At 44.5% G+C, this 58,890-nt stretch overlaps 2 protein-coding genes across 2 annotated transcripts; both read right to left on the bottom strand.

The window, feature by feature from the left end:
* Positions 1–605: 605 nt before the first annotated feature.
* On the bottom strand, positions 606–12,516 carry GTF2H2 (general transcription factor IIH subunit 2). Its single transcript, XM_069880253.1, has 15 exons — positions 12,336–12,516; positions 12,170–12,247; positions 10,858–10,894; positions 10,234–10,320; positions 9,350–9,400; positions 8,821–8,875; positions 7,990–8,095; positions 6,933–7,023; positions 6,683–6,770; positions 6,087–6,194; positions 4,792–4,855; positions 3,809–3,912; positions 1,721–1,823; positions 1,383–1,422; positions 606–969 (listed from the first exon to the last, which is right to left on the bottom strand). Exons 1-15 carry the CDS (start codon positions 12,389–12,391, stop codon positions 850–852), a joined length of 1,188 nt encoding a protein of 395 aa, XP_069736354.1. The 5' UTR covers positions 12,392–12,516; the 3' UTR covers positions 606–849.
* A 2,622-nt stretch (positions 12,517–15,138) lies between these two features.
* On the bottom strand, positions 15,139–28,288 carry MARVELD2 (MARVEL domain containing 2). Its single transcript, XM_069880239.1, has 7 exons — positions 28,113–28,288; positions 26,036–26,801; positions 24,794–24,826; positions 23,516–23,652; positions 22,432–22,603; positions 21,957–22,007; positions 15,139–18,817 (listed from the first exon to the last, which is right to left on the bottom strand). Exons 1-7 carry the CDS (start codon positions 28,268–28,270, stop codon positions 18,701–18,703), a joined length of 1,434 nt encoding a protein of 477 aa, XP_069736340.1. The 5' UTR covers positions 28,271–28,288; the 3' UTR covers positions 15,139–18,700.
* Positions 28,289–58,890: the final 30,602 nt, after the last annotated feature.

Raw genomic sequence — 58,890 nt, 5'->3', positions numbered from 1 at the left:
TGATGGAATATAATGGGAGATTGGCAAAGATTAAAAACACAATCAAGTGACTTGCAGCTGGGGTGAAGAAAAACGTATATCACACTAATTGTTGTTTAGTCATGTGTACTTGACACTTCTTGTTATCTAAATACAAGACTGCATTTAGATAACATAGGCCTGTGAAACTCAAGGCCATAAACCATTCTTGAGATTCCACCCTTGCTGTGAGAAAGACTCTGCTTTTCCCAGATAAATACAGCAAAGCAGCAGTTTAGACACACACACTAGTGAGCAAGGACTGAGCTTCGTGGTGCCTGTGCTCCTGCTTGCATTCCCTCTGCCCATGTGCTGTTTTCTGGCATTGCACCAGATAGTGAGGAAATGGAAATAATTTTTTTTTTCATTTTATCTGTGGCTTTGTGGTTGCTTCTGCACTTTGCCTGCATTCGGCTCACACATCCACTATCCAACCAAAACCAAAACCTCTACATATAAAATATATTTTCCTGTTTTTTTTTTATAACAAATAATAACACAAAGATGAATCACCACATTATTATACAAACCAATTTTATCACTTTCACATATACAAATGTACACATTACTCACAATAATGCTGAGAAAAAGCCAAAGCTTTTCAGAGGAGAACAAAGGAAATAAATCAGATACAGATAATAAAAGAATATATTAATTGTTATAAAACCATTAACACATTAGTTTAAGTTTGCTCCCAAACCAGTGTTCGTACTTCTGTAATCATCTAGGGGACCTTGTTCTGAGGCATCTCAGCAAAAGCTATGTCTGCATAAACAAAATAGATTTATGCAAGAATGACATAAATATGACTATTTCTAAAAAGACATGACATCATACAGATATGGGAGCAGGCTGCTCATGAATACAACCAGGACAGCAGTGCAGAGAATCATGAATAAACAAATCGCATTCCAAGCAAAATGTATTCTGACACACTTTACATATGTAAACCTGTGTGGGAAAGATAGAAAAATAAGTCAAATTAGAAAAAATCAGCACTCCAATAGGGAAACAGTTGCATCATCAAGACAGTGTAAATAGACTAAATATATTGCTCACATCACAGAAACCCAACTGAATTAAAGTTTGCTAACAGCAAGCCTTTCTAAGGTGCAGAGCTCAAGCCACTGTAGGTGCTTCCAAATGGTTAAGAGTGGAAGCTTACCTACGCAACTCCCTAGGAAATCCCTTCCTACACTTTCACAGATTTGCAGTCTAAAGGGAGTGACTCTATTAAAGAACTCTAGTTAACCACAAAATAAACTTCAACAAATATTTTCTGGTCTTCAGAAGACGATACTAAAAGATCATGCCTACCTCTGACACCCCTCAGTGCAAATCTCTTTGCAGCTCAATTTACTTACATTTTGATCTTTCACTTCTCCCTGGCAGCCTTGGCAATGCCTAAAAGCAAAATTGTGTATTTCAACTGAAAAGAAGTCAGGATTGTGTAAAAGGGTGTTTAAAAATATCTCATACATAGTAAAAATGTGTGGCAATTACTTCAGCTACTCAACTGAACATGTGGGGTAACTGTTAATGGGAACTACAAATACTTCTTACCGCCAGAGGTGCCCCAAACCACCCAAACATTTAACTGTCTCCAGCAGCAAAGAAGCTGCTGCCAGCTATTCTTACTTTCATGACAAAAAAATTACAAGGTCCACAAGTACACTCATTATCACAAATATGATTTGCATACCTTTCCCCCTGATACTCTTCCAGGGGAACTTCCTGAAAGGCATCCAAAGGAAACAAGTGATGATAAGACCGAGCCAGGTGAGGCGCAGACACTAATGTAAGACCTGCAAATATTGAGACATCAAAATTACTACAAGAGAGGATTTACTGAAAATATTTCCTGTATTAAACAAAGCAAAAAGAAAAAAGATATTTTTAATTACTTAGTAGTTCAAGAGCTTTTAAGAACTAAAAATCCATAAAATTATTTGTTCTTCACCTTCCATAATCCAAACCCACCAATCTTTCCAGAATTAAATCCAAATATAAATTTAAGTACAAGCAAATTGCCCACATTTCTGGCTAAAAAGCTTAACTATGTCTTTTGAAGTACATTTACAATGCACAGTTGTAAAGTTAGAAAGCTTTTCATCCTCACGCCATAAACAAAATGCAGCCATAGAAGACTCTTCTTATTGAATCTAAGTGCACAACTCCTCTTTGACAACAACAGTTCTGCTATTTCACATCACCAGTTAAAAAGGTGTCCAGCTACAAAGCTCTTTTGCACCCTCCTGTAAGACTGAATACATGCCACAGCCCTGTTTCAGCTGACGTAGGTCTGCTGGTTTTGGCTGTGATAGAGTAAATTTTCTTCATAGTACCTGGAATGGGGCTATGTTTTGTATTTGTGCTGGAAACAGCCTTGATAATGCAGGGATGTTTTAGTTACTGCTGAACAGTGCTTACAGAGTCAAGGCCTTTTCTGCTTCTCACACCACCCCATCAGTGAGTAGGCTGGGGGTGCACAAGAAGTAGAGAGGGAACACAGCCTAGATAGCTGATCTCAGCTGACTAGGGATATTTTGGTTGGACTCAATGATCCGGTGGGTCTCTTCCAACCTGGTTATTCTATGATTCTATGATTCCATACCATATGGCATCATGCTCAGCAATAAAAGCTGGGGGAAGAACATGGAAGGAGGAGGACATTTGGAGTTACAGCATCTGTCTTCTCAAGTAACCACTAGGCATAATGGAGCCTTGCTTCCCTGGAAATGGCTGCTCATGTGAAGTAGTGAATATGTTCGTTAATTTGCCTGGCTTGTTTTACCTATTAAACTGCTTTTATCTCAATACATAAGTTTTCTCACTTTTACCCTTCCAATTCCCTCCGTTATGCCCCTGGGAGGGAGGGAGGGAAGTAAGTGGCTGTTCGGGCTTAGTTGTCAGCAGGGGTTAAACCTGACAACAGGGTAATGTTGGGGAATTGGCTGGTGCAAACTTCATCACTTACTCTCATGCAATATAAACTTTCAAACTCTTGTTCTGCTGACAGCTGCAGCTGAGGAGAACCTGTTGCAGACACACAGGATTTCTCCAATTGCACTATCACCTTGCTGACATGAAATTCATGCTGACATGAAAACTTTGACATGAAATTACGACAAGGTGACACAAAACTTGATTTCACTGTCTTGGCAAATCCATGCATCTTGATAATAACTATCATGTTTTAGTCATATGCATGGAGATGCTAACAGGAGTGCAGCTGTCCCTCACAAACTATTAATACTATAAAAAATGCTAATCCTCCCTCTCGCTCTCATTAGGCAGGTGGAGGCATTTGGTTGCACAGTCCATTAACATCTGCAAGACCAAAAGGCTTCTCTTTACAATTTTACAGCCTTTTGTGCGTCACTATGCAGTGTGCCTTTGTGTTCAACTTTGAAAGCTTTCATCTATGTACTCCCAGATGTGAGGGGGTACTTCTGTCCTTTAACTCCAAAGCACTCTTGCACTGAGGAGTCTGAAGCACTGGTGTCCCTGTTATATCAGGATTATTGTTCATATACGAATTAAATTTCTTCCCTCTTTTGCTTTAGGGCTTTCAGTTCTTAACATTATACTGGGGAATACGATACAGCTTTATTGTTACAGGTATAATCCTGAAAAACCCTTGTATGATGCTGGCACCTCAGGACACAAGAATGCAGACTTCTTAAAGAAGAGCTGTCTCTTAATTCCTAATTATAGTTGAATTTTTCTACACTTTAACTCTTTTGCCACTAACACAAAATTCATCTGCTTGTCTTTTCTTGCTACTCACCACAGACTTTGCATTCCACAGGAAGCTCATAATATTTGGCTCTGCACTGGGGACAGAAATATCCACCTAGTGTAAGACCTGGCTCACTGTTGTTTTCCAATTGCCTAGATTAGAAATGGACAATTTATTATGTAGGAGATAAAATCGTAATACTGCATAACTACAAATACTACATAGTTCTCAAAAGAAATAGTTTAGAAAGTTTCAGTAGCTTCCATGCAATAGTTCCACGTGTATGAAAGTTTCAGAAAGCAATTGATAAGACAAAATATCACTAACAGTATTTCCCCACAGAAACAGAAAAAAGACCAAATTTTCCCACAAAAAGAAGCCAATATATCTTTAAAAAGTAAAGTTATGCAATACAACAGAAGTAGTATTTCAGCTGACACGCACAAATATTCTGTATTAAGATACACATCAGTACTTATTCTTTCAAGTAGCAGACACTATTTCCTTCTGAAAATTCAGGCTCCCCTGCCATCCCTGAAAACTAGGATTCCCTTCACTGAGAAGAGGGCTGGTACACTAATCAAATGAGGCCTCTACTTTAAGCTTCCCTTTATAGTCACACTAGTAAATAGATTAAAAAAGCCCATTATCCCAGACAATATTCTTCATCCTCATATATTTTTATCACTATGAAAATAATTATGAATCAAGAAATACAAGTAAAATCAGCAGTAATTACTTGAATACCTTGTAGCACCTGTGTGTTCTAATCACTGCATTAACACATCCAAAAGCCATTTACTACCTTAAAAAAAAATTTAAATGTAAACTTAAAAATGCGTATTTAACAGAGGTAACTATGGCCACATACCAGATGTGCAAATGGAAATACAAGTTCTACTAAGAAGCCAGAAGACATTACTTTTTAACTGTTATTTTACATTATTTCTACTGAAAAGCAGATTTTCTAAGTATGAATAATTATCACTGAATTCTAATCAGCTCACTTAATGCCAATCAACTCTACTTACGCCATGCTAAAGGATGGCTTTGCATCTTGGTCAGACAGAGCAGCAATTGTATGCTGAGGAAAACCTGAAGAGAAAAACACCTAATATTACCAATTTTAAACATGAAAGTAATCTTTCAGTTTCTTACTTCAGTGAAGAAGTTCAAAGATTATTCTAAACATTGAGGGCTCTTTTTTTTTTTTTTGTTTGCTTGTTATTAGAGAAGTAACACTTTCTTACTAGGTATCAAATTCTTCCTTAGGGAAGAATTAACAAATCCCTCCTTGTGTTTCCTCTAACTGAAAAATACCTTTTCATAGACTTCCTACTAACCAAGACTTGCTGGAAGACTACTTTTGAAACAGCTAACAAGAAAATGATGTGCAATGTCAGGGAAGCAGAAAGAGCACTGTATGAATGCTCACTTGAACAATGGCTTCTAATTAGGTGGAAAATATTTTCACACACAGACACAAAGTGTATATTCACTTTCCAAATGCAGTGTATGACAGATGAGACTATAGCACTTTACAGAGGCTGTAACAAATGCCATTCTTTCTAGTATGTGTTTTTTAGGGCTCACGTGAAGTGGACAGTTAATTTTCCAAACTGCTGCTCAGGCTTTACCTAAAACAAGCAAATCTCTTTGTATTTAAATCCACACATAAAACCACTTATTTGTACATAAAAATTCTTATCCGTGAAAACAACTGGATGAAAGTGAAAAAATCAATGCTCTAACTCATGGCATTAGAGTTCATATTCTGTTTTAACTCCAGGTTTAAGTTTAATGAGAAATATGTCAGGAGAAGAAAAGGTACCGAATCCATTTGTTGAAACAGCGCCACAACAACGCTCCTAACAAACACGTGCTATATGACCAAACAGCTGGGTCTTAGATGGAATTATGCTAATAGTAGTTGCCCTCCATAGGGAACAAAAGAGAGGGAGAAATAAAACAGCTTTTCATCCTTCATTTCTAAGTATTACATTTACACTAATTACTGTACAAGCAATATCATTCTACTTTATTCTTTCCAACTGTAGTTGAATAATTTGCCTTATTTGTTTTAATTCTTAACTTTGTTTAAAAGCTGACTTCTTTGCAGGAACAACACCAAGAAAGCCAATAACTACTTAAAAAAAAAAAGTTAAAATAAGAAAAAATCACAATTGTGCAATCTCTTTATTATGTTTCTAACTGTTTGTATGGCTTTAATATAGAAGATGCAAAGAAAGAAAAGGACAACATTAAAGAAAGAAAAAGACAATATTCACACATCTTGTGCTAGGACTTTAACAAAACCACATCCTACCCATTCGAATAAGGGAGCACTCAGAATCTGAACTGGCAGGTGGAGGACTAACATGATGTGTCAGCAGTTCCTTATAATGACTTTCATCTAAAATAATGTGGTACGTTCCTGTCAAAAAGAAAGAAATGCCTTACTCTCAGATTATGAGAAAATAAGAAATATAAAACAAATTCTCCAAAGGACAGAAAATACCTTACATTTTAAAACAAATAGCACCAGAATATTTAATTAGATATGAAGACCCATGGATTTCTCTCCAACTTTACATTGTAGTAATGATATTGTAAAAGTTACCCCCATAGTAACAGAAAATAACATGCTGCATTAAGTTACACATCCTATAGCTTTGTATGTGGAAAACTAGGTTGTAAGGTACATACATTTCTCCTCGCTAGAGATGAAGCTACCAGCTGATAATAATTTCACTAAATACTTTGTATTTTGAATATTTGGGAAATCCTTATATTTTCTGCCAGTACAACAGAATATTCACCCTTAAATATCAAAGTGCATTAATGAATATATGAAAAATTAGTCACTTAACTTTGATTTTAAACATGTATTAGCAGTATAACTACTGAACTTCAGATACATACCACCAGTTTCTCGGGCAAGTACTGTACAAACTCGAACTTCAGCACTGAGGCCGATGACAGATACTCTGATCTTAACTGCTTTTAAGCACTTCAAATGGAAAAAGAAAACATATTCAAATTCACATGCAGAACAGAAAACAGTAAAAAGCTTCAAAGTTTAAAATGAAATTAACTGCTGATAACACTGCAACTCTGCTTCCAGTCTATTAGCTTGGATGTTCACTGTAGTAGTTAAACTTCACTTCTGTACCTTAATTAGATCATAGATGTTCGCTGGATCACATGTCGTCAGACTGCTGAAGACTACCAAAACCTCTCTGCTTGTATGTCCTGGCATGTGCCTAAAGAAAGTATACAGTTAATTTAGTTCTGTACACTAAGTTACTTGCATGCTAAAGTTTCCAGAGACTTTGACACACTAAAGTCAGAATGGTATGAAGTTCCCTACAAATTATAAAACTGTGGCAAGATCCTTCTCTGAGCACCAGAGTTTCACCTTCCAAAAGCCAAATCTTTCCAATATCTAAAACACATTATTTGATTGCATAGTTGTTATCTGTTTGTTTGATCTAGTGCTTGTTATCCCTATAATAATATCACAGGTAAAATTAACCCTCAAACTACCAACACTGCAGTAAGTCTTCTCGATTTCTTAAAATAAAAATGTCTAGTTTATAGGGGTAAACCCATTACTTTTACAAACTGCCTCTTGGTTCTTCATGTAAAACTCTTTTCCAACTAGTCATTCAAATTTTTATGACACTGACCACTAGTTTTATTCTGCCCATGCTTCCTTCTATAATTATTTGTTAAAAGTCTTCCACAAATGTTTATCCCATTTCAGTACCTCAAATCGCGAAACATTTTTAAAATCTATCCTACCCAAAACTTTACCTTTCTAAAGCATGCGAGAACTCCCACTAGATTAATGTGACTCAACAGTGCTTCTGTTCCTGTTCTCTTATTACCACTAACCCCTAATTCTGCCTTCTCTCATACCTTAGCCTTCTAGTGAAAAACAACTGCAGGGTCTCTCAACACTGTATTTATACACAAAATAACCTATTTTGTTTTAAAATATTGTTGCTTTTTATAAGCAGCACACTTGTAAACAGAAGCATCTTTGTTAGAAAATTTACTTCTGCACTACCAGCATATTTAACTCCTTAACAATTTATATTTTAAGAGGAGATAAAGCTGCCTTTCATAGACACAGGTCAGCATGATGCAAGATGCTACTTCACAATCAGTAGTATACTGATTACGGAAAATAAAAAACAGACACCCCCCGCCATGTATATACTAACTTTAAAGTCTGCATGGCCAAATTTAGGGAATTATATAGAGATGGCTCCCCAGTGCAGTTCATATCCACTGCTTTCTTCAGAGCAGTTATGTGCTTTCTTGAATTACCTGTAAGTGGAAAAAAAAAAGATTCACCTTAAATAACACATTAAAGCAAATGAAATATTTAAATTATATATTTAATGACGCGTATTCCTACAACAGTTCTCAAACTGTGACTAGTCATTCTATATTTTTCCTTGGAAACTGATCTCTCAATTAGAATGTAGAAAACAATAAACCAAAATCTTAATAGAAAGACATCTACTCCACAGGCACTCAATTATTATTCACCTTAAGAAGTCAAAAAACATAAATTCATCGTTGCATATCATTAGCGCTTAACACCAGTGTTAAGTATCTCACAAAGTGTTTCAGCAGAAACAGTTCAGTTTCCTGCATTATCCTCGAACTACCGTTCAAGGATCCTAACATTCATCCAGTTTGACAGATGAATAAAGAAAAAGTTTTCACCTCTGAAGCCACATGGCTTGCTAGCCAGGAACCAAAGAAACCTTGCTTCTTAACATCTGGCCAGACCTCACAGAACAGATTAGTCATAAAACATTAAATTAACAAAATATGTTTTTGTTGCAATCTGGACAAAACTTGATCACAAACGAGCATGCAATTTCAATCCCAGATCAAAACAGGTCAAAATAAAGACCCTAACTTCAGATAATTTGCAATAACTTCTCTTTTATATATAATATGTTGTGTTAACATTACTGCACTTTCAGCAGTGTCATCCAGTTAGGTCTCCAATTTTAAAAGAAAATATAATACCTCCCTACCTGAAAGCTCTGTCATTTTTTCAGCTCTTTTACTCTTGGTTAAAATTAAACCAATCTGGAGAAGCAAAAAAAGAAAAAGGCAAAAATCTTCTTACCAAGTTTAAAAATAAGTTGATTTACATTTTTGCTATACTTTACCTAATACTTCTCTATGGATCAGAATCACTTAAGTGTACAAATTTTCTTGAAAGTGTCACAACAGCAGCACAATACTATGCATTAATTAACATACATTTCTATATCTCCTGTACTTCTGCCACAAGGCACAAAACTAAATCTTCTACAATTCTAAATGCGTGAAAAAAAGAAACATAAGCAAGTCTTCTGTGTTAGATTTTATATTTGGGAAAAGGGGATTGATGGGTTCTTAGTTTCGTCGGTTAAGGCAGTAACAAGAATTCCCACAGGCTGATAACAAAGGAATGGAAAGGAACCCATCAACTGAAACCAGTTTACTATACAGTCTTACAACTAAAACTAACTTTTAAAATGGTTTCCATTCACTTGTTTCTTGCATGGTTATACATACCTGACTAATAGGATTTTGGTCAAAGTACTCTTCAACAAAATATTCCAATAACTACAAAGAAAAGTTAAAACTGTTAAAAAGTAAACACAAGTTTTATCCACTAAGTAGACGGTACTTGCAAAACATCCAGCGTAATAAATAAAAAAAAAAGTTGGCGGCAAAAAAGGAAGATGAGCTCTTCCCTTTCATTCTCCTTTCAGCCTAGCCCTTCCATTCTTCTCCTTCCCCTCGTGTTGCTACTGCAATGTAAATTTCAGAAACTAGCCATCTCTTGTTTTATTCACTTCACTTATTAAGTCTAAATTACTGTTGGTTCAAATGGAAATTTAAGATACACCAAAAAGCACTAATCTGTACAAAATCAAACACCAGCATTTCCCTGCTGAGAGTTATTAGAGAAGATCATACAGTACAGCTAAAGCCCTCCACAGTCTGAAGGAGCAATCCAATTCAACCACTGTCTAGCATCCATTCAAAACAGAATCCACCAAGACACAACTGTATGGGGAGAAAAAAATCTTTGATGTTTCATTAAACATGTTTGTTCTTCTTCCAGCCCTTATCAGGGGCAACACTTACCTTAATTTCCACACACTTTTCATAAAGTGTCTTTCCACAATATGCCCTTACAAAGCGTCTTTACTGTACAGAAGTACTCATGCAAGGTAAATTAATGTCACATAGATTCCACTATTCAAAAAAGAAGAAAATTACAGACTACCAACAGGCACAACAGGAAAAAAAAAACAGAGATGAGAGGAGAGATGAGGCTATGCACATTTTCTGGGCACAAGAGACTGACATCCTTTCAAATACAAAATGGAACTGGCTTACAGAGAAACTGTGGATTAATAACAGGAAACAAATTTTGAGTACACAAATACCTTCAAAGTGCAAGTAAGCCTGTTTGGTTTTAAATCTTGGTCCTCCATAGTTCTTGATCCATCAACAACCACATAAAGGTGACGCATCTGCATTACCACAGTAAATCATAATCACTCACAGAACAGATACTTATACAAACGATTCATTTTTTCATTTACCTAAAAAAGCAACTATTTTCTCTCTGTAACAGGGAAAACTCAGTATACTGTGTTATAAACAGGCCAAAACCCCACCTCTGAACACTCACACTCATCCTATGCTCTCCTTGAATAAATAACGTTAAAAAAAAAAAAAGTGTGGTGGACAGCGTCAGCATTGGTCTCAGGAACATTAAGTCAGCAAAAGCATCTTTTGGATGAGGCACACCATGGAATTACAGACGTCCTGGGCTGGGAGGGACCACAAGGATCACTGAGTCCGACTCCTGTCCCTGCATGGGACAACCCCAACATTCACACTGTGGGGCTGAGGGCATTGTCCAAATACTTGTTCAATACTGTCAGGCTTGGGGGCCATTGCTGGCTCAAGGGGTTCCGGCCTGTTCCAGTGCTCCACTATTCTGAATGACCCCTATTCAAGCAGTTTCACACCCAATACAGACAAGGATTAAGATGTTAACATACCATCCCAAGTCGAACTTGTCCATGGTGCTCACTGAGTCTAACAAAACACAAGAGAATTTAGGTAAGATGCAAACAATGACTGGCTCCTAAAACAAAAGCCCAGAAAAAAGCAATATGAGACTTCTGGCACATATGAAGCAACAACAAACCACACACACTTACTTCCACTGAAAAAAGAGAAAAGCAGCTCAATTACAAACGATTTCATACCTTTCAGAAAACAAACAAAATAAAACTATTTCTTACTACCATGTTTAATGGAACATAATTTTTCTTTCCTCAAATCTGAACATTTTAACCTAATTTGCAATAAAACAAATTCAGATTTTATCTAGCAATTTTTCTTACAATTTGAAAAACTAATCTGGTGCCATGATTCCAAAACCCAGTTTGAAGCACATCTCTATATCAAAAAACATTGAACTACTTTCTCCAAGCACAGCAAATCATGATTACAGAGCTTTGTGCCTTGCTAGACCAGATCAAGATCTCGTCTCTTCATCTAGCAGATGCCTGGGGCATTTAGCATGTATATGCTCAGCCCTAAGATTAAAAATAGGAGAGAGTTTTACTACTGTTTTCTGGCACGATGGATAAATAACAGGCAGAAAGCCTGCATCTGGAGCTCTGAAAGGTCAGGACACAAACACAGACCCAGAAGGGAGCCAATAGGCTCACACAACCTAGGGGACTCTGTATCAGAATGATGTGGACCCCACCAATGCCCAAAATTGTTATCATCAAGCTCAGGGTGAGACACAATCATAATATCACAGAATACTTTGGGTTGGAAGGGACTGTAAAGCCCATCCAGTTCCAACCCCCCTGCCACACCTCCCACTAGGTCAGGCTGCCCAAGGCCCCATCCAACCTGGCCCTGAACACCTCCAGGGATCAGGCAGACACAGCTTCCCTGGGCAACCTCTTCCAGGGCCTCACCGCTCTCATAGTGAAGAAATTCTTCCTAATGTCTAGTCAAAATCTAACCCCCTTCAGTTTATACCCATTGTCCCACACCCTATCGCTACAAGCCTTTGTGAACAGTCCCTCCCTACCTTTCCTCTGGCCCCTCCAGGTACTAGAAGGTTGCTATAAGTTCTCCTTGGAGCCTTCTCTTCTCCAGGCTGAACCCCCCCCAAATCTTTCAGCCTGTCCTCATATGAGAGGTGCTCTAGTCCTCGGATCATCTTTGTAGCGCTCCTCTGGACCCATTCCAACAGCCCCATATCGTCTTTGTGTTGATGATTCCAGAACTGGACACGATACTCCAGACAAGCTCTCACAAGGAAGCGACAGAAGAAGCAAAAAATACCTTTTCCTCTTTGCCTTGAAGAGAATGTCCTCGATGGTCGCTTTCAGCGATCCGGATTCATCTTCTTTAAGAATTTCCCTAGGCAAAACAGAGGGCTGTTGAGTAAGAGGGAGCTTTTCCTCGCCTGTCACCAGCGGGACAGCGAGGAGGGAAGGGGGACGCTCACCAGGTTCTCTCGTAGCCTCCCTCCCAGCGCTTGGTGCGGTCGGGTTCCTCATCCATCGCCGCTCCCGGCTGAAGGGAGGCCGCAGCGCGGGTCAGGGGGCTGCGAGGAGTGGAGGCAGCGTGGGGCGAGAGGGAGGGAGGAGGAGAGGCCGCCACCAGGCCGCGCCGAGCCCAGCCGAGCCGGAAACGCGAGCGCACGCCCGACCCCACGCTTCGCGATCGACTTCCGGCTGCCGCCCGCGCCGGGCCGGAAACGCTATGCTCATCCTCCCCCACCCCGCCCGGTGCGCCGCGATCGTGTACCGGCTGGAGCCCGCGCCGCGCAGCGGCCGTTCCGGGGCTTGGGGGGGAGGAGGGCCGTGACCGCGATCCCCGCAGCTGCACGATACCGAAAATGACGGCAGATAAACTTTGTAAGGCTCGTTTTGGAGCTTTAGAAACCAAGCACTCTTTATCAGGGCTGGGCAACACGAGGCAGCGGTCTCTATCGATCCTGTGTAGTGAGACAAGAGCTGCAGACAGGGTGTATTTTCCACTTGCACGCAGATGTACACATTTCCCCAGCAATGTTATGCACGTTCTGTTCCTTTCCAAGCACCGATTTCAGTGTCATTAGGAGCTTCCCATCAGTGAGCTCTCTGGCTGATTTGGAGCTGGCTGCAGCTCTGCCTGCCCTCGCCTCTGAGACGGGCAAAGGCTGCGCACGGAGGCGGTTCCAGCAGACACACCTGCTCAGCACAGACCGCACCGAGCACAGATTTCTGAAGCCGTTTCAGGAACTCACAGAAGAATCCAGAAGCTCAGAAAAAGACCATTATTTACACAGACTTTAGCAATTAAGTTTAATCATAAAACCACAGAATGACCGGAGTTGGAAGGCACCCACAAGGGTCATTGAGCCCAACTCCTATCCCTGCATAGGAGAGCCTTGATATTACTTTCTAATGCCAAAAAAGGTTAAGTGTTACTTGCCCAAAATATATAAGGGACAGGAATGGTAATAATCTAGGATTTAAGGTGTAATTACACTCATCAGGTATTTAATGAAAAATAGCTGCCTATTATCTCAGTAGCAAAAGCATGCCTGTAACTCTATCCTGAATATGGAACTTGGCATTTGCTCACTGCTGTCAAGTTTGAGGTGTATTTTCTATGATTTTAATGTGCTTACAGAAGGAAACCAAGTAGTGGAGTGTCATGCTTTTGCAAATGCACAGAATAGAATGATAGAATCATATAATGGATTGGGTTGGAAGGGACCTTAAAGATCATCCAGTTCCAACCTCCCTACCTTGGACAGGGACACTTTCCACCAGACCAGGCTGCCCAGGGCCCCATCTAGCCTGACCCTGAACACCTCTAGGGATGGGGCAGCCACAGCTTCCCTGGGCAACCTGTGCCAGTGCCTCACCACCCTCATTGTGAAGAAATTCCTCCATATGTCTAGCCTAAATATGCCCCTCTCCAGTTGACACCCATTGCCCCTAGTCCTGTCACTACAAGCCTTTGTGAACAGTCCCTCCCCAGCTTTCTTGTAGCCCCTTCAAGTACAAGAAGGTCGCTATAAGGTCTCCTTGGAGCCTTTCTTCTCTAGGCTGAACAACCCTGACTCTTTCAGCCTGTCCTCATATGGAAGGTGCTCCAGACCCCTGATCATCTTTGTGGCCTCCTCAGGACCCATTCCAACAGTTCCATGTTCTTCTTATGTTGGGGATTTCAGAACTGGACACAATACTCCAGATGAGGCCTCACAAGAACGGAGTAGAAAGGTAGAATCACCTCCCTTAACCTGCTAGCCTGGTTTCTTCTGATGCAGCCCAGGATACAGTTGGCCTTCTGGGCTGTGAGCACACATTGCTGGCTCATGTTGAGCTTCTCATTCCCAAGTTCTTCCCCGCAGGGCTGCTCTCAATCACATCATTCACATCATCCCCCACCCATGACACTCCACTTGGAGTACTGTTCCCAGTTCTGGAATCCCCACGGAAATTGTTGATGCCCCCTCCCTGAAGTGTTCAAGGCCAGGTTGGATGGTGCCTTGGGCAGCCTGGTTTAGTGGGAAGTGTCCCTGTCCAAGGCAGGGGGGCTGGGACTAGATGATCTTTAAGGTCCTTTCCAACCCAATCCATTCTATGATTCTAAAGTAATTCTGACTAGCACTGATCTATCTCATGTCACCAAGAGTTTACATTTCATAAGCACCACAGCAAGGATTACCTCAATAAAGCTAGAGATGATGTCAGCCAATTTCTTTGCAGAGCAATCATAACTTTACCAGATATGGTGGAAGTGTGCCAAGACTGGGTTTGACGTCTTGAATTAGAGGAAAGCTGCCGTGCATCCGTTTCTAAGGAGTGTCAGTCTGCATCCAAGTAAGACAATAAACGAGGAAGAAAACATTTAAACAGTAGTAGCATTTCCTTAAATAGGAGTGGGGAAAAACTTTCAGCTTCCGTAGCCTGTAGCCTATTCCATTTATCAGGAACAATTTAGAGAAACAGAGGAGAAATTAGTTAGCTTTCAGTTAAACCATACCTGAGAAAAATCCAAGATATTTTGCGGGAAAGTAATGAAAACCCCCAAAGATGGAAAAAGGGCAATTCTTTTGTTTAAGAAGTCAAGATTTGCTTCTATGAACTGAAATAAATTTGTAGGTTGATCTACATGCCATCCTTTCTTAAGAAGGAAAAATTCCAATTTATAAAATGTTGAGATGGAAAATCGGCTGCAGCCTGACAATTTCAATAGAACAGAGAAATGAGACTTCTTTCAAAAGAGGGATATTTTTTATTGTTAAGGCCAAGAATTTCAATGCTGGACAGAAATGTAGGCTATACAATGATTTTTTTTATTACGATTGTCTAAAGGCTTCAAATCCACCACCACATTAATTTTGAGAATAAACAAAATATTGGATAGCTTCTACAATTTCAAGTCAATGTTTTTTCATTGCCATAAGTATTTTTAGTTGATACATTGCCATGAAAGCTAGTCCACCCTACTATGTGATACACGCTTTTGCTTATATCTCTTAGGCACTGCTTTATATGCCCTGCAAAAACGTACAGATTAGTAGAGTATGCAGATGATGTCAATTATCTTGAACCAGGAATTACAGCTGTTTATTAAGACAAAAAAAGCACACCCTTTTATTGATGTCTTTAAGTTCACTTGGAAAACTGTAATATTCCTGGAAAATACAAGCCTCTTTGACTTTTCCCTTTGTAGATCTGTGCAGCCAGGTGAGCGGTTTTTAAGAGGAAGACTGAAGAATAGAAGTTCTTGTTGTATTCACACAGTGTCAAAAGAGAAGCTGTAAGTGAAAGAGGATGCTGTACGCCTGCTGATATATGGGCAACATTACTTGGTGAGATTCAGGTAAATATTAACTACCTTCTTTCTGGAAAAAACTCAGTCACATGAGTAAGACCACACAGCAGACTGTTTACATGTACATGTCACAATGTAGATTAAGATCATTGTCTGATGACTTTAGTTTTATCTGCAGTATACCCTCTATTCTTTAAGGATACCATGAGACCATTTTCATTCTGATTGTAACTAACTCTCAGCTTCCTCCTAATTTTTGTCTTGCATTTGGCTGCCTTCAGCTCCCAGCCATTAATTCTTATTTAATTAATCTGAAATTCTCTGAGAGATAAAAATGTGTCTTAAACTACTACTTGTTGGCATGTTCAGAGCATTGCTGACAAGACCCTTTTCAGTCCTCCATTGACAGCGTAGAGCAAAGTGAGCTCACCAGCTGTATGTGCCAGAAATGCCTACTTAGCAGTGTTGGGGGTCTGCAACAGATCCAGCACTGAGGAAGGAATTCACCATTAATGGTCACAAATGGCCCTGCGTTGTGAAGCTAAATGCTGTCTCCTGGGGCTCTGTGCTCAGCATACCCCACTGACATGCACTGCACTAATCCTATTTGAATCCCAGAAGGCTGGCAGAAGGGAGGATCCCTACGCATCTTCTTTCCCCAGCTTTCGGATAACCCATTCAGCCACACCTTGCTGGGGAATGTGGGGTGATCCACACAGAGCTGTCTCTATTTGGTTCATTTCCTCATTCCAGCCACAGGTAGGGTGTCCCCTTTCCCCAGCCCATTTGTTGGAAACTTTGCAGGAAAGGAGAAGCACGATGTTTCTGCAGAGGCTATGCAGGCACTATCTGAGTGGCCAGGAGCTAGCTTTTCAGAGACTGGAACTCGACTCACTATCAAAAGAAGCCTGGAGCTGGGTCTCTGTGCCCTTTTGGAGGAAGACCTAACTAAGGGTGCAGACTTCTGAATCTTCCAAAGAAAGAAATGGTCTGCTTCTTTTTAGCACTTTATAAACATCAGTTGATCCTTAAACTTAGATCAATCTTTTTCACCTGGTACTGATGCAATGCTCAGAACTCTCACTGATAAAAAATGAGAAACCTGGGTGTACAGCGAGGTCATTTATATTGCAGGTATTTAGGAAAGGACCCCTGTTACACAGACAAGTTTAACAAGTACACAGCACAATACTTATAAAATGCTTGGCCTAGCTCCTTTATAAGGGAGAGCAATGTCCTCTTGTCTGAAAAGGACAGAAACCTGACCCAGAGAGAGGAATCTGAAAAGAGAGCGAGAACAAGGGATAGCACTGACTGCCACCTGATTTTAGACTGATGAAAACATTGAGATACTTTCCAGGCAGATGAAGCTGAAGGCTTAAAAATGAAGAGGTGCCAAGTCTGAAAGTTCTCTCAGTGTTCCAATGGTGTCTTGCATAATTAACTTCATCCACTAAGACTCTTGGAATTACGTGACTGATAAAATTGGAATGTTCACTTTATAAATATGTATGTGGGTTTTTGAGCCATCAGGACTGCACAATAAAGTGCACGATAAAGGCTCAAAACTCAGAAGGAATATAAGTGCCAGAGCGAGGTATATTAATGGATTTCCAGTACTGATGAACAGATGTTGTACTACCATCACTATTCTAAACTGGAAACATATTTCCTGATATCTTGCCTTTAAATTAAGGCAAAAGTTCAAAACTTTCTCTTAAAGAAAAAAATGACTGCTAATAGAAATTTGAAATAATCTTAACCAGAGCACCTTTTCCTAACAAAATGCCCTGTAAGCATTAGAATAACAGAGTTACGCTGGTGCTATTTTTTTTTTCAAATTAAAATATATTTCAGTACAGACAAATTGCAGTTGTAGAAAACTGTACAAAGAAACTATCAATGCTTCTAAAAATTCTAGTAAGTTATAAAAATAAACAAAGATATGAGAAAGGATACAAAGAGAAAATATACTAGCTTATGAAAAAATCTGCATATACAAACCTATCCCCAAGATAAAGTATAAAAATGTATATTGAACTCACGCAGATATGCTCTGGAAAGCATGTCCACTAAAACATTTAACCTAACCTTATAAAAAAGTACTAATCACTTATACTCTCAATGAGAATTAATTTTACTGTACTTTCTGAATTCCAAGTTCACAAGCAGCTGCTGCCTAGACAAAAAGTCCTGTTACTTGCTGATGAATTGTTTTGCCTTAAAACCCATGGATTCCTACTAAGATGACCCAGAAAAGGTATGCAGAGTGTACTGGCCTGTGGCAACGCTAAACGAACACTAACACGAGCCTCATCCTGTACCGCTGTTCTTTTAAGGGCATAAATAAATCTGTGGCATTACCTCTGAAGAGGGGAATAGAAAAAAAAACAAAATCAAACAACAAAACTCCAGCACAACCCAACCCCTAACCACCCCCTACTTGGGTTGCTTAAACAGAAACTCATTTTGCATCTCTTATTGGCTGAAACTCCAGATAATGTCTGAAATACAGCACAGCATTTTGAAATACAACTTGAAACCACTTATTAATTTAATTTTCAACTTGCCAAAATTATTCAGTATGATAGAGAGCTTCACTAAACCCCAGCCAGAAAGAACAGCTCAATTCTTTCTTTTATCATTAAGAGACCACTTATAAGTAACATCTGAAATTGTTAGTGGCATTTCTGTGCAAAATTTTGCCACGGTATTAAGAACTGCCTTCTCTACTGGGCCTTGCAAGTTTGTAAATACAGTATTTTCAAATAAAGTGTTCATATTTAAGAGGCCAAGCTGCATATTGTCTAATAAAAGCAGAATATTAGCACAAGTTTTCTAAACTAATCTGAGAACGTCCTTACATTGTTTTAAAATTGGATCTGCAGACAAAATCTACCAGTAATCTACAACATCTAAGTGACAAAGTGATTAAGCAATCCCCATAGATGTGTTGTTCTGAGTGTAAATAAATAGTTCAAAATATGCATATCAATTTAAAAAATAGAAAGTAGTATCCACAAAGTAAAGGCACAGCTAAGTTTCTACATTCCAATTCATAACTTTATCATAGTCCTGAATTCGTTGTTTTATGTGAGAAAGTTTATTCTTTAGGTATTCACAACGCTCCTTTTTCTCCAGAAATGCAGGATCCTGCCAAAAATCCGAAAAGTATTTACGTTAGTATATCACATTTTCAGACTTCTGCAAGAATGGTCTATTATCGATTATGTTCTTCATTACAGCAGTATAAAAATATATCCAAAATCACACTTTTATACCCCGGGCACATTTTCTTATTTCCTGCTTCCACTTCTTTCATGGAAGGCTGGAAAAAGAGGTTCTGCTTTTATAAGCTGTAGTTACCTAGTAAACAGAGATTGGAAATCTGCCAATATAAATGACATCCTACTACATAGTTTAAGATTTTATAGTGTGTTGTGGTATGTCTAAGAAATCTCTGTCGACAAAAAAGCAATGAAGTTTTACTAACATGGACACAAAATCTGAATTGCATGGAAATAATCTTATTTGTAATGTTTTACATTTTTAATGGAACACAGGTACATATTTACTGCCCACATTTAAAAACAACAAAGTGAAGCCCTTGGATTATGGACCTCGTGGAACTTCTAAGTTCCGTGTTGCAAAGAGAATAGAAAAATTCTTTTCAAGGGTAAACCTATGTTTTCTGTTGCTAACTTATCTGTGGGATGTGTCAGTCTGTGACTAGAAGTGAACTGGATCCCCCAAAATAACCAGTCTTCCAAATGCAGAATGCTAAAAGATGACACATACTCTCTGAAGATGAAAATGCTTAGCTTTTGGGTTCTTTCTTTCCCCCACATTTGGCTACTGGAATTATTCTTCTTAAACCACGTTGTTGGCATGAATGGAATATATTGTGTCCTAACTTTGTCAAAGTTTTAAAAGACAAAAAATACAAAGTCCTATAGTAGCTACAGACACCTTGAGCTAGTGAATTGTACCTGGTGTCAGACACATTGGCTCTGTACACTCTCTTTGCTATTCATGCTATTCATGACATGAGATGATAGGGTTTTCTGTTTTAGGTGAAGTGAAGAGGGTGGTTAGCAGGACAGTAGCATTAAATTTCCAGAGGACAGACTTTGAACTCTTCAGAAGGCTGGTTGGCGAAGTCTCATGGGAGACAGTACTCAAGGGCAAGGGAGCCCATGAGGGCTGGGAGCTCTTCAAAAAGGAAATCCTAGCAGCTCAGGAGAAAGCCATCCCCATGTTCCAGAAAAAAAGCCGGCAGGGGAGAAAGCCAGCTTGGTTGAACAGAGAGATCTTGAGTGATATCAAGAAGAGAAATGTTTATGGGCTCTGGAAGAGGAGACAGGCCTCTTTGGTGGACTACAGGAGGGAAGTGAGATTGTGTAGAGAAAAAATCAGAAGGGCTAAGGCTCAGCTAGAAATCAGATTGGCAAAGTCTGTGAAAGATAACAAAAAATCCTTCTATGAATATATAGATAATAAAAGGAGGACTAGGGAGACCATACAGTCTCTATTGGACACAGAAGGAACAACAGTGACAGGGGATGAGGCAAAGGCTGAGGTACTTAATGCCTTCTTTGCCTCAGTCTTTAATTGTAAAGAAAGTTGTTCCCTCTGTGTACAAACCCAGGAGCTAGAGGAGCAAAATGAGGCTCCCATGATTCAAGAGGAGGTGATCAGAGCCTTGCTAGCCCGACTAGACACCCACAAGTCTATGGGGCCGGACGGGATTCACCCTAGGGTACTGAAGGAGCTGGCGGATGTGCTGGCCAAACCCCTTTCCATCATCTTCCAACAGTCCTGGAAGACTGGGAAGTCCCACTGGACTGGAGGCTGGCTGATGTTGTGCCCATCTACAAGACGGTTCGCAGGGAGGACCCAGGAAACTACAGGCCTGTCAGTCTGACCTCAGTGCCAGGGAAAGTCATGGAGCAGGTGATCTTGAGTGCTATCATGAAGCACATGCAAGAGAACCGGGTGATCAGGCCCAGTCAACATGGGTTCACAAAAGGCAGGTCTTGCCAAACTAACCTGATCACCTTCTATGACAAAGTGACTTGGCTGCTGGATGAGGGAAAGGCTGTGGATGTGGTCTTCCTGGACTTCAGTAAAGCCTTTGACACAGTTTCTCACAGCATTCTGCTTCGGAAACTGTCAGCCTCTGGCCTGGACAGGCGCACACTCTCCTGGGTGGAAAACTGGTTGGATGGCCGGGCCCAGAGAGTGGTGGGAAATGGTGTGAAATCCAGCTGGAGGCCAGTGACAAGTGGGGTTCCCCAGGGCTCAGTGCTGGGTCCAGGCCTGTTCAATGTCTTCATCAATGACCTGGATGAAGGCATCGAGTGCACCCTTAGCAAGTTTGCGGACGACACTAAGCTGGGTGGAAGTGTTGGTCTGCTGGAGGGTAGGGAGGCTCTGCAAAGGGATCTGAACAGGCTGGAGTGCTGGGCTAAGACCAACGGGATGAGGTTTAACGAGGCCAAATGCTGGGTCCTGCACTTGGGGCACAACAACCCTATGCAGTGTTACAGACTAGGAGAAGTCTGTCTAGAAGGCTGCCTGGAGGAGAGGGACCTGGGCGTGTTGGTTGACAGCTGACTGAACATGATCCAGCAGTGTGCCCAGGTGGCCAAGAAGGCCAATGGCATCTTGGCTTGTATCAGAAACGGCGTGACCAGCAGGTCCAGGGAGGTTATTCTCCCTCTGTACTCAGCACTGGTGAGACCGCTCCTCGAATCCTGTGTTCAGTTCTGGGCCCCTCACCACAAGAAGGATGTTGAGGCTCTGGAGCGAGTCCAGAGAAGAGGAACAAAGCTGGTGAAGGGGCTGGAGAACAAGTCTTACGAGGAGCGGCTGAGAGAGCTGGGGTTGTTTAGCCTGGAGAAGAGGAGGCTGAGGGGAGATCTCATTGCTCTCTACAACTACCTGAAAGGAGGTTGTAGGGAGGAGGGTGCTGGCCTCTTCTCCCAAGTGACAGGGGACAGGACAAGAGGGAATGGCCTCAAGCTCCACCAGGGGAGGTTTAGGCTGGACATTAGGAAAAAATTTTTCACGGAAAGGGTCTTTGCGCACTGGAACAGGCTGCCCAGGGAGGTGGTTGATTCACCTTCCCTGGAGGTGTTTAAGGCACGGGTGGACGAGGTGCTAAGGTGCATGGTTTAGTGTTTGATAGGAATGGTTGGACGTGATGATCCGGTAGGTCTCTTCCAACCTGGTTATTCTATGATTCTATGATTCATTAGATTCACTACCAATATAGGCTGAAGACACTCACATTTTTCTTCTTCTGGTATTCTTGCAGAACTTTTGATATCCTTTCCTGTTCCTAAGGAGAGAGATAACACATATTTGAACACTTTTGAGTGTGCTCTATATCTTCATGTAAATTCTACAATATACTCATCAGAAGTAAAACTCTCATTTGATCAATCTGCTCTACATTTAACATTTTAGTTTTAAGTCTTGTAGTTGAGAAACAGCCGAAGTACATTAACTGTTAACTCACTCAAACTTGAAGCTACTAGCATGAAAAAAAATCCCAACCAAGCTATCAGAAAAAACATGTATATAACTTAATTACAACTTGGTATTTTTGACTGATGATCAAACAAGAAATAATATATTTGGGGAAACTTTCTCTCCTGTGGAGTTACCACCAGTGTTACAAGTCATTGTGCCCTGGCTAAAGACAGCCAGAAAATGCCTAATACCACACCTGCTTTCCACGGGCCCATCTCACAGGTACTTACGTATATGCTTTCAGGGTGGTGAGGAAGCTGCCTCATCAATGCATCCAGCTCATCAAACTTTTTCAATACAGCATTAACTTCCACAGACAGTTCTTTATACTCAGCAAACTGATCATTGAATACTGCTTTGTACCGGTCTCGCATTTCATTTGTTTGAATGGCTGGGTATTTCCTTAAACAAAAAGTTCAAGGACTAATTTTAGAGACAGGACTTCAACAAACACATGGATCCTTCACTTGGATAGTCTATTTCTGTATTGTTTGTTAATCTCATTGTTTATCATTATTTATTATTGCTCATTAATCTCACATGCTGAAATTTACATGTCTGTAAAGCATTGAAGTCACAGAACAACAGAAGAGTTGAGGTGGTTGAGGTTAGAAGGGACCTCCAGAGGTCATCTGGTCCAACCTCCGCTGCTTAAGCAGGGCCACATAGTGCTGGTTGCCCAGGACTGTGTCCAGATGGCTTTTGAATACCTCAAAGAACTGAGATTCCATAATCTCTCTGGGCAGCCTGTGGTAACCTGCATGGTGAATAAGATTTTCCTAGTATTCAAATGGAACCTCCTGTGTTTCAGTTTGTGCCCTAGTGTAGGGCAGATAGTTTAGAAATTAATTTATAGTCTCATACTTCACCATGGAAAGGTTTGCCCTTTAGAAAGGGACCATGTTATAGATTTAGCACTTAGAAAGTACAAGAGCAGTCAAACTCCAGGGACTAAGAAGACAAGTAATTTCCCAGATATTTTATTATTTTCTAAATTGTCTGTGTATTAGCCTTCTTTCCTTCGGCACAGCGTTACAATCTACCTGCTAGATTGAAACATTCTTTTTTAATATTTGAGGTTTGAGTGTTGTATTCTTTTTTTTAATTTAAGATTCTTTACTTACGTTACTGGTTCTATGACATTGATTCCAGCCCCCATTCCGCCTATTTTTAACCTTAGCATAATAAAGAATTATGAGTTTCTATAGCACATGCATGGCAGAGAAACCGTGAGTGTATATATGAGAAATGTTGAGTGAAGAACATCACTAAAGTATTCCCATCAAGTTTGTTCATCAAAGTAAATTCACTTACGCTAAGTAGTCTGGCATCACTATGGGTTTAGGAATGTGGCCTGCAGGTATATGGCCATTACGTAGTTCCGGTTTTCTTTCCAATGATTTAAGCTGCCTGTAAGTGACCTCTTCTCTTGGTCTGTCATCACTTTCATACTGTTTTAAAAGGAAAAAAAGTAATTCTTAATGAAGTCGACTTTTCTTCAAACACAATACACACAAACCACAGAACGCTCATTTGAGGACAGAGATGCAAGTATTGAGCGGCAGCAGAAGCAAATCACAGATATTTCTTAAAACCCTTATTGTAATTAGAAAATTAGTAAAGTGTTACAGGAAAGTTCCTCATACAGTACCCATCTTAGGTTTGTCCTAACAGCAGTACCAGTGAGAGATAAGCACTTTACTGGGGCTTCGAAAGATTTGTCTTGCATTTCTTTTAAAAAATAATTAAAGGAAGTTTCCTTGGATAGCCATCTAATTTGTGAGTGAACAGGAATCACTCATTCCTCTGGAGTTCCCTTTTCCCCTTGTTTCCTACTGCAAGATTTACCCCTTGATCCAGAAATAAAAGCACGTGGAGCCTTGTTGGAACACAAAAAGAGATCCTGATCCAGTACTGAAGCAACACAAAAAATAGTGGTAGAAAATTCACAGTATCTAGCAGGAAACATTTCAGACTGAAATAAATGCACCGTAAATTCTCTCTGGAATCACCAAAACCTGCTGTTAAGACCTTACACTGCAAAGATTGTGTATGCAATCACATCTTTGTGCAGAAGAAGCACTACAGTTGCTGATACTTCAGAAACGGCAAGGAGGTTTTTGGTGCAGTCTGTGAGACAGGAACAAACTCACCTGACATAGCACCTACTGCTGGCTTTCTTCCAAATTAAGCAGACAACCAGGAAAAGGAGAGCTGCTAAACCTACCAAGCATCAGATGACCTGTTATTACAGCCATGCCTGCCAAACTCTGAGATAAATGCTACAGAATTTGTCATTTCATGAAAGAGGGTGAGAACACACACACGGAGGTAGTCACTAGATTTGCTGTTTACAGTAAAATTTATTAGCCTAAAATAGCAGTAAAATTAGCCTAATTAACAGTATCTTCTTCACAAGTTTCTTCTGAATCTTCTAGGTAGGAGAATTACATTAAAGAATTAGACCTAGTCTCTTTCAAGCCAAACAAATAAATAAATAAACAGATACATAAGTCGGTCAAAACAGTCACAAGGAAAAGAACAACCGTTTGGAAATACCAGTATGTGGAAAAATAAATCCCTACTTCCTACCTTCTTTTCTGGAAGAGAGGACTGCGTTTTCACCTATCAAAAAATGGAAAGAAGTTTAAGTTTCATTTTAAGCAAAAATAATATGCAAAAGCAGAGACTCTAAACCAAACTTTTTCAAAATCATGCTGCACAGAGAATTGTACTTATATTTAAGTATGAAGAAATTGAGTATAAGGAATATTTTCAGATCAATTGATCTAAAGACTGTTAAGAACAGCAGAACAACAATGACCACCTGAAACCCAGAACAGGATCTCCCAGGGCACAGCTGTAAGGAACGCCTTGCACAAAATACTCCATCCACTACCTAGTCTCCTTTGTTATTCCACATTCCAGCCCCTACTAACTGACACACTGTAGCTTGAATAATTGCCTAGAAAACAAAACAGGAAAATCCCCTTTTAAGCTTGCTCTCTCCTACTGAAATCACCTAAGCAGTGACTTCTCCTTTATTTAGGCATATATAGGCTTCATATGCATTAATTTTTATGCTATAGGAAGTTTCATAATATTTTTAAAGGTTTTTTTTTTGTGGTGTTTTCACGTGAAAGAGGTTTTACACAGTAAATTCTCTAGTTGATAATGGTATGTCTCTTCTGCTAGAAAAAATCATTAACCAAGCGAGTATTTAATGCTGCTAAAAAGGGCAAGGTTAGCAGCAATGCAAAATACTGGACATGAAAAAGATGAAATTGATTCAAATCTTGCTAACTCTGTAATTACTATTATTTTCTGATATTTATCATAAGGAAAACTGAAAAGACACAAAGAAGGAGCCTAGAGTTTTGTTTGCAAAGTAAAAATAAGCGCTGCCATGTTCCTATGGTCATTCATACTAGCACTTAACATGCTGAAAGTACAGTCTCTAAATGAATGTTAGGTAGCTTTAAGCCTAACACTGCTGATCAAGTGCATTGCTCATTTCTTCCTTTGTTTGGAAAATACACACCAGGAAGCATCTCATCAGCTGATGCAGGAAGAGAGTTGAGTATTACAGAGCCAGCTCCTTACCAAAGTAAGTAAATAAATAGAAAACATCCAAGAATTTGGATCAGACATCTTGAAGAAAACCTTTCATTTGGTGATCTTAAATGTTAAAACTGATGAAAGCTCACCCTTGCGGGCTATGGACCAGCTGACGAAAGGACACCTGATATGACTCCAACTACAGCACAGACATATCTTACAACTGCTCTCCATCATGCCACAGCCAGCAGATACAGAATGAAACTCATGACTCACCTCCCGTTCCATCAGCTCCCTGTGCCTCCTAGCTCCTTCATGTCTCCATAACTTTAGAGAAACCACCGCACTAATCAGATAGACAACCACCGTGACAAACAAGAAAATGATTGCTGCCGTCTGACCTCCCTCGACACGGCAAAAAGACGCGTTTATTGGCGTCTTAAACAACTGGTAGTAGCAGAGCCCTCCGCGGTTGGTATCATTCACATACACGATGGCAGCAGACATGTACAGAAGGAACAAGGCCACATTAATTCCAAACTCGGTCAGTGGCCACCAGTTGGAATCGAGGAGGATAGTCCGGTAGTACATGGACATGCCCAGCACCAGCAGCACGATGGTGACGACCCACGCCATTCCCGCTGCCACCAGGACGAAGGGTGTCTTGGGTCCACTGTAGGAGTACCCTCCGTAGGCGCTGCCGGTGCCGTAGCCGTAGGGCTGTGTGTACCCAAACATGTTGTACCATTCATTGTCCTTGTGCACGTAGGCCGTGACGCAGGCAAAGACAGCAGCACCCAGCAGCAGCTCAGCTGCACAGAGCATCCTCAGCAGCCCGGCCCAAGACTTCATATAGCCGTAACGCTGCTGGCAGGCTTCCTCCTGTGTGCTGGGCAGCATCGCCTCTGCCTCAGGCTGCCAGATGCAGCTCCTGCCTGACCTTCCCGAGGGGTCCCTGCAGGAGCTGGGCACTGCTCGCGTCTGCAGCCGCAGCGTGGATGGGGAGGCAGGTGGGGAGCACTCAACCCCATCCGAGATGTACCTGCAACACAGAAAATGCCAACAAATAAACTCTCCAAGACTCATTTTGGAGTTTTAGAAAGCAAGCATCCTTTATCAGGGCTGGACAACATGAGGCAGTGATCTCCATCAATCCTGTGCAGCGAGACAAGAGCTGCAGAAAGAGTGTATTTTCCACTTACACGCAGATGTATAAATTTCCCCAGAAATCTTATGCACATTCTATCCCTTTCCAAGGACTGCTTTCAATGTCATTATGAGCATCACAACAGTCAAATCTCTTGCGGATTTGGAGCTGGCTGCAGCTCTGCCTGCCCTTGCCTTTGAGACGGGCAAAGGCTGCACACAGAAGTCGTTCCAGCAGACACACCTGCTCAGCACTGACTGCACTGAGCACCAGGCGGTATCGTCTCCAAGAGATGAACAGTGTCCCAAAAAACTGTCTGAAGGAAAACCTGACACCGGAGGGATGTTGTGTCTAACTTGCAAAAAAGCACAATTGTTTGGAGGATGCTAATGTCTACTTTAGCTTAAATAAAAAAGTATTCTACTTTTTGTAACAGTAACTGCTTGTTGTATCATAGAATCACAGAATGGTTTGGGTAGGAAGGGACCTTAAAGACCACCTAGTTGCAAGCCCCTGCCATGGGCAGGGACATCCCACCAGACCAGGCTGCCTGAGGTCCCATCCAACCCGCCCTTGAACGCCTCCAGGGATGGGGCAGCCACAGCTTCCCTGGGCAACCTGTGCCAGGGCCTCACCACCCTCATGGGGAAGAAATTCTTCCATATATCAAGCCTAAATCTGCCCCTCTCCAGTTTAAAGCCATCATCCCTTGTCCTATCACCACAAGACTTTATGAACAGTCCCTCCCCAGCTTTCTTGTAGTCCCTTTCAGGTACTGGAAGGTCGCTGTAAGGTCTCCTCAGAGCCTTCTCCAGGCTGAACCACCCCAACTCTCTCAGCCTGTCCTCGTACGGAAGGTGCCCCGGCCCTTGGATCATCCTCGTAGCCCTCCTCTGGACCCGTCCCAAGAGTTCCATATCCTTCTTATGCTGAGGATTCCAGAACTGGACACAGCACTCCAGACGAGGTCTCACAAGAGAGGAGCAGAGGGACAGAATCCCCTCCCTCGCCCTGCTGGACACGCTTCTCCTGGTGCAGCCCAGGGTACGGTCGGCCTGCGGGGCTGCGAGCGCACCGTGCCGCCCTCCCACCGCCCGACCCCGCGGGGCCGCCTCGGCGGGGCCGCTCCCGGCCCGGCAGCTCCGAGCCCCGCCGCCCCTCTCCGTCCGCCCGGCCCGGGCCCCGCCGGGCGCCCTCCCGCCTCACCTGATGTCGGAAGCCGCGCTGTCCCAGCCGGAGCCGCCGCGGCGCCTCCCCTGGAAGAAGTCCTTCCAGGAGTCCGGGATGAACCTGCGCACGGGTTTCATCTCGGGGCCGAGCGGGGGCCGCAGCGGCAGCGGCGGGGGGCTGCGGGGCTCCGACATGGCCGGGCGGGCCCGCTCTGCCCTTCGGCCGCTGCGCCGCGGCTTCCGGGCGGCGCGGGGCGCGGCTTCGCGCGGGGAGCGGCGGCCGCGGGCAGAGCCGGGGTCGCTGCGGATCTCGGCGGGGGGGGCGGGCGGCGGTACGGAGAGCGGCGGTGCGGGGGCTCCGCGCTCCCGGTCCCCGCGGCCGCTGGATCCCGGAGCGCTCGCGGCAGACGGAGCAGCTTCTCTAGCCTCGGTGGGCAAGGGGAGGGGAACGAGGGCTCCGCTGGACTGTCCGGCGGAATGGGTTTAAAAAAACGGGTTTTAGGAAAGGCCAAATGAGGGTGGAAAACAGGGCTGTAGTTAAAATGTTGCTGCTAGCATTGTAGTTCTAAGTACATTTGAAATGAAGATAAGTTTTAAGAGCCAAAATATAAAATAACGCTACCAGCGAGGGCGAATCTCACCTTACAGAGGTACACTAAAGAGATTTCTGCACGAAAAGATTCTTTTCCTTAATTTATTAATAAAGAAGTTGTTTCTAAAGAAACAGTGTTTTACCTTCCAAAATGTCTTTTCAGTGGTAGCTTCCCAACATCTTGGATAAAGGCCATCTGAACTAAGAAAAATAATCACCAGCAGCACTTTGGGTAGGTCACAATGTACATAGATTTAAGACACTAGGGGACAAATAATATGTTTATTAAGGTAGCCTTGTATATATTTGCAATATTTTGCATACCAAACCAGTTCATCTGTTTTTGAAGTTTCTATTACCGTGGCATGGTTATGTTTTACCTCCTCAGAAGGAGGCAGTAAATCCCTACTGTCCATCAACTGCGTATTTTTCAGGTAGAGTTATTATTATACAGCCTGCAAAATTAATTAATCCTGATGGTAAAGCGTTTTATTAGAAGTAATTAATATGGCATAGATGACCCAGCTGCCTGAACAGTGATTGTTGGATTACATACCATTCACATTAACCACCTGATACTGGATTGTTCACGTTACACAATCTGTTTCAAGTGCAGTGCAAACTTTGGTTTTGTTTACTTTATCTGGTAAAGGCTTTAAAAAGCTTTCTGAGTCTCTTGAGCATCTCTTTGAGTCTCTTGAGTCTCCGTAAAAGCATCAAGAAGCAATGATCTATTTAATATGTGTTTCCTGGAGTTTTTCACTAAGTCCCCTAGCGGCTTTTGAAAGAAACCTTAAGCCTTAGAAGAAGCTTTAAGCCTAGAGTAGTAATGACTTAATAGTAAGATCTGATAAATAATTAACAGATTGGAAACAGGGAAGGGGAGTATGAGTTAACTATTAACTCCTGCAATGGGGGAAAGTTGACAGTGCAGTCCTGCAGAGGTCAGAACTAGGACGTGGGCTATCAAGGACTTTCCTAAATGTAACCCTGTGAAAAGAGGAGCTGAAGAGTGAGATGAGCAACTTCGCTGATGATGCTAATTTGGACAGGCTACTAAGCAGCTGGGCTGTCAAAAGAACTGTGCTAGAACTTTATCAGACAGGGCAATAACATAATGAAATTCAACATACGCAGATACCTAAAATCCGTGCAGGCAAAAAAAAGGGGAAGAAGTATATAAAATACTGCAACATGAGGACCCTGACTTGCCTATTTATAAAGCATCATGTATACCTCTCTTCTGGCAACACACATGCTTATTTAATTCCTTCAGTTAAGTAAGTTTTAAAGATGTTACTGCTCATGTTTCAAATCTACAGGAGACCTTAAATCTTGGCTATGTGGCTAGAGGCATATTTATATATCAGATAATACACCTATACCATATGTGTGTGGTTTTTTTTTTTGTTTAGGCAAAAGAATTGATCACATTAACATTTTGGGCTACAAACACGTATTATTATGCTTACTGATTTTAAAAAAAAACAATCTAAGTGCAACAGTTACACTGACCTTGCCTTGACTCCTCACTGAGTTTACTAACTTAGAAAGATAAGGCAATAGCTCCATCTGAAGACACTCTGGTGGTAAACAGAAGCTTGAAAAGATACTTGGCAGCAAGACAGTTTTCTTGATGCTGTATGAGTTGGAAGGTGGAAACTGAAACATCAATGGAAAATCTGCTAAACCATAACTCCTGTATACATTCTGCACAATAAAAAACAGCGTGATGATTTTAATGATGACTACACACAAGCTTCTGAAGAGTTAAGTCCAGAAAAGAGATAAGCAGCTGGAGTTAACATATACAGATCACAAAAATGATAAATCCTTATACTTTGTCTCACATTGTCTTCATTGGATATTAAAGTTGCCTGACAGTTTTTATCCTTTGATCAGAGATTTTGCCACCAGTGCAGGCTGGCATTTTGGTTTTTGTAAGTCTGTGCGAGAGTATTGATTCAAACGTAAAAATCTACCAAAAGCTCAAATATCTCAAGAAGGAGCTATTTCTGATAAACATATAAACTACAAAAGCAGTAATTTGTTAAAATTACACTACAGTTAAAAGTGGTTTAAACTGCACAAGCAGTTAGGAATACTTTGTAGTATTTGATCTCTAATTTTGTCTATGTGAACATGGCATTAAGACTCACAGAATTATGGAGAGAGACTAACTTGGACACAGGGTGCAGACTTTGTTAGAGGCCCTGGTTTATTTTTCCGTTGAAGAACAATATCAATGTACCTCTTCAAGCAAGTATTTTTTTAGAAGTATAATTTATAGTAAAATATTTGTCAAGTTTAGCATCACATGTGAATCTCATTGGTACCACTCATTTCTCTAAGAAATCTAAGTGTAATATCTTCAAAACATCAAGCATTTACCTTTTAATTGATAAGGAACCCCTGGGGCTCACATAAAGGCCAGAACCTGGTTCCTCCTTGGCAGTGAGCAAAGGGTCTGAATGCATTTCAACGTGTCACCCCTTGAGTAGTTACAGAAGCATGGTGTTTTTCTGTACTAAGTTGTGACTAAGATAGAAATCAGGCATTGTATGAACTCAAAAGCTCTGTAGAGCATGTCTCTTTTGAAGTATACCACACTCCATATATGCAGTGACAGGACAAGTGCTTTAGGGAAATGGCATATGGCCTCTGAAACATTTTTAGTATAAATTTGTTATACTTTAAAATATTTTGTGGAATATTTTACAAACAATGTAATCCACTGTAATAAAATGCTGTCAGAAATTGGAAAAAAACCATACAAAAATGGCCTGCATCTCTCCTACTCTTGATGTAGTTTAGCATTCATTAACAATTCAGTCACCTATGCTATATTAGATGCTTAAGGTGATACAGCTTATAAGAAAAAAATTGCCTTCTAACTTTCATGAACAGTTAGAGAAAAAAACTAGAAATATTGCGTCTAACATACCACATCCAGGCAATGTGACATGTCTTTGCCCACACATTTAAGAATAGTTCAAGACAGGTAGCCTTTTCCTCTCCAGGAAGTAAAACTATTTCCTAGCATAGTCAGCACCAGGCAGGTAATGTAAGGAAGAACAACAATGCAACTGGAAAATGCAGAAAGGCATCAGTCTGCTGGAAACAAGGATGAACTGAAAATATGCGCACTTAATGAGCACTTAATGAGCAGCAACATAATTCACAAAAACACAGCTACTCACAGAGCAGCTCTTCAAGTCCCTCATAAAACACTTGTTCTAAGACCAACTGAATAAATAAGATTTCAAGTAGACCTCTGGTGTAGTGCATTTGCATATGGAAAAGATCCTGGTGGATATGCTTTATAAATTGCTCGTACATCCATAAATAGCCAGCCTGAACAGAACATCTTCTTTTCCCTTCTCCTTAATGTGAAGAAACTCGTTAAAAAAGTGGTTAAGAAAGGGAAATACGAAGGATAAGAAAAAAAACTTCAGGGCAACAACATCTCTTTATTTTGCTTGGAGCAGAAATAAGGTAAGTTTTATAGTGACTTTCAAACCACTGCATGCCTGCTTTTCTCATCATTCCTCCTCACTCTTTCTGGCACAGTGCTTCATATATGACATGTGCGTGTGACAGGCAGACTGAGCTTCGTGAACAACTTAACAGTAGGGCGATACCCCAACACCCTGTCGTGCTTTAAAGTTAAAGTTCTCTGCTGCCTGCACCCAGGATCCCCCTGCTCATGAGCCCACCACTGCATTGCCCCATCCCCTGGTCTCAAGCAGAACTCTCATCCCTCATCCCCTCATCCCTCCTGTCTCAGACAGCATCTTTCTCCTTTCCCCCCTACAACACTGAGCACAAATTCATAACCTGTAGTTCTTGCCCTGTTGTTCCTATCAAAGTGCTACTTAGTCTTGGGCATATGACAACGACAGCTTGTTTCCATACTTCTATCCCCTTTGGTAAACTGATCAGGAGACTGTATCTTACCAAGTGTCATGCCTGGGGTGTCCTAAGGATTCATTGTAATTTCTGGAACACAATAAGTTCCCTGTATCTTCTCTGTAACTATCCATTATAAGATGTTTTATCCCCTCAAGGAGGCCCAGCAAAATTAATTATTTTTACTATTTGCTGCTCTTTTAAAGTACAAATTAAGTGATTTTGGCTGTGGGAAAGCAAATTCACCTAACAGCTTCTTTCTTCTGATTTAAAGTGTACATAGCACTTTTTCCATTAATTTATTCAGTTAAGTTTATCTTTGTCAATGATTTTTTTTTTTTTACTCTAGTGGTTTCCCGACTCTTATTTTCCTTATTAAGGGAAGTACTTAAGGATATTGGAAATAATAAAAAAAAAGCCCAATCCGATAGCAGAGAAATAAAGTAGAAGAGAATCAAGAAGCATTGTACACCTTTGCAACTTGCAGAGGTCTCACGGTTTCTGTAACTGTTTGAAGAATGAGGAAGGAGGAGTTGGTAATGAAGACTTCAAAAAGCTGTAATCTGAGCTGGTATGCAAAAATTATAATGTTTTTATTAACCAATTCCATTAACTTCTAATTAGCTTGGCATACAGTTAATAAATTGCTCAGAAGGATGTTCTTAAAACACATTCCACATCTGTCACTTTTCTGCTCCGTCCATTCACTGAAACTTCCTGTTGTGGACTCAGAATAGAGAATCCAGGGCTTGCCAGGGTAAGACCCTGGGTGTCCCTGTAAAATTTATGGGTTCAGTACCCACTAGGCTAAATGAAGGCAAAACGATGTCAAAGAATTGGTCCAAAAGGGAATTTATTTGTACAGGCATTCTTAGAGTTAAGATTGGCATTGATTTGCTAAATCTGCATTAAGGGAAAAGAAAGAAAGAGAGAAAGAGAGGAGGGTGATAGAGAGAAGAGTTCAAGGACACCACCTAGGCTCAGGTGCTCTTCTCCCAGAATGGCAGGTGTGCTGCTGCAAATGGCCCCTCTTCCAGAGTATTAGTTATAGTTTTTGGTGGGCCTCTGTAGTGCTTCTTCTAGGAAAGTTCTAGAATTGAGTTAGAGGGTGAGGGTACTTAAAGGGTCTCTGGAGTCCAAGGTTTTGTACTGCCCCTGCTCTCCGTACTGGCAAGGCTGCAACACGACCTCCCTGGGCAGCAAGTGCAGCTGGGCTGTTTGCTAGAGCGAGATAAGGCTGAAGGGCACTGCCTCTGCTACAGTCTTAACTGTGATTTAAGGCAGCCAAAAAGAATCAGTCTCTTACACTCCCTCCTCTCTCTATGTGTAGTCTTACACAGGCAGACATAGACATTCCCTGCCTTGAGTCTCTCCATTTCCTGCATTTTCCTGATTTTCTATTATCATTCCTACTGTATTTACAAAGGTGTCTGAACATGATTAATAAAGTTGACAAGAGCAAGTCAACTTGTTCTCCTCTCCCCACCACCTTTCTGCCAAACAAATGTCATGACTCCCTTCCTTAAGTAAATAGAATTTAAACTACTCATTCAGTTTAAGCTGCAAGAAGGAATAGGTAAGAGAGACCTGATGTGATGACCCAAATGAATTCCTTACCAACAGGAAAGGTGCTTCATTCATCCTGTTGATGTGGTTGCATTCCTGTCTTAGGGTGGGGGTTTTTTTGTTTGTTTGTTTGTTTTGTTTTGTTTGTTTGTTTTGTTTGTTTGTTTTTGTTTCATTTCCCCATACAGTTTATTTTGTAGCATTAGCAATTTAAGGGTACCATCAAATATACGATTCTTGTTCCTCTCCTTCTTAAAAATCACCAAATACATAAATAAGTGTAATCCTGAAACTGATTAATTACTTAGGACATAGCTCTGATGAGAAGGACTTGGGGATGCTGGTGGATGAGAAGCTCAACATGAGCCAGCAACTTGCAACCCCAAAAGCCAACCATATCCTGGGCTACATCTAAACAAGTGTGAGCAGCAGTTTGAGGGAGGGGATTCTCCCCCTTTACTCTGCTCTCACAAGACCTCACCTGGAGTACTGTGTTCAGTTATGGAGTCCTCAGCGCAGGAAGGACATGGACCTGTAGAGCAAGTCCAGAAGAGGCCACAAAGATGATCAGAGGCCTAGAGAATCTCCCATATGAGGACAGGCTGAGAGAGCTGGCATTATTCAGCCTAGAGAAGAGAAGTCTCTGGGGAGACTGTATAGCAGCCTTCCAATACTTAAAGGAGGTCTACAGGAAAGCTGGGGAGAGGCTTTTTATCAGGGAATGCAGGTATAGGAATTTTTTACTGTGAGGATGGTGAGGGAGCAATGTAATGAGTTGCCCAGAGAAATTATGGAAGCTCCATGCCTGAAAGTGCTCAAGGCCAGGCTGGATGAGGCTTTGAATGACCTGATAGTGGGAGGTGTCCCTGCCTATGGGGACTATGGGTTATCATCAGTGAGGATATCTATGGGGTATTATCACTAAGGATAATAAGAGATTACATTACTTCAATTTTTATCATTGCAGAATAATGAAGGATAATTTTATGTAAGAAGTCAGGAATTTTGGGATGGATTCTAGTAATTGATCTCATTCATTCATCGGTCTTTCATGAGTCATTGAAACTAATACTTTTTGTAAGAAAGACTAGACTTTATTACACTTTCTATTTACAAATAGTAATGGGAATTAGAAGTTGAATATCTTGCTTAGGCATTTTCCCTTAAATAGGTCATTATAAGTAGCATGAAGAGTATCTATGACAAAAATTTTTAAAGGCTAACATGAAAGAGAAATGTTCAGAATTAGTTTCCTTTTGTATGCTAGGGTGAGTCGTCTTCACTATATTTTGGCTTACAAGTATTTCTTCATGTTTTAACTCTTAATGGTGATTTTGAGTGGGAATAATTTTGGACACAGAAAATATGTTCTAGTCAGAAAAACTCTCTATGACAGCTGGGCATAAGGACAATTAACACTTATTACCTGAGGTGATGGTTCTTGTTCACACTCTGCCAAATAGAGCAAAGCCCCTACCTTGGAATCAGCCTCTGCCCAATGAAAGTAGAAATGCAGATGCGCGGCTAGGGGAGGTCAGTGCCTGTGCACAGAAGACACACAGGCAAATGGTAGAGTTGGGAGGTTGTCCTATCCCACTGTCATGGGAAGGTGGTAGTGCAAGTGGCAGCCCTGTGTGTGGCACACAGGAGCAAATGGTAGGAGTTTGTTGTGAAAATACATCCCTAAGCCATGTTTTGGGGAGCCAGGCAGCAATCTCACCATCACCTCTTCACTCCAAGACATGGCCACAGATTTTCCCTATGCAGCTTAAGCAACAGCTGGTCCCAGGGCCAATGGAGGGCATGACGCACTTCACTCCAGGAATGTTCCCCAAACTCCCATCTGCATTTGGAATGGCACCTATAGACTTTCCTTAAGTGACAGAGTTGAGTTCAAGTGCACACACATCTCCTTGTCCAACATTTCTTGTTGGCATAACTAGCACTGTAACTTGATAACTGTCACAAGGCATGTGTGCATTCATGTTGACTGCTGAACTGCTCCTTGTAGAGATGTTGAAGCCGGAGCATCTATCAGCTCCTTAGCTGGCAAAGCAGAAGTGAGGCAGTGATGGATGAAGCTCTGACCCCCTCAGGTCTTGCCTGTGGTGAAAACAATCATTCCTGCATTCCTGAAAACACAGCAAGAAGTTGTTTCCCATGCAGTTCACGTCATGGAGAGGGTGAGGATGGGCTGGCGTGTAAATAGGGGACAGCATTAAGAAAGTCCTTCCTCTTTCAGAACCATTGCCTTCCTATTGCTTTCAGGTCACCCCTCTACTGAACTAAAGCATCTCAGGAACACAGACAGAAAGCTGACTGGGCATGTCCCACAAGGTAAACACTGGGTCACATCAGGAAATGCTTCCCTGCATTTTGCTAGGATGAGATCTATTAACAGGCACATACTTTATATTTGTTGGTGTCTGTTTTTACACTTCCTATGCAAGTAGCTGGGGTCCACTGAATCCCAAGACATAGCCAAAGGAGGAGGGAGACTGTATTTCAAAGCAGTGTTCCAAATACAGTCTTCTGGGAGAGAAGCGACCAGATGTCTACAAAGGAGCATGCTGCTGTGATTCCTATCAATGTGTAAGATGCCAGCATCAGAAAGATCAGCTCTCTGCATCCTCTTGTGCAAATTCTCCCCAGTGACACTGTCAGCAATCCACAGGCAGGGAAAATGGCCCACATGGCTCTGGGACCCCACAGACTCATTACTGTGCTCCCCAGCAGGCTGGTGCCACCCACAGTAGACTGTGGAGATCAGGGAAAGCCAAAAGGGGAAGGGGGAGAAAGCAGCACCCAGAGTCTGGGTCAGGGAAACAGGAATTTATTTCTTTTTTCCTAATGAAGAGTTGATGGATCCCTGCTATTGGGAGGAGCATTGCAGCCACTGGTGAGGCTGTAGAATGTTCTGGGTGGCAGGGTTCCTCACCTCTTGGGAGGGCTGGGTCCTCCTGGATGAGAAGTCCCTGTTCCAATGTGGAGTGGAATGTCTGTGGCTGCAGCCCTAGGCAGAGGGACCTTCTGCCATCACATCACCTGGCTCTTCCTGGGGCAGATCCTGCTCTGCAGAGACAGGTGCGGAAGAGGGGTGGCCAGGATCCCCATGCGGGATGTCCTCTGATGTGCACCCTTCCTCCTCCAGGTGGGCTGAACTCTTGCAGAGCTTGGGAGAATCTTGGGGGCTGGAGACCCTCCTCTTTGAGAGGCACCAAGGAACGCCAGGCATGTTATCCTGGCCAGAGGATGAGGGGCTGGCTACCACCACCACCTGCACTGAAGAGATGGGTGCATATGGGGAGTTGCCGGCACCCTCACAGATTGTGGTCTCTGTTGTGCTGTCTTCCTTCTCAATGTTGGAGCCTGCAGAGCTGGAGGACACGAGTTCAGGGGCGGGACTGCAGAACGGCAATCACTCAGTTGTCGTTCACTTAGCTGGATTTGGATTAAGAGGCCGAAGCATATACAATCTTGCTTGTAGGTATGCAAGTCAAACTACACAGAGCTATCGAGCACTCTAGTAATGAGATAGTTAAACTACAAATTGCATCTTTATGTATCTGAGTACATTGAAAACTTCCATTTTTAATCTACTCTTTTCCATATTGTAAAAGGCAGTGTATGTCACGAAGCTACGGGACAACATGCATCCTGCAATTAACTTAGAACTAAACCTTCCCTCTTCAGGACTGCTGCCAGTGTACTGCTTCCAAAAAGGCTGTATATACAATAACCTCACGTATAAAGAAAATGTTCAAGTCTGGCTCTCTGCAGAACCTTATCCCGACACATCTGCTATCACCTGCAGTTTGCAAATGGCTTACAAAGAGCAGGCCTTCTCTTGTTTTTCGTGAAATACCGATGTCTGAGATGACTGAAAATACAGGGCAACTGCCAATTCCTTTCGGCAAAATGATGTGGCTGTAACAACGAGCAAGAAAAAGCTACTAACACACACCTTCTGGTTGGATGAAATATTCCGAATGCAGGACCTAAAACTTCCAAAACCTCCTTTTAAGTCTGATTCACTGGAAAACTGTTTCTGGAAAACTGCAAATGTGTCACAGATCTGTAAAAGAACTTCACAGAACACCAAATTTCATCTGGCTGTTTTAAGAAACAGGAGCCATGTAAGGATTTCTATCACTACAGGGATAAAAGAAAAGTTGTGAGATTGCAGCACATGCTATAACTTGAGGAACTACAAAAGAAAACCCTAGAGCCCCATAAAGAAAATTCTGCTTTAGATTGACATCCAGAGCACTCTCAGCCAGAAAAAATGTTGCGTGCAAGATTCAAGAGATGATGTACAACATACTCTTCATTGCAGAGAGAGGAACGAGAGAAAATCTAAACTAGAGAAAAACTACTAATCTGAAGAGCTGAATAAGACTGGCAGAGCGAAAGATCCCCGTTTATTTCTCGGGGGGATTGCTTCAAGGGGATTGAACAATGGTCTGTATCATTTAATTTATACCTCAGAGTAGCTTTGGAGTAGGAATGGATGTTGTTCAGCTTTTAGGTTCAACTGTAATTGAAGGTGCAGAAACTTGTTCCAAGTATATCAAGGAACGGTATAGAAAACAAAGCAGGATTTTGACTGAGGACTATCAAAACTGGTCAGTATCACCTAACTGAACCTTGCGCACGGGACACTCACCATAATATTCACCTCCACTGACTGATACAGCTGCATTGCTGGGATGCCACAGTCTTGGCTTTTGAAGCTGTTTTAACCTGAAGACAGCCAGGTCCTAGCCACAAATTTATGTTCTGAGTAAATAGCCAGAGAGAAATACAATGTGATTTCTAGAAGGCATCCAAAAAGTTTAGCTTTAGGTATTCAAATACCTGCATATTAAACTCAGGCTCCCTCTTGAAGCAGGGGAGCAACCAGCTGGACATGCAAAACGCTTGAATATCCAATGCTTAATTATTAAAGCAAACAAAGCGCACAGTTGGTTTTCTGTCTCATTTCTAGACTATATAAGCCAATGTAAATTATGATGTCCTTACAACACAACTTAGCCTCCTGGATCTCACCAGTAGTGCCACTTGCTGACGCTTCTTTTTAGAGACAGATTCTAAGAAGGCAGCTCTGGGCTACCACCGTTTTCAAAGCCCTTGCCCTCCAGCCTCAGGCAACAAACATCAAAAGCAACTCTGTATGTTTCAGCAGCTTAAAGATTCGGATGCTAGCCAATGACTTTCCTCTTCGGTCTGTTTATTATCCTGTGTGCCTGTGCTTGCAACAGAACAGAAATCTCTGTTGGAGCTGCATTGATTTCGGCAAAGATCAGCTACTGGTAGGCGCCTGGGAGAAATCCTTTTGCTCTGAAGCAGCATTTTTTAGTGCATCATTCTAGCGAGGAGCCATTTGCTGCAGACGGGGGTGCTTTAAAGCAACTGTCCTTGCTCTGCTCCCTCCCAGCCTCACGTGCATACCTGCACCTGCAAAACACGAGAGGCTGAAGAACTCCTTGATCTCCTAACAACAGCTATCATCATCAGTGTATTTTCCACAGCCTTCTCCTTCTAAATCTATCCTAGGAAGCAGCAGCTGCTGGGAAGAAAATGAATTTATCCCAGCTGAGCATAAACATTACAGAGCAACAGTTCAAAGCAATATGGCTTATCAACACCAGTCTCAAACTAATTCCAAACTACAGCATTATGCCAGCTCCTAGGCAAGAAAAGAATTCTATCCCAACAGAAACCAGGACAATTCCTTACACAACTCAGATACTTTCACAGCATCAAAGAAAGATTGGTGTTGGAAGGGACCTCTGCAAGTCGCCTTATCAAGGATGCCTGTTCCAGCAGAGAGAGCCAGAGCCACTTACCCAGCACGGTGTCCAGCATCCTCTTCAATATGCCTTTCCGTGCCTTGATCCTCTCCTCCGCAGGTGAATCAGACCCAGCTCACACAGCCTTTCCTCAGCGGAGGGATGTTCCAGTGTCTTCATCATCTTCATGGCTCTTTGCTGGACTCTTTCCAGCAGGGGCATCCCTCTCTTGTACTGGTGAGCGCAGAAGCAGACACAGTGCTCCACGTGTGGCATCACCAGTGACAAGGAGAGAGGAAGGATCACCTTCCTTGACCCGCTGGCAAAACTCCTCCTCATGCAGCCCAGGACAGTCTCTTTTCCAGAGGCAAAGTGTTCCTGGTGGCAAAGGCACATTGTTGGCTGGTGATCACCTTGGTGCCCACCAGCACTCTCCCCCTGGGCAGTCCAGTCTGGGTCACAAAGCCTCCAGGGCTTTTTCTGCAAAGCTGCTTTCCATCTGGGCAGCCCAACGCAGATGCTGGTGCCTGGGATTGTCCCCGCCACGTGCAGGACTTTGTGCTTCCCTTTGCTGAACTTTCTGGGGCTCCTGCCTTGGCAGGGCATGACACTCAATTGATGCAGAGAGCAGCACCAAGGCGTGACTGTGTGGCAGGAGGGATTTGGACACTGCTGTAGCAAGGCTGCACTGGGCACTGTAGCCTGCTGGGAGAAAAGAGCTATGGGCTGTGGAGGCAGGAGGTTCGGTGAAGAAGAGGAGAGGACTGGGGTGGTGAGAGACGGGGCACGGGCTGCCCTGGGGGAGGTCCTGCTGGAAACATCTGCCTCAGAGCCCGCGCGGACCCTGGCGGTGAGGTGGCAGGACCAGCCGCGGGGCTGCCCTCGCACTCCTCAGCAGCACGGCCACTCTCCAGGCCCAGCAGAAGGTGCGCCTCCCTGCTGCAGCGCTGCACGGCGATGTCCTTCAGGTTTCGCACGAATGCTGTCACATTGTTCTCCAGGCTGACTTGCATGAGCCAGACCAGGACCTCTTTGTCCAGCCCAAAGAAGCCCAAGATGGACAGGATGAGACTGGGAGCTCCTTCTGCCTGGCAGGTGTCAGCCAACGGCACTGCCTGTCCAGATGGTCTGACAACAACCTCTTCGAAGTCATTGTCAGCCTGCACCAATTGCACGATGGATTTCACTCTGCCCCTGCAGAGCGGGCACTTGTGTTTGCTTTTGGCGCTCTGCAGGTTGAGGCAGTAACAAAACGGGTGCAAGCACGGCATCACATAGGCAGCATCAGATGCCCTTCCAGTTGGGGGTAGGAGGGATGCAGCCCTAGACAAAGGAGACTTCCGCCATCGCATTTTCCATCTGCTCCTGGGGCTGATCCTGCTCTGCAGGGACGGGCACAAATTGGGGGTGGCTGAGACCCTGCAGAGGGCAGGGGGCCTCCATGTTGATGGGTTGGTTCTCTACATCAGAGCCTGCTGGGCTGCTGTCAGAGGCTGTGCGCAAGGTGCTAGAACCCCTCCTGGTCGGTGGCGATGCTGGGTCTGGCTGCAGGGTTTTGTCCTCTCTCCCAGCACCAGAGGATCACAGCAGCGTCCAGATGTCCTCACCGCAACGGTGCATGAGGACACGGTTGAGGCCACGGACCAGCAGTGCTGTGTGCTCAAGATCAGGCTGAATCTGCTGCACCACAACCTCCCCACCCAGCACGCAGAGCACAGAGTGTATGAGGTTAGCTTTTCTGCTGCCACTGACAGTCCCTGTAGTTCCTCTAGGAACATGCTCTAGGTAGTCACCTCCTCCCCTCACAGAAATCTCGACCTTCTCCATCAGAGACCTTCTTCTGCAGTGTGGACAATCTGATATCTTCATGCCCGTGGTGGGATGCAGCCCAGACAGAACTTCTGAGCATCACAGCAGCTAGGGCAGCTCCACGATGTCTCTGTGGCCGTGTTTGTGCTCTGCAGCAGGCCGAGGAGAGAGAGCAGGTGCGTGGGGCACCTCGGCCCAGCTCTTGGTCCTTCCTCCACCCCAGCTCTGCTGCCCAAAACTGGCTTCTGAGCTCTCCCACCCCAGGATGGTCACAAGACAAAGCTGTGGTTGTTTCTTATCACTGGGGGAAACTTCACTCTCTCACACTGAGCCCGTCTGTCCTCAGCATCCCTGCTTCCAGCCAGTTCAACCCCTTCTGCAGCCAGACCTTCTTGGCCTCCATGCCAGACCATCCCACTGCTGAGCACCGACAGTTTGATTTTCTCCTTTGCCGTGAAAGACGACAGCAACACAAATGATGTGCAAGTGCAATTTCTACTGTAGAACTGGCACAGTAGAATGTGGTTTCAGTTAGGTGACAACTGTAGTTGGGTAACTTGCAGTCTTAATATCAACACAAGGTGATGGCTGGGCTTCTCTTACACTCGCTGATGTCAGAGCTTAGAATTTAAGGAACAAATGAATAGTAATATTAGGGACAAATTTTTTCAGATTTTAGCTTCTCTCTCAGAGAACAGAACTCTTTCAGAACAGTCATCCTGGAAGATACTAAATAAATAAAACAATGAGAAAGAGAGAGAGAAAGAGCTAATGACTTGCTTCTCTTCAACTAGGGAAAACTATTGCCACAAAGGAAGAGCAATCTCATGAATTTTGTTGATTAATAAAATCTAAGATGGAAAAGCATTGTCTGAACAATGCATGTGCAGAATGATCTTGATGTGTGTAATGTTTTCTTATGGGACCAGGGGGTGGCTGAGGGCTGGTGGCCCTCCTCTTTGAGGGGTTCTGTGGGCCTCCAGTACTTTGCCAGTACTCCAATCATAACCCTTCTTGCCATCTAAGGAATGGAAAACTGCCCAAGGATTGCTCCTCTTGGCATAACATGAGTGATGCCTGCCGATGGCTGACTTGATCTCCTAGCTGCCTGCATCTAAAAACTGCGTTGAATGGCTTTGTTGAGATTAATTCAGTCAAAATTGTAATTTCCAGGTCATCAGCAGTGAGACACAAGTAAATCCGAACCACACTGGAGAACAGGAAGAAATTATTGTGGGCTGAAACTCCTTGATCAGGTATTCTCTCTCAGGGTCGGATCAGTCTTGCTCCTTGTCTCTTCTCACACCTCCCACGAGAGTAGCTGGGCTCCTCTGAACCCCAACACACAGTCAAAGGAGAAAGGAGTTTGTGTTACAAAGCAGTGCTCCAAATGCTGTTTTCTGGGAGACAAGCCACAAAAGAGCGTGTGGCTCTGATTCCTGCCTCTGCGTAAGACGCCAGCAGCTGAAACCAGCAGTAGAAAGATCAGCTCTCTGCACCCTCTTGTGAAAGTTCTCCCCAGTGACACCGTCACCGACCCGCAGGCCAACGGTGGCAGGGGAGATGGCTTTGTTACTCCCTCCTCCAATACACGGGCACAACGGATGTGAGCGCTGAGGAACTGGTGCCGTCAGCAGCTCTTAAACACGTGAAGCCTTGGAACCTGTGGAAGTAACTGGATTCCCCAGCGTGTTCCTTGGCAGATCAGTCCCTTCCTAATGTGGCTTCTTCACTGCTTACAAAGAGGCCTGAAGCCGAGTTCTGCACGCACAGAGACAACCCCCTCTGGCACAGGGACAGACACCTGCAGCAGGACAAACATCTACCCACCTTGGAGAGGTTCCAGCTTTGTCTCATTCTGTTGGGTGCAGAGACAAGTGCTGGAGGTGCTAGGCTTACAGCTCTTCCCAACTCTTTTTATTTACCCACAGGGGAGACCAGGGCTGATGCCCAGATCGGTCTCCATTGGGCCAGCGGCAAAAGCAGCTTGCCGTCCAGCGCCCTCTGCCCTCAGCACCTGCTGCATTGAGGGTGAGAGGGTGCAGCAGGGTTTCCTGTGGGAGGAAGCACTGCTGCAACGGCCCTGGGAATCAGTGGGCCGTGGCCGTGATCTCCTGCAGGCTGGTGTCACCCACAACTGAGGGTGGTTATCAGGGAAAGGCATCACAAGAAGGGGGAGAAAGCAGCACCCAGAATCTGGATCAGGGAAATAGCCTTTTATTTGTCTTACCCTGAAAACCCCCCACATGGATCCCTGCTACTGACAGCAGCAGAACAGCCCCTTGTGAGGCTGGGGAAAGTCCTGAAGGCTGGGCTACCTCCTCTCTGGGGAGAGATGTCTTTCCAAGGACAAGTCGCTGTCCTGGCCCGGAGCAGAGGGCCTGCAGCCCTGGGCAGAGGACCCTTCTGCTCTCCTATCTCCTGGCTCCTCCAGGCGCTGATCCTGCTCTGAGGAGATGGGACCAGATGGGTAGTGGCTGGTATCCCCTGGGAGTGTGGCCTCTGATGTGCTGGCTTTCTCCTCTCTTCAACGTGGCCTCTTGTTGGGCTGGGGAGAGTCCTGGAGGCTGGTGGCCCTCCTCTTCGGGGGGCGCCGGGAACCCCTGGGCAAGTTGTTGTCTCCAGGAGCAGAGGTGCCTGCTGCTGCACCAACCCCTGTCTCCTGCTGGGGCTGACCCTGCCCTGTCGGGATAGGTGCAGTTGGAGGGCTGCCAGGACCCCCATGGATGGTGGCCCCTGAGGTGCTGGCTTCCTCTTCTATCTGGGGTAGCCTCTTGCGGGGTTGGGGAGAGTCCTGGGGGCTGGTGGCCCTCCTCTTCAGGAGGCGCTGGGGTCTCCTGGGCATGTTATCCTGGCCAGGAGCAGAAGGGCTGGCCACCACCACGGTCTCTGTCTCCTGCTGGGGCTGATCCGGCACTGCAGGAACAGGCACAGATGAGGGGTGGCCAGCAGTGCCATGGAGGGTGGTCTCTTCTGTGCTGGCTTGCTCCTCCACGTCAGAGCCCGCAGAGCTGGAGGAGGATGCCTGGGACATGGGAATGCTCTCCTCGGAGGTGCTGGGGTTGATGCTGACAGCAGGGTCCTCATCTTCACCCCCGGCAGCATGGGGCTCCTGCTGGGCCACGTACTGCTGGAACTTGCTGCCATACAGACGCACAGCACTGGTGATGATCTGGCGAATTAATCTCTGTGAGTGTTTTCCCAGGAGGGGCTGTAGCTCCACCAATAATGCTTCCTCGTCCAGCCCAAACCTGAACAGGGCGTTCAGAGTGCTGGCTTCCCTTAAACACGCGAGCTCCCAATTTTTCGGGAAGAGCACCGTGAGCTCTCGTTGCAACCACGGCACCAGGGCCCTGATGTGATCTGGGTGGCTTCTGAAAAAATCTGCCCAAACATGAGGAGGGAAACCGCCCACCTGAGCCACAGGCAGCAGCCCTGAAGCCTCCTGCTTGTTCTGATGGTTTTCAGCCAATGGTTCTTGAGCCGGTGGCTCTCCACGGCGTTGGACTTGGACTGAGGCACAGCCCTCCGTATTTCTATACTGTAGCACGAGATGCGTTATGTCTGCCCTGCAGATGGGGCAGGTTTTATTTTGCTTCAGCCAGCGCGCTGCACAGGGGAAGCAAAACTGGTGGTGGCAGGGTATCATATAGCCAATGTCCTCTTGATTGTCCCTGCAGATGGGGCAGCACCAGTCAGTCTCAGCGAGTGCATTCTCAGTGGCTGCGTCCTCTGCACTCTGAGGTGGACTGGGACTTGAGGATAAGAAGACGTCCCCCATTTCTAGCGACACAGCAGCAGATGTTTTGCACTGCAAAAATGTAGAGAGGCCACGGTTACTTGCCGTCCTGGGGATGGGACAGGAGGGGAGGAAGGAATGGCCAGGTCCCTCAGGAAAGACACCCTACCGTCTCCCAGACCCCCTCTGCCCTGCCCTCGGCCAACCCCGGGTGGGACGTTTTCCTGCCCAGCTCACCTCTGCTGCTGCAAGCACACCCTGCGGTGCCCGGCTGCCTGAACAAGGCAGGGCCAGGGAGATACAAGGGAAGTACAAGCTCCGGGATGGGCACTGAGAGCTGCTGAGAGCAGCCCCCAGAGCCCCACCCAGCTCTAGGAGAAGCCTGTCTCAACGCTCCTGTCCTCACGGGAGACCAGACAAGAGACTGGGCCAGGCTTGGACAGCACCTGCTGATAAGCAGCAAGGGCTCTGAGCTCACAATCCACCCCCGTGCGGTGTCACCCTCCACTGCTTGGTGATGTCACAGAGAGCCCCCTGCCCCAGTGGGCGCACAGCATCAGCAGAAACAAGGGAACCGAGGCTAGGGCTCAGGAGCAACCTTTCCACCATCAGGACAGCCTGCCTCTGCAGCAGGTTGCCCAGAGCGGTTGTGCCATCTCCATGCCAAAGGGTTTCAAGCCCCAGCTGGCCAAAATCTGGAGTGCCCTGTTCCGGGCCCAGGGCCGACCCTGCCCTGGGCAGGAGGTTTGACCAGAGGCCACCCGAGATCCCTGTTGTCCTCTGGCATGGCTGTCACCTCTGTTATCCTCTCAAGTACATTTCAGAAGAGTTAAGGACCTATGTCTGATAATTAGAAAGAAAACACATTCTGCTCTATTCACTGAAAGTACTTGATGTCTTGCCCAGGATAAAATGGGTTTGGGATAAAATAAGTACAGAATAAAAAAGACGTTATTTTTGAGGGAGGGGGAAGTATAAGGGGTAGATTCAGGGCTGTGTATTGAAATCGCTTTTTCTCACTTGTGTGTTGGTAGGGTTTGATTAGCTTGCAGCCAGTACAAGTATTCCAATCAGTAGGTGGTCTTGCATCATTTCAGTCTCTTCTTGGGGAATTTTGCTGGTTTTGGAGCAGAAGCTGTGCTCACAAGTTTTTGTATTTTAGGTTTAGGTAGCATATATTGCAGGTGGGTGACAGCCTTCTTCAAGAGAACTGGTTTGATAAGTGCATTGTTTAAGTAGTTGAAAATTACAGCCCCTTCTGGCATCTAAGGAAGGAACAGATTAGGGTGCATTGTCGCTGTGTAAATGGCTCTCTGCTTTTAAAATCTAACAAAACTATTCTCTGCATTTTGGCAGCATGGAAAGCCAATAGTTAAAGCCCGAGACACCTCCTTGACAGGTGTCCTTTTTTCCTTGGGTATTATCATGGTTTTATGATTATTTAAAAATATATGAGTTTACTAACTGTAACCCGTGAAAAAGAAATGTCCACGTCCAGGGTGGATAAGGCTGTATGAAATGCCTCGTTGTCTTTCCTGGATTTACGAAATCTGATGGAATATTACTGACATGTGCCAAGGAGTGGGTGGTGGTGACTGTTGGTGAAATTACCTCTCCAGCACGTAGTATGGACATCAGGTTCCAGGCAATTTTTCTCTAAAATCCATTCCTATTGGGTCTTATTACTTAGGGCTCGTTTTGTCTTTGACAGGAAGTTAGAGTCACAGAACCATAGCATGGTTTGGGTTCAAAAGGACCTTAAAGATCATCCAATTCCAACCCCCGTGCCGTGGGCAAGGTCACTACATCAGGTTGCTCAGAGCCTCATCCAATCGAGCTCCAACCCTTCCAAGGAGGAAGCATCCACAACTTTCTGGGCAACCTGGTCCAGAGCTTCCCCACGTTCACTGTACAGAAGTTCTTCCTAATACCTAATCTAAATCTACCCTCTTTCAGCTTGAAGCTGTTACCCCGCTGTTACAGCGGCAACACTCTCTCTTTCCGGCTGCAGGACCGGTGGGGAGCGGGATGTTCTAGGCACCACCGGACGATTTCTCTGGAGAATCTCCCATCCCCATCCTTTCGCTGCGGGGAGAGAGACGGCCCATCAGTGGGCGGACGAAGTATGTGACTTGGGGATATGGATACCTGCAGGGGAGGTAGGGGATGAGTCTGTAAGTCATGCATGGGACGCCACACGTGATGACGAGGAGCTAGATTGCTCGCCCCTGGAATTGCTGGGCCCAACAGGATGCGTAGTGTGGTGAGCTGTGAGGGGATTCCCTATAGCTTGCCAAGACCTTGTAAGGTGTCTGGAGCTGGGGACAGCTATCATTGTATTTTAAGTGTTGTATGTGCCCGGTGCCGTGTGTGGTTTGGATATCCATAGCATCGGAAACTGGGGATCCAATTCGACTGGTCGTAACTAACACTGCGCAACTAACACTGTGTAACTACCACTGCGTGAGCTGGGCTGGCCCTGAAATGAATGGCTGTGTGTTTGAGATGCAGCATCGCTGCAAAGTGAATGAGGAGTTCTGATTGTTGTGTGTTGTTAATTTGTTCTGTGCTCCGTGAATGGTTTAATGTATGATAGAGTGCTGGAGTTTGGCAGGAATTTAACACTTTGGATACTGGTGGGGAGAGAAGTGGGTACGCCGGGGCGGGCTTAAGTAGCCGACCTGTGCCACCAAGGAGTTTCAAGTACTAGGCAGGTAAAACTAGGCAGGACACTTGCTCACTCTGAAAAGCGAGGGGCGCTGCCAGAGACAAAGCGCTTGAGGTTTCAAACATTTATAAAACTTACAAATTAGTTTTGAAAATATCTAGCAAAAAGGAAAAGAGAAAAAAATGGAAAAACCAAGCCTTGCGGCTGTGTGTGTGCACGGGTGCCCCCCTTCTGCTTCTTTGCTGAGTCCGCGGGAGTTAAACATGTTATCTCTGTAGGGAGACACTGGGTTATGAACAATTCTATTCGCATAAGAATAATAAGCATAACAAGCTATTGTAGGGATTCCTAAACAGGCTTTATCAAAAGATGGGAGAAATTATCCTTAAAATTTTAAGAGTGCCAACTATCGATCTATCCAAAATTTGTTGTGTGATTATTTCTGCGGACAGTTCTATTGTGTATAACTGGGGAACAATAACGTTCAGGTTTGGTATATGTGGGCGTATATTCTGTTTATCAGTAATGTAAGAAAGGTTGAACTACTGCCTAACTGGCAAGGACAAAACTTAATGTAATTTAACAGAAAGTATGATCAGTAGTGGAAAAGAAAGTTTGGTTCCAGAAATCTGGGATCTTGAGGGGAAAGACCAGGAACAGGCTAAAGAACAGTGTAAAGAGAAGTTTTAGTGAAAACTGAGAAAGAAAGAAAGAGGTGAAACTAAGGAAAAGGCAAACTAAAGAAACTAAAAATGGAAAACCAAAGAGCCCTCTGGGGTGTGTATTAACACATTGGAAGGATGTTGTTTGGAACTGGGAGCACTGAAAACAAACAGACCCTTATTAAATATTGTAATCAATGGTGGCTGCTTTACAAATTTGATGGCGGGGCAAAGTGGCCACTTAATTAGACAATAGATTATAACACCGTCTTACAATTAATGTTGGGTTGAGGAGAGAAGGAACGTTGGATGAAGTGTCTTACGAGGATATGTTTTTCACCCTCCATAACAATCTGGAGTGATAAAGGGAGTGGGGAATTGTGCCCCCACAGGACCCTCTGGCACTCGCCCTTGAGTGAGAAAATAACAAGGAATCTGGAGGTAAACTGAGGCAATTGTTGTTCAGTGTGCAGCATCGGACAAAAGTGCACAAAGTTAAACAAAACTCGCCAGGCACCACAACAGGATCTAACTGATCTGTTTAAGCCTCCTCCTCAATCACAGGAACAAGATGCCGACCTGGAAAGGACCCCCACTCCTCTGGATAGCCCTGTATCCTTCCGCATCAGAAAAAGTCTGCTCCAACGGTCCTGCAGGCAGCTCTCCGGGAGGCAGTAGGACCCGATGGAGAGCCAGTGCTAATCAAGGTACCTTTTCCACCACCGATTTAGAAGCATGGAAAGCGTTGCCCGAGACTACCGGAATGATCCGGTAAGTGCAGCCAAATATTTTTTGCACAACCCCGATAGGAGTGATCTACAGTTATTATTGGAGTGTTTGACAGAGACAGAGAAACAATTAAATAGTCTTAAAGACTGCGGGGGATTTGGCCGAAGGTTATTATAAACGAGAAGGGGTGGATGTTAAAGATTATTTCCCTCTTCAAGACCCAAAGAGGGATGCAAACAGGAATGCACATAAAGAAAGGCTGCAAGCATATCAAAGGTGGATTCTAGAAGGGATGGAGAGAGCCATTCCCAAAACAATCAATTGGTCAGTATTATATGCAGTTAAGCAAGGTCCTTCCGAGTCACCATCTGAATTCCTGGATTGATTAAGGGATGCAATGTACCACAGCACACCGCTAGATCTTGGGTCGGAGGTAGGAATACAGCAAGTAGTTTCTTTGGGTTTGGGTCACTCAGCAGGGGATATCAGGTGTAAATTTCAAAGCTGCGTTCCATAGGAGATAGGAACCTGCAAGTATTGTTGAATGAGGCGAAAAAGAAATGAAAGAGAGCGGAGTAATCAGAAAGAAGAGATAGTGGCCCATGTGAAGGAGGATTGACGGAGATCTGGGAAATCCACCCTAGCAGATCGTCTGGTTATAATGAAGCTAAGGAAAGAGTAAAATAAGGTAGAATTTTAAACGATGCCAGGGCAACATATTCAGTTTGAAACCAAGCTTTGATACCCCTGGGAAAAGACTACATGATGGTAAAGGAAGCAACTGGCCAAAGAGAAAAGGCATATTTTTGCAAACTTTTGAAATACAAATTGGGGAAACAGTGGGGTATACACCAATTCCTGTACATGTCCCAGTCCCCTGAAGGCACTCTTGGGGAGAGTTCAAATCTGTTACTGTTGACTTGTTAATCACTACTAATCATTTGTTATCTTTATTGATGTAATAAGTTAAGTTTAAGCTTGGCTCCACAGAATATTCAAGAGTTTGGGCTTTCACGGTGACTACAGCTTGTGCTTAGCACCTTGTTGTAAAACAGTGGGTAACTAAGCAGAGACTGTGAACGTAGACCGGCTTTTGTGTAAAAATCGTGTCTCTAACAAATTACAACAGAGATTCCTGTAACTTTAGCAGTTTGTCAGGGGGAAGGTTGAATACTCTCCAGGAGGATTCCATACACTTCCTTTCTGTTTTCTGTGTGTACTCAACTAGTATCTCTGGGTTTATGGAAAGGGGAGCAGTTCTCTCAACAGATACTTTAAGTGCCACAACTGCTCAGTGATAAGGACCGAATGTTAACAATGAAATAACTGCTAATTTCAAGTGGTAACATACAGTGGCACAAACTTTTCTTCAGTCTGTTCTGAACCTCCAACCGCAAGTTGCGCTTTTCTACAGAAGACAAATAATACACTATTCTTTAACACAACACTCTTGTTATGTTATTATTTAGTGTTACATACCTGGGAAGAAGGATAAGTACTTAAATCACTGCATAAAATGAGTCCCAAATTAAATGTAGGTCTCTTGGTAAAGGAGTTTCTAATTTTTCTTCATTTCTTCTGGTTTGCAATGTGCAGGATCTTTTGTCAGCAAAGCACTCAAGACGATACGGTTGGAGATGTGCTTGGAGTTTATAAGTTTATAAGTTTATAAGATCTGTTGGAGAAATGCGTACTGTGGTTCCTTATGGGTTAAAACTGTTTGCAAAATAAAATGCCTTTTCCAGTCCACTCTTCTGTGTGGATGTCTGGTGTGAGTTTGTGCTGAAGTCAGACTCCAAGGTTTAACGAAGCAGACTCAAGGGGACCGGGTTTTATGAAATAAAGAGCTGAATAGTGGGATATAGCAACCTTGTCGGTTCCGGGGAGAAAGTTTGGCTCTGCAGAGACAGGCAGACGTAAACCAAGAAAACCCTGCATACTAAGAAATGCTTGTGCAATTTTACCACTACAGACAATTCCGTCCAGGCAGTATTCACATGGGGCTCACCAGCGACCCGTTGTTGGTAAGAGATCTTGTTGCTTTGAGGAGCTCCCTTGAGAGATGTCCGAGACCACCCCCCTACCACGCAACCCACACCCCAATAACACAGAGAACTCCCCCGAGAAAAAACACCCCAGACCATGTCCAGAAGAGATCTTCCTTTGTGTAGGAAGCCGTGGAATCTGAAACGGCTTGTTGGTCCTGGCTGGGGCAACACGGAGCTTGAAACTCCTCTGGATCCGTAACGAGAACAAGGGGATCGAGTTGCAATTGCCAGATCCTGCACTTGGGACACAATAACCCCGTGCAGCACTACAGGCTTGGGGAAGAGTGGCTTGAGAGCTGCCTGGCAGAGAAGGACCCAGGGGTGTTGGTTGACAGCCGACTGAACGAGAGCCCGCAGTGTGCCCAGGTAGCCAAGAAGGCCAATGGCATCTTGGGCTGTGACAGAAGCAGCGTGGGCACCAGGAGCAGGGAAGTGATTCTGCCCCTGTACTCAGCACTGGTGAGGCTGCACCTCCAATGCTGTGGTCAGTTTTGGGCCCCTCACTACAAGAAAGACGTTGAGGTCCTGGAGCGTGTCCAGAGAAGGGCAACGAAGCTGGTGAAGGGGATGGAGGACAAGTCTTACAAGGAGAAGCTGAGGAACTGGGGTTGTTTAGCCTAGAGAAGAGGAGGCTGGGGGACTCCACATCCACAAGTCTGACGTTTTGTGGGGATTATTTAGCAAGTTGGGAAAGTCTCTTGTCATTGCTGCAGGCCTCAAGCTGTGCCTTGATAGAAGGTGTGACATTTAGGCCACATTCCAGGCATGGCAGAAGGAAGTGGAAGTGGCTGGTGGCTCACAGTGAGTGCCTCCAGTGTCTGAGCTCTACCCTAGCTCAGCTCTCTTTTGACGCAGGACCACACGTCTCCGTGTGTGCTGGGAAACAGCAGTGGGGCATTGAGCGCTTCACACCAGCTCTGGCTTCACAAGCTGATTGTCCCCAGTCCAAAGCCTCTGCAGCTGCTGCAACTTCCCAGCTGGCTCCTCCCGCCTGGAGCGTGCAAGGTCTGCCGGACCAGGCTCCTTCCAACCTGGCAGTGCTGAGAGCTGTGGGATGTGACAAAGTGCCACCTTCTGATCTGCTGCTGGCAGGAAAATCCCCAGCTTTCTTTCCCCTGTGTGCTGAAGTAATCCCACGGTCCCATTCCTGACTTGATCGCCCCCTGCTCTCCAGCCTTTGTCAGCATTTCTCGGTGTGTTGTGTGTTGCCCTGCAGTGCACATCGGACATCCAAAGCCTGGTTTGAGAAGGTTAATCCCCTGTGCATCCCTGGCCCTGCCTGGAGGCGGCCGGGCATTGCAGCACACACGGCAGCCGCGGAGATGAGCTGTGCGGGGAGATGTCCCCCTGGGGTGGCCGTAGAGTGGGAGATGGGGCTCGGGGAGCTGGGAGGGTATCCTCGCGGCCTGGGCTTTTCTTCCTCCCCTGCCGTCCCCTTGGCAGCAAGTGACCATGGCCTCTCTCCACTTAGGAGTGCGCAACAGCCTTTGGCAGTGCCGGCGCCAGCGAGACGGAGCAGCTCCTCATGCTCAGCTCTCTCCACCCCGCGGCAGAGAACAGACGTGGCCACAGAGACAGAGTGGAGCTGCCCCATCTGCTGTGATGCTCCAGATGAAGTTGCTTGTGTGCTGCCCTGTCCCCACCAGTTCTGCCTGGGCTGCATCCTGCGTTCAGCACAGAGCAAGGCAGAGTGCCCACTGTGCAGCGGGCAAATAGGGATAGTCAGGTTTTCTGTGTGAGCAGGAGAGGACAAGGCTTAGCCTCTTCACCCCTCTTTTTCTGAAGGTACAAAAACCTTAATAATAAACAACATGCTTTTTATGTTTCTTTTGGACTTTCTGTTTTTAATGCCAACATAAAATATTATTTTTAAATTAAGTTCCTGAAGAAACAAAGATACGGCATCTTGATCCCAGCAATCTTACCTCCAACCCCCGTAATCCCGGAAAATTTCTACACTGTCGTCCTAAAAGACACAGAACTCGAAAGACGGAAGCATATACAATCTTGCTAGTAGGTATGCAAGTCAAACTACACAGTGGTATCTACCACTCTAGTAATGAGATAGTTAAGCTAAAAATTGCCTCTTTAAGTATCTGGGTACGTTGAAAACTTCAATTTTTAACCTACTTTCTTCCATGCTGTAAAAAGCAGTGTATGTCACGAAGCTACAGGACAACATGCATCCTGCAATTAACTAAACCTGTACTGCTTCCAAACAAGAGTATATATACAATAACTTCATGTGTACTGAAAATGTTCCAAAATTTGAGTCCAACACAGTGTGTGTTAAATACTTCGGAGGTTTCCTTTTCAACCAAGTTCATGGGCTTTTGGATGTGTGGGGTTTTTTAAAATACAAAGCTTAGCCACAAGAGGAGTCTCTAGTTAATTCACCTCTGGTGCTCCTGAAAAACTCCTGTGAGAGGGAAACATGTGCATATAAGATCAGTAGGCTGGATGCCGTGAATTACAAAGAAGCTCTGCATGGTGACTGCCAGCTGCCAGCCTGCGCTGCAGGACATTTCCTAGTCATAACATCGATGGAAGCAAGCAGCAAGGCTCACTTCTCTCTACAGACAGCTTCCTGACTGATTCAGCTGCAGTGCTGGGATGCCACAGCCTTGGCATTTGAAGCTGTTTTAACCTGAAGACAGCCAGGTCCTAGCCACAAATTTACATTGTGAGGAAGTAGCCAGAGAGAAATACAATGTGATTTCTAGAAGGCATTCAATAAGTTCAGCTTTAGGTATTCAAACACTTGCGTTGTAAACTCAGGCTCCCTCTTGAGGCAGGGGAGCAACCAGCTGGACGTGCAAAACGCTTGAATAGCCAATGCTTAATTATTAAAGGAAGCAAAGTGCACAGTTGGTTTTCTGTCTCATTTCTAGACTATATAAGCCAATGTAAATTATGATGTCCTTACAACACAACTTAGCCTCCTGGATCTCACCGGTAGTGCCACTTGCTGACGCTTCTTTTTAGAGACAGATTCTAAGAAGGCAGCTCTGGGCTACCACCGTTTTCAAAGCCCTTGCCCTCCAGCCTCAGGCAACAAACATCAAAAGCAACTCTGTATGTTTCAGCAGCTTAAAGATTCGGATGCTAGCCAATGACTTTCCTCTTCGGTCTGTTTATTATCCTGTGTGCCTGTGCTTGCAACAGAAAAGAAATCTTTGTTGGAGCTGCATTGATTTCGGCAAAGATCAGCTACTGGTAGGCGCCTGGGAGAAATCCTTTTGCTCTGAAGCAGCATTTTTTAGTGCATCATTCTAGCGAGGAGCCATTTGCTGCAGACGGGGGTGCTTTAAAGCAACTGTCCTTGCTCTGCTCCCTCCCAGCCTCACGTGCATACCTGCACCTGCAAAACACGAGAGGCTGAAGAACTCCTTGATCTCCTAACAACAGCTATCATCATGAGTGTATTTTCCACAGCCTTCTCCTTCTAAATCTATCCTAGGAAGGAGCAGCTGCAATACGACTTATCAACACCAGTCTCAAACTAATTTCAAACTACAGCATTATGCCAGCTCCTAGGCAAGAAAAGAATTCTGTCCCAACTGAAACCAGGACAATTCCTTACACAACTCAGATACTTTCACAGCATCAAAGAAAGATTGGTGTTGGAAGGTGTCAGAAGAGATTCTCAGCAAAAATGACCACGAATGCTGCTGAGCCTCTGGAGATAAGACTACAGAGAGCTTTGATAACCAGCTAGCCTCCAGCCTGAGAAAATTCAACATCAGTGGCAAAACCAAGAAGGCATAGAAACAGTAACAGTGGTCACGAGGAGCTGGGAAGGAGAAGAACAGCTGTGGAAATTTTTATGAAGGACTTGCAGGACTGTGGTTGATATTTCACTAAGGTATAAAGATGAGCATGTAAGAATAAATTTGGTCTTAGCCAGAAATGAAAGCAGAGTCCGTGTGTGTTTAATATGCCACAGGAAGGACCTCTGCAAGTCGCCTTATCAAGGATGCCTGTTCCAGCAGAGAGAGCCAGAGCCGCTTACCCAGCACGGTGTCCAGCATCCTCTTCAATATGCCTTTCCGTGCCTTGATCCTCTCCTCCGCAGGTGAATCAGACCCAGCTCACACAGCCTTTCCTCAGCGGAGGGATGTTCCAGTGTCTTCATCATCTTCATGGCTCTTTGCTGGACTCTTTCCAGCAGGGGCATCCCTCTCTTGTACTGGTGAGCGCAGAAGCAGACACAGTGCTCCACGTGTGGCATCACCAGTGACAAGGAGAGAGGAAGGATCACCTTCCTTGACCCGCTGGCAAAACTCCTCCTCATGCAGCCCAGGACAGTCTCTTTTCCAGAGGCAAAGTGTTCCCGGTGGCAAAGGCACATTGTTGGCTGGTGATCACCTTGGTGCCCACCAGCACTCTCCCCCTGGGCAGTCCAGTCTGGGTCACAAAGCCTCCAGGGCTTTTTCTGCAAAGCTGCTTTCCATCTGGGCAGCCCAACGCAGATGCTGGTGCCTGGGATTGTCCCCGCCACGTGCAGGACTTTGTGCTTCCCTTTGCTGAACTTTCTGGGGCTCCTGCCTTGGCAGGGCATGACACTCAATTGATGCAGAGAGCAGCACCAAGGCGTGACTGTGTGGCAGGAGGGATTTGGACACTGCTGTAGCAAGGCTGCACTGGGCACTGTAGCCTGCTGGGAGAAAAGAGCTATGGGCTGTGGAGGCAGGAGGTTCAGTGAAGAAGAGGACAGGACTGGGGTGGTGAGAGACGGGGCACGGGCTGCCCTGGAGGAGGTCCTGCTGGAAACATCTGCCTCAGAGCCCTCGCGGACCCTGGCGGTGGGTGGCAGGACCAGCTGCAGGGCTGCCCTCGCACTCCTCAGCAGCACGGCCACTCTCCAGGCCCAGAAATTGGGGGTGGCTGAGACCCTGCAGAGGGCAGGGGGCCTCCATGTTGATGGGTTGGTTCTCTACATCAGAGCCTGCTGGGCTGCTGTCAGAGGCTGTGCGCAAGGTGCTAGAACCCCTCCTGGTCGGTGGCGATGCTGGGTCTGGCTGCAGGGTTTTGTCCTCTCTCCCAGCACCAGAGGATCACAGCAGCGTCCAGATGTCCTCACCGCAACGGTGCATGAGGACACGGTTGAGGCCACGGACCAGCAGTGCTGTGTGCTCAAGATCAGGCTGAATCTGCTGCACCACAACCTCCCCACCCAGCACGCAGAGCACAGAGTGTATGAGGTTAGCTTTTCTGCTGCCACTGACAGTCCCTGTAGTTCCTCTAGGAACATGCTCTAGGTAGTCACCTCCTCCCCTCACAGAAATCTCGACCTTCTCCATCAGAGACCTTCTTCTGCAGTGTGGACAATCTGATATCTTCATGCCCGTGGTGGGATGCAGCCCAGACAGAGCTTCTGAGCATCACAGCAGCTAGGGCAGCTCCACGATGTCTCTGTGGCCGTGTTTGTGCTCTGCAGCAGGCCGAGGAGAGAGAGCAGGTGCGTGGGGCACCTCGGCCCAGCTCTTGGTCCTTCCTCCACCCCAGCTCTGCTGCCCAAAACTGGCTTCTGAGCTCTCCCACCCCAGGATGGTCACAAGACAAAGCTGTGGTTGTTTCTTATCACTGGGGGAAACTTCACTCTCTCACACTGAGCCCGTCTGTCCTCAGCATCCCTGCTTCCAGCCAGTTCAACCCCTTCTGCAGCCAGACCTTCTTGGCCTCCATGCCAGACCATCCCACTGCTGAGCACCGACAGTTTGATTTTCTCCTTTGCCGTGAAAGACGACAGCAACACAAATGATGTGCAAGTGCAATTTCTACTGTAGAACTGGCACAGTAGAATGTGGTTTCAGTTAGGTGACAACTGTAGTTGGGTAACTTGCAGTCTTAATATCAACACAAGGTGATGGCTGGGCTTCTCTTACACTCGCTGATGTCAGAGCTTAGAATTTAAGGAACAAATGAATAGTAATATTAGGGACAAATTTTTTCAGATTTTAGCTTCTCTCTCAGAGAACAGAACTCTTTCAGAACAGTCATCCTGGAAGATACTAAATAAATAAAACAATGAGAAAGAGAGAGAGAAAGAGCTAATGACTTGCTTCTCTTCAACTAGGGAAAACTATTGCCACAAAGGAAGAGCAATCTCATGAATTTTGTTGATTAATAAAATCTAAGATGGAAAAGCATTGTCTGAACAATGCATGTGCAGAATGATCTTGATGTGTGTAATGTTTTCTTATGGGACCAGGGGGTGGCTGAGGGCTGGTGGCCCTCCTCTTTGAGGGGTTCTGTGGGCCTCCAGTACTTTGCCAGTACTCCAATCATAACCCTTCTTGCCATCTAAGGAATGGAAAACTGCCCAAGGATTGCTCCTCTTGGCATAACATGAGTGATGCCTGCCGATGGCTGACTTGATCTCCTAGCTGCCTGCATCTAAAAACTGCGTTGAATGGCTTTGTTGAGATTAATTCAGTCAAAATTGTAATTTCCAGGTCATCAGCAGTGAGACACAAGTAAATCCGAACCACACTGGAGAACAGGAAGAAATTATTGTGGGCTGAAACTCCTTGATCAGGTATTCTCTCTCAGGGTCGGATCAGTCTTGCTCCTTGTCTCTTCTCACACCTCCCACGAGAGTAGCTGGGCTCCTCTGAACCCCAACACACAGTCAAAGGAGAAAGGAGTTTGTGTTACAAAGCAGTGCTCCAAATGCTGTTTTCTGGGAGACAAGCCACAAAAGAGCGTGTGGCTCTGATTCCTGCCTCTGCGTAAGACGCCAGCAGCTGAAACCAGCAGTAGAAAGATCAGCTCTCTGCACCCTCTTGTGAAAGTTCTCCCCAGTGACACCGTCACCGACCCGCAGGCCAACGGTGGCAGGGGAGATGGCTTTGTTACTCCCTCCTCCAATACACGGGCACAACGGATGTGAGCGCTGAGGAACTGGTGCCGTCAGCAGCTCTTAAACACGTGAAGCCTTGGAACCTGTGGAAGTAACTGGATTCCCCAGCGTGTTCCTTGGCAGATCAGTCCCTTCCTAATGTGGCTTCTTCACTGCTTACAAAGAGGCCTGAAGCCGAGTTCTGCACGCACAGAGACAACCCCCTCTGGCACAGGGACAGACACCTGCAGCAGGACAAACATCTACCCACCTTGGAGAGGTTCCAGCTTTGTCTCATTCTGTTGGGTGCAGAGACAAGTGCTGGAGGTGCTAGGCTTACAGCTCTTCCCAACTCTTTTTATTTACCCACAGGGGAGACCAGGGCTGATGCCCAGATCGGTCTCCATTGGGCCAGCGGCAAAAGCAGCTTGCCGTCCAGCGCCCTCTGCCCTCAGCA

The sequence above is a fragment of the Phaenicophaeus curvirostris genome, chromosome Z (genome assembly GCF_032191515.1).
Source record: "Phaenicophaeus curvirostris isolate KB17595 chromosome Z, BPBGC_Pcur_1.0, whole genome shotgun sequence".
In the NCBI taxonomy this organism is placed as follows: domain Eukaryota; kingdom Metazoa; phylum Chordata; class Aves; order Cuculiformes; family Cuculidae; genus Phaenicophaeus; species Phaenicophaeus curvirostris.
Note: the sequence above shows the minus strand (reverse complement) of the source record. Positions and strands in the feature narration are given on the sequence as shown.

Coding starts and splice junctions, on each gene's coding strand:
- MARVELD2 (XM_069880239.1), bottom strand. CDS start 28,270: ATGTCGGAGCCCCGCAGCCCCCCGCCGCTGCCGCTGCGGCCCCCGCTC. Junction 26,802..28,112: donor AGCGCGGCTTCCGACATCAG/GTGAGGCGGGAG, acceptor TCTGTGTTGCAG/GTACATCTCGGATGGGGTTG. Junction 24,827..26,035: donor GGGAGCTGATGGAACGGGAG/GTGAGTCATGAG, acceptor ATTTTTTGATAG/GTGAAAACGCAGTCCTCTCT.
- GTF2H2 (XM_069880253.1), bottom strand. CDS start 12,391: ATGGATGAGGAACCCGACCGCACCAAGCGCTGGGAGGGAGGCTACGAG. Junction 8,096..8,820: donor AAAAATGACAGAGCTTTCAG/GTAGGGAGGTAT, acceptor TTCCACTTACAG/GTAATTCAAGAAAGCACATA. Junction 3,913..4,791: donor AAGCCATCCTTTAGCATGGC/GTAAGTAGAGTT, acceptor TTTCTAATCTAG/GCAATTGGAAAACAACAGTG.